This window comes from Rousettus aegyptiacus, unplaced genomic scaffold (assembly GCF_014176215.1).
Source record: "Rousettus aegyptiacus isolate mRouAeg1 unplaced genomic scaffold, mRouAeg1.p scaffold_m13_p_14, whole genome shotgun sequence".
NCBI classification, from domain to species: Eukaryota; Metazoa; Chordata; class Mammalia; order Chiroptera; family Pteropodidae; genus Rousettus; species Rousettus aegyptiacus.
The window spans coordinates 1,462,344-1,530,078 of NW_023416289.1; the positions used below are offsets into that span (position 1 = coordinate 1,462,344).

Sequence of the window (67,735 nt, forward strand, 5' to 3'; positions counted from 1 at the left end):
TTAATTAGGTTTCCTTTCTTTTTTGGACTGATTTTTCAGAAGTTTCTTGATTGTTCTAGCTACAGCCTTTTGTTGGTTTAAGACATGGAGGATATCTTCTCCCAGCTTATCAGCTAATATCTTCGTTTTTTCTATAGTAAAGCAGCATTTACCATTTCGGTGTGGTCAGATCAAGTTTTCCTCCGTGTGGAGTCAGCTTTGGAGGTCATGATAAATCCTGTCCTATCACAGAAATATCCTACGTTCTAACTTATTGCCTTTATTTTTTAACTTTTAATAATTAGATATTTAATCTATTTGGAGTTTATGTATATGGTATGAGGTAGGGATCCAATTTTATTTTCTCTATTATGGAAAGTCAGTATTCCCAGTGCCATTTACTAAATACTCCAGCCTTTCTCTAGTCATCTGTGATTTTATCTCTATTACATACCAAGTTAACCATCTGTACATGAAATATTCTGAACTCTCCAAACTATTCCACTTATCTGTTTCTGTACCAGTATCACATTAATTACTGTAGTTTTGTAATCTGTTTTAAGGCCTGTACAGCAAGGCCTTCTTTTTGTTCTTTTTCAAAATTGTCTTAACGGATCGTGGACCTTTACCCTTCCACACGCGCTGTAGAACCAGTTTCCCAATTCCAATAAAATTGGGCTGAAATTTTTACTGGAATGCATTGAATATATAGATCATTCAGTGGCGAATTTACATTCTTTCAAGATTAAGATGTCTTCCATTATTTATCTGTGTATTCAAGTCTTTTGTAAAAAATCTATATTTTTGAGTTTTAGACTTACCTCCTTAAAGATCTGGTGCAATTTTCATTAGGCTAATTCCTACATATTTCAGTAATGTGCAGGATATCTTATTTTTATTACATTTTCAAGAAATGTATTATTATTGCAGGGAAACCCATACCAGCTCCATATTCTGATCTTACATGAGCTACCCCTTTTTACACTCTCTTATTAGGTCGTCTGTTGACTCTCCTTTCCAATTCTGATGCTCATCTGACAATAACTATACTGACTTTTTGCTTCTGATCCTCATCTCAGTTTTCTCACCTTGCATTGGCCAGGACTCTCAGGTACCATGGTGAACACTGGCGGCGCCAGCGAGCTTCCTTGTCGTCTTTCTGACTTTTAAAAAGGATGAAGAGATTCAGGTTTTAGTTCAGTGCTTAGAGCAGGTGCACGTGGTCGTTAGAAATCTGCCTTTGGGGCGGATTGCTGTACCTGAAGGCCGCATGGAGAAGACAGGTGGGACGAGGGCCGCACCGGGAACAGCTGCGGTCGGCTAGGTGAGGACGACGCAGCCCCACCTGGGGTCGCGGACATGCGTGCGGCAGATTTGGGGGATGACTAGATGGCATTCTGGGTCCCATTAGATTTGGGAGTGAGGAGTCAAGGCAGAAGCCTGTTTAGGGGCTGGGTGCATGGTGACACCATTCATTGAGGGGACATCCAGGGGTAAATAGATTTGGGGAAGGAAAGTGGGCTCCAAATCAGACGTGTTTGCTAACTTCCGCAAGGGATCTGGTGCGCATGTGCGTGGACAGACTAAGCTCAGGGCAGTGTCCTGGGCCAGGGGTTAAAGGCCTAGGCGTGATGGGTCCGAAGTGGTATTAGCGGATGTTCACAAAGTACTTAGAAAAGTGCCTGGTACATACGGCTTAGCCACTGCAGCAAGAACAGTTACGATTACCCACACTCGGGTGGGAGTTAAGCGGGGGAGCCGACGCGCGTCCCAGGCCCACGCCCCGTGCGACACCAACACCGGAGGGGCAGGACGCCGACGACGGACAGTAGGAAGGGCGGATGGAGGGTGTCAAGGGGACAAGTACTAAGGAGGAGGGAGAGGCTCGGCCCAAATGGAAGAGGACAGCGAGAGTGAACGCGCCTTGCGCGAAGGTCTGAGCTTTCTCGTGCTCAGTCTCCCGGGAGCAGGGACTCGCACACCGCGACCCGCGTACCTGACTCCAGCGGCTCCAGGACCCGCGCACAGGCCGCGGAGGTGACAGCAGCCGGCTGCTCCTCGGGGCTGACCCGACGGTGCGCCTGCGCAGAGGAGGCCCCGCCCACCCACAGCAGGGTCCGCCCACTCAGGTTCCGCCCACTCAGGCCCCGCCCTTTCCGCGGGGCGCGCTCCGGAGGGGCGGGGCGGGGCGGAGCCAGTGGGCGGGGAAGCGTCACGTGGGTAAACACGCGCACGTGGAGCGGAGACGGCGCCGGGAGGCTGGCGCGCTGCTGCGCGCGGGCTGCGCGCGGGCTGCGCGGGCCCCGGAGGCAGGAGGGGAGGCGGGCGGGAGGCCGCGGGGGCTCCGCGGAGCCTCGGTTCCCGCAGTCGGTGCACGCCGTCCTGAGGGGCGAGCACGGAGGTCGGCTCTCCTGCCGCGCCCTGCCCCGGGGACGTAAGAAACCTGTGACAGGCGGGCGAGGCGCGCTCCGTGCCGCCTGACTGATGGGCAGAACCCGTCAGGAGCGCGGACAAACGTGCCCAGAACCACGTGGCCAGAAGCGCCGCGCTCGAGCCCCGAACACGGGCAGTCCGGCTCCGCGCGGCCGGGGGTCCTGCTCCCGGAGTCCTGCTCGCGCCCTCGCGGCCGGGCCTGCCCCGGGACGCGCAGTGAGGCCCGCGCTACCCGCGCTACGACGCGGTGACAGTGGTGCCCGCCTCCAGGGCGGCCCAAGGGCGGCGCCCGCCCAATCGTCGCGATAGCTTCCGCCCCGGCGTGACTGGCATAGAGCTGGAGGGGCCTCTGGCCCCGCGTCGCCGCGCACGCGAGGGACCCCTCTCCAGGACCCGCCTGTCTTTTCCGGTCCCCTGCAGCGGCCGGCGCCCAGGGTGCTCTCCGGCTCCTTTTCGCAGACGACCTTTCAGGCGACCTCTCCCGGGGCCGCCCCGCCTTCCTCCGCTTCCTCCTCCTCCTCCTCCTCCTCCTCCTCCTCCTCCTCCTCCTATCCCTCCATCCACCGTGTGGCCTGGAGGCCCGCACGCGGGGTCGGTGGCCGGGTGGCCTGGGCGGAGTGCTGAGGAGCCACAGGAAGCGGGGTCCCGGGCGGTGGAGCTGAGCTCCCGGGGCTGGGGGGGAGAGGAGCGCTCTTTCCAGGCCTGGTGGCTCTACTACCAACGGTGGGCCCTAGAGGCAGAGACCTGGGCCCTGACCCTTAGTTGAGTTTGGGGTTCACAACGTGATTAACCAAGCTTGGGCTCCTCCTGCAGTGTGACTCTGGGTCCCGAAGCCAGCCACCCCCACCCATGTGATCTCGGGCAACCTCCCTCTGAACCTCTCTCTCCTCTAAAATGGGGTTTCAGGCGAATTAAATGACTAGACTAACGCCTGGATGACAGCGCCTGCACATTGTCAGGGAGTGTGGGGGCTGGGGCCCCTGCACCTCTCTGCCGTCTGAACCCTGTCCTGACCCCTGACCCCAGTTCTTCCCCCGAGATCTATTTTATGGAATTTTCCGTGCAAACAGCGATTTAGCCTGATGCATTCACTAAAACAGGTCAGGGCAGTGACCCAGGCCTGTGTGGTGGCCAGAAGCCGAACCCTCCTCTGTGCCTCCTCCCGGCTCACTTACCCACTGGCCAGCCCCAGCATGTCTCTCTCTGACAGAGTGGCTTCCTCTGCCCCACCCAGTCCCAGGACAACGGCCACACCTGTCAGGAGCCTCCCTTCGCTTTGGACCTTATTCTATGAGAGACAGGAAGTCTACCCAGGGTGATCTTCTGGGGGGCAAGCAGGCTTTGTGCACAGGGGCCCTGGCCTGGGGCTCTGGCTAGTGAGGGCCCTCTGAGCTCTGGCTTTTTCCTCCAGAGCAGGTCGAGGGGTCACAGGTGCTTCTCTGAGGAAGAGAAAGGTGAAAGCCAAAACACGGGGAGACCTAGGACACAGCAGAGAGGAAAGTTGGGGGTTTGGTGGTAAGCTGATCTCAGGGGTGGGCTGCTCCCACGGTTGGAACCCCAGGTCACACGGCTCATCAGAGGTGGCCCTGGCCTACAGCCGTCTCCCATAGTGTCTCTGGCAGGGGGCTCCTGCCTCCTCTGGTCTCTCTCCTGGCCCCCCACTCTGGCTTTTCTGATCAGAGTCTGTGGCCACCCAGGCCACAGATGACCTTGACTGCGTGTTCTCTGGGCCTGCCTTGTGCATAACTGTATCCCCAGGGCCTGGCAGAGAGGCTCTCAGCGAACGCTGGTGGTAAGACTTTAACGGGTCGTTGAAACTCCTGGGACCGACGGGTCGAGGGGGTGGGGGGTGTTCAGAAAACCAGGAGCCCCCAGAGCTCCCTTCGCTCTCGCCTGCCGCCTGTCCTTGGCAGGCATGCAGCCTCTGCCCCTGCTTCTGCCATGATCCTACCCGAGGCCTCGCCCCACCCCTCAGCCCTTTCCCAGGACCATCTCGTGGATGACAAGATGGCCAGTCCTGGGCAGTCGAGTGAGGGACGAGCTTTCACGCCAACACCCCTCCGGACGCCCACACACAGCAAAGGCCCAGGCACGGCAGACACCCTTCCGAGGACGCTCGCCGAGGGGCCCGGGGGCCCCCTGCCAGCGCGCCAGCAGGGGTGGGAAGGTGCGAGGCGAGGACGCCTCCCGAGTGCACAGCGGCACATCTGCCCGGGGGAAGAGGGAGGCCCGGAATCGCGGGCTTCGGTATTTTTACTCTGTGGTGTGAGGGGCCATCTGTGCAGGTTGGAGCTTGTCTGGGGAAACCGGGATCCGTAGATGAAATTCGCATGTGGGCTCGCTTTGCAGGCTGACAGCCCGAGACTCTCTCCAGGAGCTGGGGTGGCAGTGCTGGTATTTTTGCAGCAGCGGAGTGTGCCAGGGGCCGGCAGCTGCCGGGGGAGTGAGCGCGCGGGGCCTCCCCCCGAGCATCGCCCACATGCTCAGCATCGGTCTTCCCAGCCCAGCCTCCACCAAGGGTGCCGCAGGGGCCCGGGCCACCCGCTGTGCAGATTGGCCCCCACCACCCGGGAGGAGGCGGGCTGGGGGGCGGGGAGGCAGGTAGAGCAGGGGGTGCCAGGGAGTGCGTGTGGGGGAAGCTGTGACCCCTCCGTTGTCACGTTGGTCCCTCCCGACTACCTCAGCGCACTGCGGTTACAGGTCCACCCTCCGCCTGTGCCCCTGGACCCCACTTTCAGCTGCTTGGAAATTCCAGAGCCCTCTATCTGGGCTGCAGGTGGAGGTGGCCACTTTGGGACCCCTCCGGGGTCTTCTCACACAGCAGGGCTGCCTGGCGGGGGCGTGGCAGTGTGAAGTGGGCCAGGAGGAAAGCCTGTTCGGGGGAACCCCAGGTGACAGTCCCACATGGGGCTCACATCTTAACTGACGGCCGTCCCCGGCGTCTGCACCGCCCTGCGCACGCCGGGCTCATGAGCGGGTGCCAGGGGTCGCACGAGTGTGAGCTGCGTGTGCCTGTCTTGCTCGTGCACAGCAGGAACACCATTTGTTTGTCACCTGGAGGCTTTCCTTGGGCCCCTGTCCTGGGCCCGGTGTGCAGCGGCCCTGGGCGGGAGCCTGCTGGGGGGCACGTCGGGGGGGGGCACCAGGAGAGGGGAGAGGACATCGAGGGTCAGCACGTTTAACTCTGGGAACCTTTCGGTGCCGTTCGCCACCATTCCCAACCAGTCCCCCGGGGTTCCGGGGGGGCAGAGGAGTGACAGCCGTGGCCAAAGGACCCGTGACTCCTGCAGTCATCGCCGTGCCCCCAACACACGGACCCTCTTCTAACTCGTGCCAAACCATAACCGACAGGGCTTGTGGGAAGAAGGCAGCCCATAGCCCACTTTTCCCGTCTCCCTCCAAAAAGAACCCTTAGGGGAGAAACGTGATTTCAGATGCACCGAGAGGGGCCCTTGGCTCTGAGACACTGCTATGCACACACAAACACACGCACGCACACACACACACATACACACGCACACGCGCACACGCACAGGGTCTGTGACCCCACCAAAGAGAGGCTGCCTTACCCGTGCCAGAGCGTCTCATGTGGGATTGTTCCAAGGCGAAATGGGGGGCGGGGGCAGCGCCTGGGAACCCAGCAAATGGCCACTGCCAAGCAGGGCTGCTGCTGGCACTGCCAGGGAGAGCCGGGGACAGACAGACAGGAGAGGGGGCCAGACGAGGCTTCCGGGGCAGAGCTGGGCTCCGGGCTCACACGGGGGCTCACTAGCTTGGGCAGACAGACCTTTTTTTTTTTTTTAACAGAAACAAAAGGATGAAATCATTAGCATCAATTGAGCACATTCAGTATAGATTACTGACGGGCCATTGTTATGGGAATAAAAGAAATATAATTAATAAGCCCGCCCAGCGCCTTCGTGCTTCCTGTGAGCTCTCCATCGGCGTGGGCATCCATCCCAGCTGCGGGCCGCCAGCGCTGAGGTGCCCCGACGTCGCCGAAGCGAGCCCCACAGAAATCACTACCGCGCTCGGGGACTCCGCGTTTCAACTGCAATTTGTCTCCCGCTGCCTCTGTTTTCCCTGTCTGGGGACAGAACTGGGGGAGGGTCTTCCAGCAGCACAGCACAGGGTTCCATTCAAGGAAGAACAAAGCCCGTCCCCCCAGGATGAGGCTCTGAGGGGACCCAGGTTCCCCCCACCCAGGACCACGTCCAGGGCCACCCAGCAGGGCCAGGCACCAGCTCCCAGGTGGGGGACCTTTTCTGGGGAGCAGTCCTGAAATGACACGTGCCCCAGCTCTGCCCTTGGCATGCCCTCCATGGGCTTAGGGTCAAAGTTCACCCTGAGAGTCACCGGGAGGCCTGGAGGACCAGAGGCGGAGGAGCTGCTGTCAGCCCCTCCCCAGCTCCCAGCCCACCTGCTGCGGGTCCTGCCAGTCTGGCTCCGCCTCCTCCCTCCTGACAGCTAGAGAAATGAAACCTTTGCATGACAGGAAGCGGGGGAGCTCCCTAAAGTGTGACCCAGACCTGAAAACGGCCCATGCGCTCGCCTCTCGTCACCACCTGGATGGCGGGTGTTGGAAGAGAAACAGAAAGCGGCTCCAGCCCCGTGCGCGCTCACACGACACACGGCCTCTCCGCCCAGGGGCAGGTGGGGAAGCCGCGGCCCAGAGCGAGGAAGGGGTGACTGGAAAGCCCCACGGACCCCGTCAGCCCAGGCGCCTGAAGCTCAAGGCCCCGCGGGTGCCAGGCGCGTGCGGAGCTCGGCTCTGGCCGAAGCGCTGTCCGAGTGCCAGACCCGTCTGTGCCTCCTCTGCCTCTCTCCCTGAAACATCCCCCCTCCGGGCCTGTGCCGTGCCCAGCTTTGACGGCGCTGCAGGTAGGAGGAGCACCTGTCCGCCCAAGAGGTTCCGCGGCACCTAGGTGAGGCTCAGGGGGCGGGAGCCCCTCGCGGGCCTCGGGGGACGGGCTCACGGCAAGTGGTGGGCGCTGCCCCACAGAGGCCCGCGGGACCCCTCCTGAGTCACGCAGGCTGGATCGCGTGTGCCGAAGCCCCTGTGCAGCCCAAACGCGACGGCGCCCCACAGCAGCCCCGGCCCCGCAGCCCTGACGGGCGGGCGTCCTGTACCTCGCCCGGACTGACACAGGGACCCCGCCGCCGTCACCACCGACAGGACGGGCAGACACGGAATCTCAGGGCCAGCTCGCCAGGCCATCAGCACCTCACGCGAGGGCCGCACGACTTCCTGGGTGGCGCCGGCTGCGCTGCGGGAACACCTCCGCTTCGGATCCCGCCTTCTCCTCAGGAAGGGGCGGCTCGGCTCAGCTGGTCCGTCGCAGCCCGGGGGATGGATTGTCTGTCCAGCTGCCTGCGTCATGATGCATTGGAGCCCGGCTCACGCGGGTCAGCCGCCCTGACAGCCCTGCCAGGAATGGGAATTCGATGGCGTGTGGCTCCTTCCCTCAGAACACTAGACACGGGCCTGATCCATTTCTGTGAACGTCTCGCTTTTCAATCTTAATGTTGATTTTTGCAAGTGGAAGATAGCCTATCTGTCTGCTTCCGGGCATGGAAAAATAAGAAGTTCGATGCAGGCCAGAATTGATCCATCTACCCCTTCATTCACAGAGCAAATCTTTAATGAGCACCTGTTATGCGCCAGGCTCTGAAATTATGTGCTAAGCAATGAAATCAATTGGCAGGCAATCGCTGAAAAGTAACAGAAAGAGAGTGCGTTTGAACATGCGTGTGTGCCTGTTAAACCACTTAGAGATGATACGATCGGATAAAACCGCCTTGTAGAAAAATAGCGAATATTTTTATTTATTCGCATGTTAGTGTATGCAAAGAAAAAGTTATGGAGCAATCTACACAGATTTATCACCCAAACTGTTAAGAACGGCATCTCTGGGGGATTTTCCATTTCCATGCTGTGTTTGTAGTATTCCAACTTCTCATAACAAACATGCTCCCCTTTCATGACCAGAGAAAAACCTACCCAGTTGAATAATGGCCATGTCAATGGGCAGCGAAGTCGGCGGTGCCCGGTGTGGGAGCAGGTGCAGGAGGCAGAGACTCAGACTCCCAGCTGGGGGCGGAAATTGGCAGGATGTGGTGAGTCGCTGCCCACGTCCAGCCAAGGCGCAAAAGCGAGTGCTCTTCGACATGGCTATTCCACGCCTGGGAACATACTCTAGAGAAGTCACACGCATGTCACACCCGTGGAACTGCATGTTGATGGCAGCACTGTCTGTGGAGGCAAAAACATCAGAAACCTACTTGCGGGCCAGCATGGGACCGAATAGATACGTTGTGGCATGTTCACACAGAGAAAACCCGCCACAGTTAGCGTGGGTAAACCAACGCCACGGGTACAGACGGCAGTAAATCTCGAAAATCATGTTGCAGTAAATAGCAATAAAGCGCTATGATGATGTGTAAGTTTCGATTCCATTTATATGAAATTTTAAAACACCCAAAGGATTGTTTTCTGTAAAGCTACTGCTTGTGGATCCGGATAGAACTGACGAAAGTCTAAACGTGTGCGTGGGGCCTTTCGGCACTGCCCTCAGCAGGGCGGTTTTTCCGGGCAGGACAGGACGCGCGTGGGGTTAGGGAGGGAGACTGGGGGCCTTTGACTGTGTCTAAAGTCGTATCACTTCAAAAAAAATGACCTGGAGCCAGTGTGGCACAGCTGGACGATGGGTCCACATGTCATTTTCTGCCAATCCGGTGGGAGCGAAAGGGTCCCCGCGCTTTCCCTGGCTTCTCCCCGGCGACTCGCCCATCGAGGGCTTTGCCTGTTGATTGCCGGTGCCCAACTCCACGAGAGCATAGGAGGTGGCCGAAGGCGTTCTTTTCCTCGAAGACGGTGAAGTGTGTGGCGCACGCCGGGTGGAGGGGCACCCTGCAGGCGGGTCCGCGGGGGTGAAGCCTGGCAGGGCAGTGAGGGGACGTCCCCGTGAGAGGTGAGCTTGCCCAGGGGTAGCAGGTCGAGGGCGACGCCCCTGCGGCTCCCTCACCTTATGCTGGGCAGAGAAGGGCCTGGAAGGAATGCTACCTGGGGAGCGGGAGTGGGGGGTCGGGGGGAGTCAAGAGAAGGGAAACGTCCCGGCAGGAAGTGGGGCCCGCAGAGCGGTGTGGCTGAGGTGGCCTGGTCGATGAAGGTGGAGGGACCCGCTGGGCTGGCCACACGGCTGTCGGCGGCCTCGGCGGGGACAGTGTGTGCTGCCTGGATGCAGCAGAAGAGAAGACAGAGACCGCGTCACGAAGGTCCCCGCAGCCGCGGCCGGTGTGTGAGGAGGGCTCAGAGCTGCGTCTGGGGGGGTGGGTGCCGGGGGGGGGCGGCAGGGAGGAAGGCCAAGGGGCGGCAACAGGGGTACGCGGCATCCGGAACACCTTCCGGAGGGCCCTCCCAAGCGACCGCCCGCCCGGCTCCGGGCCACAGCAACTCCCGCCTGCAGAGCAGCCTGCCGGCCTCCCCTCCCAGACACCGCCCTGTCCTGGCCCACGCTGACCTCGCTCCTCCCGCGGGCACTGGAGGAGGTCACCTGGAGCCGGACCTGGCCTGTCACTTCCCGGCGTGATCCTGGCACCTGCTCGGCTTCTCCGAGCCCAGGGACTCTGCTGTGGAAAGGGGACGGCACGACAGTGTTGACCCCGTGGAACGAAGGGCGGGCCAGATGCGGTCACGCACGGAAACCAAGCAGCGCGGCGCCCGGGGCGCGCGAGGAGCAGCACCTGGCGGCGGCCGTGGCTCTTGTCCCTGGTGTGCGGGGCCGCGGGCAGGGCGCCCAGGGCGTGCCGCCACAGCCCGGGGCAGTGGGCACCCTAGAACACGTGGCACCCGCCCCCAGGCGCCCTGTTCCTCCCCAGGCTGAGCCCATCTCTCCCCCGCCACCCGCACCGCCTCCTGCTTCTGGGGCAGCCTTCTCGGAAGTGTCAAGTAGACCTGCCGTCCCTCCCAACTTCGGGGCCCCCCACGGGGCTTCTGTCCCCAGTCTTCCTCCTTCCTCTGCCCCCACCCCTTCAAGACACTTTCGTTGGCTTCTGGGGTGGACCGGCAGCCTCCTCCACTCCCCTCATGCAGCTGCCCCCAGGCATCCCAGCTCCCCTGTCTCCCAGGCTCACCTGGGCTCGCCCACCACGCCCTGTGAGCCGTGCTCCCCGGCACGGGCAGCACCCCCCACACGGCAGAGGCCCGCGGGACGGTGTCTCGGGCATCGTGCTAGGGAAGCCAGTATCCGACTTGAACATCTCTGCACAATCAGATGCTACACAATTTTTGGTGTTGGCAGTGACCAGAAGCATGGCTGGGGCGGGAGGGGGGAGGGAGTGTCGCTTCGATAAAGGACACCATTGCCCTGAGCCTGGTGGGCCACCGGAGGCTTCTGGAGTCAAACGCGGAATTGGGACGAGGTAGGAAAAATCTATGCTCATTGAATGCGAAATGCAATTGCCTGTCAGCACAGGAACTGAAGTATCTACCGCAAATTATATTTAAGACTCTATTGTCACAGGCAGATTAGCTAATGCTTGATTTTAAGTATAGGCTCTAATGCTATTACTCCTGGTTAGCTCTGCCTGGCAGGTAACCTTGTGGAACAAATGACTGCATTGCTTGAATAACATATTTGATCAAACAGGACAATTCTTTCAAAAATTGAGTTCTCTGTGGCAATTTGAGACCCGTAATCAGCAAATTAGATGATTACAGCAGGGATAAAAATAGTCTTCTAACAATGTCCAAGGTATAAATGTGATTCGAATTTCAAAACGTGGTAGGGAAATGCACGACTGGGTAAATACAACCAGGCCGGGCCGGATCTGGTTTCTTCCGGCCGCCGCTCTGAGCCGGGCCGGATTTCACCCGCGTAACCTCGTCTCTTCCACGCCTGGTTGGAGGGTAGAAGCTCGTCTTGCCCCGAGCTCCAGCCCCCGAGGAGGGGTGCGCGAGCGGGCGCCAGGTCCGGGTGACGGCCTCCGGTGCCCGGGGAACAGGTGGCGTCGGCGTGGGCCCAGTGCGGGACGGCGCTTCGCAATGAATCTGCCTCCAGCGCTTACAGGCGCAGGGCCCTCAGAGCCCCCAAAGCCGACCTGGCGTGCACGGGCCGCCACAATAGCGAGCTGCCCACGCCTCGCGCCGGACAGCAGCCCTGCGGGCCATTCGGCCCCCACCACCTCGAGGCCGTTCCCTTCTTGGGCACTGGGGCCCGACCGAGGAGCCCTGGTGAGGTCCGGGGGTGGCTCCTGTGGCCGGGCGTGAGGCGCCATGGGCGCTCTGCCTGCCTCACCCCATGTCTGCACTGTTGCTCAGCGTCTCCACCTCTGACTCGAGGGTGACGAGGAGGGCCGCATCGCCACCTTCTCTGGGTCCTGCTCACGCATCCCTGCCTCGGACCATTTGTCCCCTGGGCTCACCACAGCTGCCATTTCCACCCCGGGTGTCCGCTGGCTGTCACCCGGCCGCAGCTGGTTCGAACCGAATGACAGAATGAAAATGACCTGGCAAATGGGCAGATCCAGGTCCCGTGAGGGCCTGAGCAGACGCTAGTGGATAAACAAAGCCTTCTCTGGAGGGGAGACTGAGTTTCACTTACCAGCGGCTGCTGGGGTTTCCGCCAGGGCGGCAGAAAACGTCGATTACTACAAACTTCACTCGCCCGTTGGGACTTACCGTGCGTTAGCACAGACATCAAGGGCTGCCCAGGGCAGCGCTGCCACTCGCGGTCAGCGCAGGTGTCCGGGAACCCCGCACTCCAACGACGTTACGCACCGGGCAGCCTCCTCACGTCCAGTGACACTCTACACAGCGGCTGGCTTGCCAGGCGATCTGCAAATTATACCTACCTCAAACATGCTTTCTAACCAGCATTACCTCCCATTTGTCAAGATGTCGAACTTTTAATAAAACTTGGGAAACGGAAATGTTTCAAATGCCCTGTTTTTGCATAGAAAATGTCAAATGTAAATTAACCGCTTTTAGGATTTTTGCGAGTCACTTGCAAATGATCATCACAAAAAATTCACTGCTTTTCAAGGCAAGCGTCACTGCCCGAGATGGAAGAATGAGCTAGGAGTATCGTCTGGCTAAACACCATCGCGTGTGGATTTGTAATGCATTTGGGAACTTTATTAAAACTCACCAGAACTATCACGCCACAGTGTTAAAAAGCACAATCGCTCTCCAACTTTATATAAATGTGACTTGAATTTGAAATGGCTGTTTTTTGACTTCAGACGGATTTTTTTTTTACAAAATGAGATAAAATATCAAGTCGAAAGTGGGATTCCTTTGTTCATTCGGCCTCGGTTTTATGAATCCCATGCACACGCTAAAGCACTGTGACAAAGTGGGATGAGACTGGACGAGGCCACCGCTGAGACAGCGCAACGAAAGGCTGGTGGCCCGCACATGCCAGGCCATGCAGCGGACAGCGACCCCGCCAGGCCGCCGGGCACCCAGCGGTGCCGTCGTTGGTCAGGCGTGAGCACCGACACCGTGGCCTCGGCGGCGTGTGACTGCACGTTGCGTTTCCCTCTTCAAGGCAGTTTAAGGCCACAAAGTTAGCGAGTTCTCGGTGTGGGGAGGGCGCTGTGCGGGCCCCGGGCGAGCCGGGCCGGCCGGGAGCCTCGGCCGCAGCGCCGGGGGCCTTGCGGGGCAGGCAAGTCCGCGCCCGAAGCGCATGGCAAACACTTTCTCTTACATGCACATGTGCTCTCAAAGGCTTGGGCTTCGAGAGGGGTGAAGCGAGGTGAGACCGTGACACAGGCGCACGCGAGGCCGACTTCCGCCTCAAATCACCAGACACGGCTCGTGGAGCCAGCTGTCTCGAGGACAGGGCCACCTTTATTAAAAACGGATAGACGTAGCAGCACTTAGGAAACAACAGTTCATAAAAGGCATTGTACATCATCAGCTGGCAGCAGGCGGGCGGGCCCCCGACCGCCTGCTCCACTCAACGCACAGGACCCACCGCGAACTCCCCAGGGGGCTGGGGCGACAGGCCTCGGTGTCGCCTGCCACCTGTGTGAACGGTGGAGCGGGCCCAGCGGCGGCCTCCTTGGCAGCCCCTGGAGCTCGCTCTGGTGTCGGGAGGTGGCCGGTGTGCTTGACCCACTCGTTGCAAAGCCTGAGCGTCCCGTGAGAGCACTCGTCCCCGCCGACACCACCCCCAGACACGCCTCCGCTGTGCGGGGCTGCCCTCCATTCTTCAGTCCGAGAGGCCGGTGCGGCCCGCGGGGCGGACAGGCGAGGGCCTGGAGCAGCCACTTCCAGACGCGCCACTGTCTTTGGAGGGGGCTGGTGTCACGCGGTCCCCTGCCCGCCGCTGTGCTTCTTACTGCTGGGTGGCGGGGTGAGGACCCCGGTGGGGAGCGGAGAGACCCGATTTTGTTCAGATAATATGGCTTTCTTCGCTTGGGCTTTGTCCTGTGGGCGAGAATGAAAGCAGGGCCGTTAGAAGGGGACTGTCCTCTAGGCGTGACCTGCGTGCGCGTCCTCCTGTGGAGGCGAGGTGGGGAGAGACAGCTGGGCGCAGTCGAGAAACCTCGCCCCACACGGCGCGGAGACGCAGCCTCTCCTGACCACGACGCTTTGCCCAGTCCTCCCGGGCCCCCTGGCGCCCGCCCGGGGAGAGGGGGCGGCTGTGCGGGCAGCTCTCGGAACCCGTGCGGGAACAGGAAGGGGACTGACCAGCAGGTCCAAGCTGTTCAGGTGGGTCTGGATGTTGTGGGCGTCCTCGGCGGGCACGCCCCGGAACTGCTTCAGCTTCGAACTCCCTGTCTCCCTGATAACCATGGCGAAGGGGACCATCCACTTGACGCACTTCTCTATGTCGCACCACTGATACCCTGTGATGGAATCCACGGGCTCAGTCTCGGGCCGCCGGGCGCGCCGGAGGTTCAACCCACCTGCGAACGCACCTGAAACCTTTTGCATCAGTTCGGATGAAGAGAAATGGTACAAGGCAGAAGCAGCAAGGACTCCGTAGGAAAATTCTAGGCAGCCAACATCCAGGACGCAGAGGTCTAACAGCTACGGGGGAGAAAAGGGCGCTGAAACCGGCGGCCGCCGCCCGGCCCCGCAGAGCCACGCGACCGACCGGCGGCGCGGCAGGCCCAGAGGGCGTGGCCACTTGCCTCTGCGATCTGTATGAAGATCTGCTGGGGGTACTGCAGCAGGAGCACCTCGTACACGTCGTTCAGGTAGGCCACCTGCAAGTAGACGCTCAGCCAGGACACGATGGTCAGGGGACTGAGGTGCCACTTCAGAGCCTGCGGGAGAACAGAGAGAGGGGACCCACAGCTGCAACAGGAACACTGCTGCTCCCCGTCCCCTCGGGGGCTCGGAACGCAGCCGGGCACCACGCCGCCGAGTGCGGAGGAGGCGCTGACACGTGTGAAGGACCGGGAGCCCGCCTGCCTCCTACCTTCATGATGATCAGCTCCATGGTGAGGATGTCGTCTCCGGAGCAAGCCCCGTCCGTGACGTATGCGAACTGGTGCAGCTTTGGAGGATAAATCTCCTGCAAGGACACGAAGGAAGACGCTACTAGCAACAGCCCCTGACAGGCTCAGCTGACAACGGATCCCCCAAATCACGCTTTTAGCGTCACAACGGGGAGCTGGGCCAGAAGGGAAGGCGAGGGCGCACACGCCACTCCGCGGCCCGGGCCGGCCGCACGCGACCGTGAAAGAAGCAAAGCATCCCCCTCCCCACGCGATCGATCGACGACACTTTCAGTCGTTGGGAATAATTTTGAAATTTTCACCTTTTCAACACCTTTTGCAATGTGTGTGAAAGTTGGACCCATCCACCTTCTAATCACACCAAAATTTGAATCCCCTCAGGTCGAGGTTTAATATTTCTGCTTAAAGTCACTGAACAACCCTGCTTCTCTTCCTTCTTGGCTAAGTTCTAGCATTTTCTGCTTGTCTTTACTGGGCCTCGGATGAGAGACGCGTAGGCTATGCATTACAGACGAGTAGTTCACCTCGTCCCCAGTCCTCAGGGGACCTAGAGAAACAGCGTAGCGCGTGCCACCTAACGAATATCTGAAAGTCATTTACCTCAAGTTTGGCAGCAATAAATAAAGACGAAATCCCAATAAGCTGCAAAAGCGTTTTTACGACGTCTTGTTGCGTCGCCATATATCGATCGAAGAAATCCTGCGCCAGGTAGAACGTCTCTCTGTGAAGTTTGTAGACTTCACACACCTGGAAAAACATTAAGTGAGTTTAGAACAGTTACTGGAGGAAAAAGTAACAAAAGAACTCGCCGCGTGTTTTGGTTAAGTCAGTACTAACGAGCGGAGGGAGAACCCGCCTTCCTGCCCGATGGCCACCTCCCCTGTCCCCAGGCACACACAGGGAAAAGCGGGGACCCTGGTCCAAGGACGAAGCATTCTGTGTTCTGTAACAATTCATGAGCAAGTTTTCACAGCCTGCTGAAAGCATACTTTCATGAAAACACTAGGAATTTTCTCAAAGAAAAACACCCCTTTATAGGTTTCGTTCTGGCTTGAGGAAAGTCTCAACTGGCAGCAGCAGGAGAAAGTGTAAAAGCCGGAACGCACGTTTACTGAGACGACGTCGTGTCTGAAACAAGAGGCGAAGCTTCTTTAAGTAGAGGCGGCCCAGGGGCGGCGGCGGGATCGACCAGGGAACCTGGCGGTCGCCAGAGGGCGGTGGCCTGTGAGCAGCGGGAGCCGCACGGGCCCACGCGCCCAGGGGGCTGTGCAGTGACCACATGTTTTCCTTACGATCTAACGCGTTCGCCTTGCCTTGGCCCTGCCACTGGGAGAACGCAGCACCTGACGCTCGGCGAACGGAACACGGGCTGAGCGACGCGGGTCGTCAGACGGGCTCCGGGTCCGCGGCACGCTGTTAGCAGCTACGTTTTTGGGGAGTCTTCTGGAGCGTCGAAGTTACACGTGGAATTTCGACCATCGTGCAGCGGTCGCCGGATCTCCACGGTCCAGGTGGGGCCCCGTTCAGCCGCGCTCATGGGGCAACGCGTTAGACACCAGACCCTGTCCTCCGCAGAGCCAACGTGGCCCGCTTCGCCCGGCTCACAGCCTGAGTGTCGCCACTGCCGCGTGGCTGTCCCGGCTGGGCCGCGGCTGGCAAACGCCGAGCCTGCCTGCCAGCTGCGACTCGGTGCCATCCCACCAAACACATAAAGGTCACTGTCCTTTTCTACCTTTCACGGTGTGACTGACGTTTTGCATCAAACTTCGGAGAACCACATTCCTCTAAAGCAGACGGCATCGGCTGCGCTCTGTAAAACGGAGCCTCTTGGTCCAAGGCCTTGAAAGCCGAAGCTCGGGGATGAAGCGCGCACACCATGTCCGCGCTGCAAGGAACCGCGCACCCCCGCAGCGCGCAGACGGGACCCCTGCCGCGAGGCGCCCGCCGGGCAGCTGCAGTCAGCATCCGAGGCAGGCCCGCCAGCCACCGGCACAGGAAAATGCAGCCGTTGACGTTCCCGACGAAGCAAGCGAACTAAGAATAGGAGACACGGCGACCTTCCCGGGCCTGCCGCGCAGCGGGCTGCCTGCCCCGGATGCACTTCTAGGCCACACCAGCCCTGTGAGGGAAGAGCTGCTAGAAAATGCCAAGGAGAAAGCCACGGCTCACAGCTGAGCGGCTCGCCCGAGGCACACTGGCGGCCAGTGACAACAGAGTCTGGCTCTGGGATGAGCACGACGCTGAGGGAACCCAGCGCAGGCGGCTCATCGGGAGTCGTGAGACGCAGCCTCCACCTGTCCGCCTTCGCGAAGCGCTCCAGCTGCAATGTCCTTTGTCATAGAGGAAAGCCCCCTTCTCACCACCCAAGGCTCACGGGTGTCCAGGAAGGGTCCCGAATCAAGGCCCAGCTGAGCTGCCCCCAGCTCCCCCAGAAAGGGGTGCGCTCCCACACAATCCGACTTTCTGTAATAAACATGTATCCACCTCCATTTGTAATATTTGTTCTTTTGACCAATTGTTGCAGAGAAGCGTGATTGTGGTCAACAGAGGATCTGACCGATACATTTTGTTAGTTAAAAAGAAACAATGTGCTCTCTTACAGTTAAAGGTAAGTTTGTTCATACAATTTTAAAACCTAGGATGCTGTCAAGTAGCTATTACCTGCACTGCCCTGGGTATACCTAAAAGCAACATAATCGGCCAATGTCGAGTACCAATTTCTACAGTTAATTGGAAAAGACAACCTTTGCAATTTTCGGAACTTAGATTAAAAAAAAAATTAGTTATCAACTTAAAAACATCTAAGGGGCAAAGAGACTTCAGAAACTCTTTTCAGGACACACACAAGTGACAAGTTAGACCCCGCAGTGTATGTGCCACGGCTTCAGAAACTCAGAATGGCAATGGGCCCGAACGCGCAGCTGCACAGAGGATTCTAGAAACAGTGCTTCCCGCCAACAGGGAGGCCAGCTCACCTCCATCAGCCAGTCCAGAAGAATCGCTCGCATTTTCGGCTGCAGGAGAGGGTGCCGCTGTAAAAAGTGCTTGTCTCTTAAGTATGTCCTTTCCTTGTTTAACATGATTTTCCAGACCTCGTCTCGATTTGCCCAGCTACAAAAAACAAAACCAAGCAGGAAAACAGGAGACGGGGTCAGTGTGCCACACCACCGCCCGCCGCCGCCGGGAGGGGCCCGGGGGGCCAGGGCAGCCCGCTTACTTCAGCACAGGCAGGGGTGGGGCTCGCGCTGGCCTGGGGCCCTGAGGCTTGTGCCCAGGGCTCGGGCACACCAGCTCATCCTCTTCTTTGTCAGGTGTGGGGATCAAGGAGCAGGGGTTTTCACAGACTGGATTACTGTCCCATGGCTGGAAAGGAAAAGCACGTTTCTAAATGTCTGCCGTAAACCAGCCGGTTTTACATTCACTGTTCTGTAGAGCGGCCAGTGATTTGCACTGGACAGCAGCTCCCGGCCTGGACTGAGACCGAGGTGGCGTGGGCGAGCGAGAGCCGCAAGGTGACCCACGCTTCTGTTTCACTGTGCCGCAGCTTAAAAGTCCGTGACGTAATACCTAAGGAGACTACTAGGTCAGGAGCATTTTATCCTCCACGTCGTCATTCTCATAGGAGGTGCCTGAGCAGGAGGAGCAAGACAAAATGCAAAACGCACACAGCCATGACCGGAAAAAAATATAAGTCCATCTGCAGCTTCAGGAAGAAAACGGGCACGACGACTCAAGCGCGTTGCGGGACCACTTAGTCACCGTTCAAAGACTTGCTTCACAAGTACGACTGATCTAAACCTCTTAAAAGTAGAAGGCAGAGTTTCCAATAAAAACTGCACAAGCACCCATTTGCAAGTATAAACGACCGAAAATATAAACTGCCGTCTATAATCAGTCTCCCCATTCTAGAACAATGTCACATCAAGTGTGATGTCTTCCTTTGGTTGCAGGACTAGCCAAAGATGACACAATAGGCACTTTTAGTTTTCCTTAACTCAAAACAAAACAAAGAAACACCTGCCCAGTTAACACCAGATCAAGCAATGGTCACAGGTCATGCTAAGCGCATGGAGACAAAGCCTAGACCCCCAAATCACACCCCTGAAGGCCGCCACTTAGGACTCAACCAACTTGCCGTCATCAAACACCTGACGACTCACGCCAGGAGCGACGCCTCGAAGGCTCCAGCACAGCCTTGCAACAGGACATCTGAACTCCCGTGTGCCCCCCGCCTAACGTCACGGCTCCGTCCGTCACCTTGTATGTGACCCCCTTTACGCGTTGTCCCCCCACCCCCTTCCTCTCTGGTTCCCACCATTCTGTTGTCTGTATATGACTGGTTTGAAAACTACAAAATATTGATTTTGTTGAAGACATGGCAGGTAACAGTCCTGCAACATGGAAGCCCTGAGTGTGACACTCTCGGCATTTTTTTTTAAGGCAAAGAGATCACTGATGTTGACACAGAAGGAGACAACTGAGATGACAACGATCATGGACACTGGAAGGTATGGCACAGGGCGGCTCCCAGCCCACCGGCCACTTTCAGGGTCCCGAGAAGAGCAAGTCGGGACGGAGGCCTCTGCCGGGCCTCGCGCATGGGCCTGGCACGAAGAGCAACCACGCCGTCCCTTGCCCCCAGCTGTCGGAGGGCAGGCAGCCTCCGCCTCCCTTTCTAGAACAGTGCGCTGGGAGCACTTGCTCGGCTCAGGCGGCGTCATGGCACCCCCGCCTTAGCGGCTCTTCATTCAGGAGCGAGGCAGGAGCCGGGGCCGTGTCTGCGGCGGGAGGGCGGGAGCCGCTGAGAGGCCTCGAAGGCGAACTGCTACATTCCCAGGCCGCAGCTCGCAGACAAACGGGGTCGAGCCATACGCGGACACCTGGTTCCCGAGGTGGCTTCCTAGGGACCAGGGATGTGAAGCAGAATAATGAAGCCTGCGTCCTGTAACTTGAGTGTCCACCATGTTTCGAGGAAGCTAGATCAGTCTGACTTTAGGAAGGGAAGGGAGGGATGCAGGAGACCCGTGCTGACTACTCCCAGCCGCCTGACTCCGGACACCACATTCCATCAGGAATACGACCGCCTTACGCAAAATGACACTCTGAGAACAGAAAGCCCAGGATTCCACCGCAATAGAAAAGTTGTCTCATGCAAAAAATTAAACGAAATGGATATAATAAGTGGACTTGAGATAAAAGGGTTTCTTTTCATTAAGAAAGACCCAAGGTAAGAATCGAAGGTTCCCTGTGGTCTTGACGAAGCAGTTACACGGAGTTTAGCATGACGGCTACAAGTCACTCGAGGCTGGTGCACTGAACTATGGTAACTGTGTGACTCTGCGTCGTTAACAGGCAAACAGGTGTATTACCCCAAAAGTCCAGCTTCACAAAACCACACAGAGAAATGACGAGGTTGCGCCATGAATAGGTGGGTAATTTTCAAGCCATCTAAGCGTGCGGAAGCCTGTCGTCATTGATCTCTGGACGACCACGACGTGCCTTCCAGTGGGAAATGAAAGAGCTATTCCCACGTCACTGCCACCAACGCCCTGCGGTCCCCGGGCGGCTAAGCTCTGTGGAGGCCCCAGTCAGGTGGCCCCCTGCAACAGCCTCCTCTCAGACTCCCAGAAGTCAATGTGGACAGTTTTGCTTCATCCTCAGTTGGAAATTTCAGTTCAAAGCTGAGAAAGTAACTGGTTTTGACTTTCACGAAGCGGAGATCCATTTTATAATACCCACAAAAATCAACTCACTTGAAGATTTTTTTAAAAGGACAAAGAGGAAAAAAGGAAAGAACGTGGGGCACTGTCCTTTTTCCTTTCCTAAAATGAAGCGTTTTTTCTTCTAAGAGAGCAAATCATTGACTCCTTGCTCAGTGAGCAGTGGAACCTCCCCAGAAACGCTAATTCCTAGGGCCCTATGCGCAGTGACAGTTACTGGAAACAGCGTGGCCCACAGCTCTGAAGCCCTCTCCCTTCCACACTCAGCCGCGGCTGCTGCTCACGGGCCCACGGCGGGTGCTGCCCACTCCTCCTCCAGCCAGGATCGCTGCCCTCGGCTCAGACACTCCTGCTGGGCTTCTATCTGTGACAGGGTCAGAAGGCCCGACAGGCTATTAGCAGATGGACTACTCTCCCTACCAGAGCCATAACTACAGTCTGCAGCCACTTCTGGGGGTAGGTAGATAATACGAACTTTTTCTGCCAGGAACTCCTGATATTATAACGATATCACGAGCATGCAGGAAATTTGGCGGGAAGTCCATGAAGGAGGGGCGCAGAGAAATGGGCTAGTAAACAAAAAAAAGTGTTGAGACACACCCATCATTGGACGCTGTTCTACCAATACTCCGGCTGAGGCCCAGACAGCAGTGATCACCACAGATAATTGCTGGATGGGCTGAGGAACCTCCAGAAAGGGGGGAGGGGGGAGTTTTAAACCTGACCTGAAGGCAGTAGGAGGGGCCAGGGAGATCCTTAAGCTCCGTGAGGAAAAAACAAGTGTGGATGGGGAAGAGGCCATTTCTTAGGAACACACGCAAATCCCCATGATCACGGTTACCCTGAGAACTGTGTCAGGGTTAATTTCTTCCTTTGAGTCTCAGTCTCCCCAAGGGCAAACAGAGAAGACCGAGTTATTCAACGTCCACTCTGGTTCTCCCAGGCATCAGCACATGTCCAGAACAAGACACCTTCCTGGAACCCCACGGCTGGCGGAGGTCGTGCTCACGGGCAGGCAGGGTTCAGCCTTAGGGGCTGTGGCCACAGTTGGAGCAAAAGCCTTCACCAAGAGGCAAGAGACTGCGGACCCAAGTGACCCACAGAGGGCAGGGGTCCCCCACTCAGGCCCAATCTGCAAGTGAACCTACCTGACTGCCACACTGGCTTCTCACAGTCTTGTCAATTTTGGCAATTTCTTCATCTGGATCCTGCAAAAACTAACATAAAACAACCGCCACCCCACAAGGAAACACACCAAACAGTCAAAGACAAAAACACAGAGAAGAAAAAGAAAGTTAGTTAGGTTATGAGCACCATTTCTGCAGACACGGACGCCCCTTAACTACTCCTCTATCAATGAGTACGTGGACAGAACCCAGCCTAGTACCCAGGTAAGATGGGGGGCCATGCTCCCCCACCTGTCCCCTTTGTACTCACCACGGCCACATTTGCCTTCCTCTTCCTGGAGCGAACAGAGGCATCGGTGCCACTTTCCTCTTTCATGGTGCCCGGCTCCTTGGCATCCCTGCGGAGAAGCCAGAGCGGCAGAGGTAAGGGTGAGCTGTCCCCAGACCGGGGCCCACCCCTCCCCCACCGCCGCACGCCCTGCCCTTCCCCGCAGTGGCCGGGCCACTCACCTCTCCCTCCTCTCCCTCGGCATGGCGCAGGGCGTGGGATCAAACCTCAGGCCTGGGGAGCACAGAGCCGGCGATGGGGTGAGGACGGCCGGCCGAGGGGACCAGGGCCCGCCCGCGCGCCCCGGACACCCCTCCCCCTCCCGCGCGGGCGGCGGCGGGAGCCTCCCGGGCCGGTCTGGAAAATGGCCGATGGGCCCGGGGTGGCATGTCACCCGTGGCGCCGCCAGCAGCCCGCGGTACCGGGTCCGAACTCGGGGTGGGGGAGCCGCACGCCACCCCGAAACCCCTGCCGGCCCATCGCCGCCCTCGGCGCCGGGGCTGCCTCGGTCTCCCCCTCAACACCTCCTCTAGCCCGTCTCTGGGCCACCCTGCCCGGCACCCCGCGCTGACGCGTCCGGGGACCCGGCGACCGTGGCTCGCCCCACCCCCACCCCCACCCGGCCGGGCCGGGCCGGGCCGACCCGCGCGCCCCGCGAGTCCGCGCCGTCCGCAGCCGGTGCGGGCCTCACCCGAAGCCGTGTCCGCGACAGGCGGGCGGCACGCGCCGAGGCCGGAGGCGGGCGGGCGGCGGGGCGAGCGGGAAGCCGGCAGGCGGGAGGCGGCGGCGGGCGAGCGCGCGGCGGCGGCGGGATCCGCGCCTGCCCCCTACACCGCGCTGGCGGTCGAGCCGGCTGCTCCTGCGCCCGGCGAAGAGCGGGACATTTAAAAATCTCTGCGCGCGGAACCGGCCCCCGGCCCGCCCTCGCGCCCTCCCGCCACCCTCCGCCCCGCCCCGCCGGCTCCGGGCCCGCCCAGCCGCGGCCCTCAGGACCGCCCGCGCCGCGCAGGCCGCCGAGGCGCCGGCCGGCCGGGGGCGGGGCCAGCGCGGCGCGGGGCGGGGCCGGGCGCCGGCGGGGCGGGGCCAAGTGACAGGGCCTGCGCGCCGGCGGGGCGGGCCCGAGTGACAGGGCCTGCGCCGGGCGGGACGCCGCAGGTCGGACAGCGCGCGCCGCGAAGGCGGTGCAGGTCTGGCGCGAGCCGGGCGGAGGGCGGCCCGGGGGCGGGGCCGAGCCGCGCCGGGGCGGCAAAAAGCCGCGTGGCCGGCGCCGGGGGAATGTAAACACCGCGGCGGCGGCACTTTGGGCCCGGCTGCAGTCCGACCGGGTCGAGCCAGGGTTCGGGCCTGGGTTCAGGCCTGGGGCCAGGCCGGGGGGGCCCGCGGTCCGCCCTCCCGCCCTGCGCGCGCATTGTCCCTCCTTGCACGTCCTCCCCGCCCCCGAGACGCAGGGTTCCGGCACTAAGTCGGGGCGGGGATGAGCCCAAGGTCACCGCGCCTGGTCGCTGGGCCTAGAACCAGGGCCTCTAGCCAGCTGCCGGGTCTGAGGACCCCCGCGGAACAGCCGTTATTGCTGGACGCATGTTCAGCCATCTATCGGCGCACGCATGCATTCATTCATTCATTCGACTCATAGGTGCGCACCTCCCATGTGCGTTCCTGCCCCGCAAACTGAGCATCAGAAGACCTCGCTAACGCTGGGGTTCCACGTGGTCTTCTCTAGTTTAAAGGCTTCCGAGTGTTTCTCATCAGCTTCAGTATCAAATACACAGCCCTTGCCCTGGTCTCCCAGGCTGCACCTGAACGTGCCCTCGGCCCCTCTCAGACCTCCCCTTCAACCCCTCCCCTCACAGCGCCGGCCACCCTCTGTCCTTTCTCACCTTAAGGCCTTGGAACTTGTCACCTGCTCTGGCCCCCTTGGGCTGCTAGCGCCCCCCTCCCCAATTTCAAGGTCTTCGGTGACCGTTTAATTAAAGCCCCGCCCCCTCGTCAGGACTTGCTCTCCACCTCATTGTCCTGCCCTGGTCCCTTCGCAGCACTTGCCACCGTATGTCTCTTGATCCTTGGCTTGTTGCCTTGTTTGGTGTCCCTCTCCCTACCTTGCCTGACCTGTGCACTGCTGTATCCCTCAGGTCTTGGCATAGTGCCTGGAGGAAGGGAGACACATCTTATCTGTGAATGAATCCCTGAAAATCATACACGGACCTAACTTGGAGCTTACAGGCTGGTGAGAGAGGTAAGTACAGGATAAGGTAACTTCAAAACACCCAGGGTTCCCAGCTTCTAGAAGTGTGCGGCAGAGGGCCCCTGAGCACTCCCAAGGGCCTTCCTGATATATGGTCTCAGCCTTGCACCCCGCTCCCCAGGCCCCCATGACTGTTTTCTTGAAGTTAGAGCCTGGATCTCATGGAAGTGTGCAACTCTTGTCACCTGCATAAGGCCCCTGCTTGCAGATTTTTGACCTCTCAAGGACTCTGAGGTCAAGGCCGCTGGGGTGGCTTGCTGTGGTTGGCTTAGGCAAGCATAGGACCCAAGTTTCAGAACTCCTACCCCTGCACCCTTCAGTGATCACAATAACGGGTGTCATGGATAGTGACTCCAAAATGGCAGCTTTGGGCTAAATCCTTCAAAGTGTTATCTCAATTAAATGTCACAATAATCCTATAATATTGAAACTATGATTATCCTATATCATGGGTGGCAACTATCGACTTCCTGGGGTCATTGTGAGGATTAAGTGACATAACGTAGATGAATCACCTAATACAGTGCCTGGCACATTGTAGTGCTCAGCACATGACAGTTCTAACAGCAACGGGCAAGACAATTTTCTTTAGTGGTTGTAGCAATTTACACTCCCACAAGTAAAGACCGAGAGTTCCAGATGCTCTATATCCTAGCCAGCATGTTCATCAATGGTATAATGGAGAAATAAATTTGGTATATTTATTCAACAGAATATTACACAACAGCAAAAAAGACGAGCCGCTGGGACATGCAGCAGTGTGACTGAATCTCTCAGATGTAATGATGAACAAGAAGCCAGACACAAAAGCTCATTCCTCCGGAAAAGGCGACATGGCGGTGGCAGCGGTCAGAGTGGAAGTCCTCCAGGTCTTACGAACGCTTCATGTTTTGATCCGAGTTCCACGGCTGTGTACACAGATAAAAATTCACTGAGCTGTACATTTACAATTCGTGTACATTACTGAGTGTGTTATACCTCAACAAACAACATTAAAATAAAAAAAATAATGGAAGTAAAGCAAGACTTTAATAATCCCTGCCCACTTGGGAGCTTCTAGTCTGGAAAGGAGGCAGTCTGGGGCAGTACAGAGTGAAAACGGCTGAGATTGGAAAAGTGCGGGGGGTAGGACTTCCTGTGGACTTGCGGGGGAGGGCGTCCGACCTACTCTCAGATGCCAAGAAGGCTGCGTGGAGGAAGCCGCGTCGAGGCTGAAGGATGAATGAACTCGGCAAAGGCGATAGAAAAGATAGGTCTGAGGCAGCGGAAACTGCCTGCACAAAAGCTCGGAGTCCTCCGAACTTACTGATTGACGGCTGCTCGTCTGGGGCAGCTCACCTTCGGCTGTTTGGGTTCATTTCGTTTTACGCCTGCATCCGGTTCTGAGTGTCCAAGTGTTGGTTCAGCCTTGAGGGAGACTGTGGATCGGACTAGAGGCTACTGTGTAGGGAGGCAGCACCTCCCTCTGCCATGAGACTTTGGTTCCTGTATTAATACCTGTAACACCTTTGCGATGGTATATAGTACGTAGTAAGTGCTCAATATGTCTTAACAATTGTTATCATTCATAAATTTAGGGGGGCATTTACTTAGTTTCATACATGGTTCAGGCCCCAATGACTGTGGAAGGGTAAGGATGAGAGCCAGCATACAGGGGGTAAGGAGGGGTAAGTTCACAGGGGTTGCTAGGGGGACGTCCTTCCAAGATAGGATTCCTTAATCCAGGGCCCTCAGACAGACTTCGGGGGCCGGGAAGCTGCCTGCTGACAGTGCCGGCCCATGGCACGCACTTGCCCAGGCAGCTGGTGTATAACTTTCACCAGCTCCTTAAAGGCTCCCAGCACAAAGTTAAGGAGCGTGGCTACCAGAGAAGGTTGATCGGGGAAGGCGTGGGCTGTGGCTGGGGGTGGAGCAGCCCGAGGCCCTGCTGTCAGGCAGAGCTGGACAACTGTAGCTGCTCAGGTGAGCCGAAGAAGGGGCCTTGTGAGGCTGTAGACCAGCATACCAGAAGAGGGGCCCAGCCAGCTGCACCAGTGTGAGCTGTGGGGTGGGGGCTGGGCAGGACAGGCAAGACCCAGCTCCAGGGCCCCTGAGCGTGGGAAGGCAGCAGAGGCTTGGCTCGTGTTCTCCCTCGGCCCTGTAAATCTGTCTGCTCAGGCCAGTCAGGGCAGCAGGAGTCACCGGCCCCCATCTGTGCTCCCCAAGTCTTCATTGCCATTCAGATCGAGCCAATGCTATGGACTGCAAGACGGGTATTTGGCAAACCAGTGGGTGGCCCCAGCCCTGGCCTAACCCCCTTAGGCTGGAGAGCACGTCCAGTCACCACTCCTTGAGACAGAGACTGTGCTCAGTTAAACACTCCAGCAAAAATTTAAATTGACCTTCTTTCAGACTTAAGATAAGATAGAGCAATGAGCTGACACTTATGGATTCTGTGCTAAGCTTGGAGGTGCCAGGAACAGAGACTGATTTGAAAAAAATTCTAGGAACAAGGAGCGCGGCCAGGTTGGGGGACAGTTTCGCGGCAATGAGCTACCCCCGCAGATGGGCTAAGACACAAGGGGACTTTGTTCTGTGTCTGACCACCATATCCCCAGCTTTCACTTAAATCTCATTTTGGGTTTTTCTGAACACAGGCGCAGCTACAAGACATAGAGGGTGGGGGCTTGAAGAGAGAAGGCCTTCCTGTGTCCCTTGGGGTCAGGGGCTCACATTTTCCTTGAAGCACCACCCTCTGCACTTTGATGGGGTAGGGTCCTGGCCAATCAGAGCACTTCATTCCTGCCCATGTGATTGGTTGAGGGGTAGGCACATGACCCAAGCAGGGCCAATGAAAACCCTCTGGTGTTGCTAAGCTGTCTGAAAGTGGACCTGGGACCAGGAAGCCATGTTGCCACTCAGGGTGACCTTCCTTGGAGGGAAGTCCTTCCCCAGGGGAGCAGGGCCCGAGGCGAGGGGAAGCAGACTTCCGATTGCTGAGTTCCTGGATCTAATCAAGCTCAAGACCAGATAACTAAGCACTTCCCGGATGCTGGAGCCGGCGCGGCATCTTCACGTGTCCGTTCGGCCCGTTGGGGTCGGGTTTCCCATAAATTGCAACCCAGACAGTCATGGGTGTCGGGGGTGAGGGAAAGGGGGACGAACTGTCAAACTTTGTAGATCTGTGCCCCCAGAGATCTGCCAGTGGCCCTGCAGACCCCACGCGGCCCCTCTCCACAAGGACAGCAAATCCAAGCGCCCCGGTTCGGGGCCACCAGGCTGGATCACTGGCTCAGCCCCCCAGAATCCCGACTCCTCCGGCGATATTCCTGGATTCCTCGCTTGTATCAGTCACACAGGAGCACACACCTTAGCCTGGCAGCCGCGGGACCCCATACGCCTGCCCCCCAGTCAAGTGCTAGCGGGCCGGGGTGGACCGGCTTAACCCTGCCCTGCTGGGGACACCTCCCGCCTTCTGGGAGCAAGTGGACACTAATGGAGCAGGACTCACTCCGAACGTGACTGGATAGAGATCACAAACGGATGCTAATGGCCACAGACTATTAGCCAGAAATTGAATTTCTGTCTACCTGAGGGTTTCTGACTCATTGGGCAATAGCTGGGCCCACATCTCTGCAGGGCGACAGCACCCGCTGGCCTGTTTGGGTGGGGGGTGGCTTCACCCTGTCACACTCCTTGAGGTTTCAAGCTGGCCACTGCGTCTGTCTGACACTGAGACCCCACCTAGGGGCTGGGAGCTGACCCAGAGCCTGCAGAGCGGGCTCTCACGTGAGGGAGGGTCAGGGTTAAATAAACAAGAAGGGGAGAAGGAAGGAGGCATGGGGTGACCCAGGCCTGGAGGCCTGAGCCTTCCCCAGAGCCAGTGCAAGGTCTGGACAGCCAGGTTTGCTGAATAAATAAGAGGGTGGATGAATGGGGAGGGGGCAAAGGTGAGAGGTACAGAAAGCCTCTTCCAGATGGGGACAGGAAGCTGAGGAGGCCGGGTGCACGGAGTGGGGGGCACATTCTTTTGCTGGGGCCAACGTAGGGCTGGTATCGGGGACACAGAGGGCTCGCCATGGGGGGGCCTCTGAGCTCAAGGCCAGGGCTTCCCCCCTCCCTGTGCGAGAACCTCTCTACCTTCAACCTTACACTACAAGTTCCATCAGTCTGTTTGCTTGAGAAGGAAAACCTACTCTCCGTCCCCCAAATGGAAAACCAGCGTCATGACCACAAAGAGAAGGGAGCATCGAAGTGTTTGGCAGGACAGCGTGGGCGAGGCGTGAGCCCAAGACCCGAGCTCCTCCTGTTTACAGCAGGGGCAACTCTGTGATTCCACTCTGCCGAGGGGTCCAGGGTGAATTCATGGAGACAGAGCAGAAGGGTGATGCCCAGGCTGGGGGGCCGGGGGATCGGGGCTTACTGTTAATGGGGACAGGGTTTCAGTTTCGCAGGATGGAAACTTCTGTGGACAGATGGGGGTGGCGGCTGCGCAACACCATGAGTGTGTGTAAAGCCACCGAACTGGACTCCACCGTGGTTAAGATGGCGAATGTTATATGTATTTTACCACAATTTTTTTAAAAAAGGTGAGCAAACATTACAGAGGCGCCAAAGCCATCAGCTTCAAATGGAGACTTTCTCCTTGACAAAGCAGAACGTGTGGAAGAGAATCGAGTGACTCACTCAGTATGTGACCCACTGTTATCTAAATCATGTATGAAACTGTGGTCGGGGAGGGAAAGGGATGGCCGATGGGGCGTGGGGAGTCGGGGACGGTTCAGCATGCGCCCTGCCGAGGGCTAGGGGTCGAGGATGGCTCTTTGCAGCCTCTGCCCCCTGGCTCCCACAAGGAGCCCCCAGGTTTGCTCTCTCCGATCAGTTTTTGGTGGGGGACCCCTGAGCCGAGTTCCAGTGTTTGGGGACAGTTGATCAGGTTCTCGGTTTCATGTCCTTCATGATTCTGGGCAATAGGAGTTGGTGACCAGTGCCATTTTACTGGGCCCAGCGGGCGCCTTGCACACAAGTGGTGCCCTCTGAGTGTCTGTTGACAGGCCACGGGGCTGAATTGTGTCCCCGAGGCATGAAGGCTGAGCCGGCAGCCTGCCCATCCAAGATGCTCTGCCCCCGCGGAGGTCACCACAAAACGGCAAGAGCAAAGCCCAGAGGGAAGCAGCCGGCAGCAGGGGGGAGGGGCAGGGCCAGGAAGCGGGGTCACTGACGTGGCCCTGCAAGGCCACCGATGCCCTCCATCTCGCCCCCTGCAGAAGGCCCTCCGGAGTGGCATTTCCTTCCTCCTCCTCTGCGCTCCTCCTCGGTACCTTCACTCGGGGAGCTCCCTGTCAGCCACGGGGTGACTCCAAACGCTCCCTTCCCGCTGGTCTTTCTGTCTCCAGCCCACGCCTCTGCCCGGCCTGCTTGCCGGCTCCCAGGCCGCTCAGGGTAAGATGCCTGAAGATGAACTCAGGGTCCCCCACCCCCACCGCGCCTGCTTCTCCACCTGGTGCCACCATCCACTCCGCTGCTCAGGCCCAAACCTGGTGTTGCGCCTTCTCATGCCTTCCTGTCGCCCTTTGCGTTGCAGGCAGCAGCAGGCCCCGCTGGCTCTCCGCCCCTCAGTATCTCCAGTCTGCCTCCTCCTGCCCCTCCGCCCCGTCTGGGAGGGAGCCCTGGACCGCCTCTTCCCCACCGAGACGCCTGTGTCAGGGAACAGCTAGGGTCACCCTAGAAGAAAGTTGCATCTGCAAATCCAACCAAACCTGCCCTTCCGAAGATTGTGGGGTCCTGTGCTGCTGCGTGAGCACCGGGAACGCTTGTCCCGGAGTCCCAGGCCCTGTCCCCGCCTCTCCCTCTGCCCCAGCCTGCGGGCTCCCGGCCCCTTCCTCCAACAGGCCACACTGTCCTGTCTAAACTAGGCTGTCTCCGTCTCGGGACCGTTCTGCTCTTTCTTGCCTCTCACCAATTGTCTCTTGGCATCCTGTTTTGTTTTTGTGTTTTTAATTATAAAAATTTCCAAATGTGCACACAAACAGAGGAACGAGCGGACGAGGACCCGGCGTAGAGTTAGCCCGCAGACTCCACGACGAAGGTTTTGTCATTTTGGTTTCATTGAGCCCGCGGCTTTTTTTTTCCCCCTTTGCTGAAATATTTTAAGGTGAATTCCAAACATCATGTCGTTTCACTTTTACGTATTTGAGTACGCGTCTCTAATAAATATGGACGTTTTCTTACCTAACACACCTAACGAAGTGGACAGTTCTTGGTCTCATTTAATGCTCAGTCTAAAATCGAAGCCCCGGGTCTCGAACACAGCTCGTAAGCTTTGGCGGGGGTCACCGCGTCCCGCCTGGTGGCTGTGTCCCTCGCCCTCTTCAGTGTCCAGCATCCGCTTCTTTTCCACATTTGCTGCAGGAAGCAGGTGCCATTGCGCATTCCGAAAGTGGCCGTTCGCTTCACCTTCACCACGGGGCGATTCGTGTGGGCCTCTCCCCCCCCACCCCGGTTCCCCGAGGGCGGGAGCTGCTTCCCGGAGGCGAAGCTACGTGCTCGGCTCCGAGCGTCACCGCCTCCAGGGGCCCTCGGTGCCTGGCTGCCCCCTCCGGTGACGCCGAGACTGACCAGCAGGGTCGGGGATGACAGCCTCGCCCTCCCGCTGCCAAGTTCCCCACCCGCCCCCACCATCCCCTGGGTCGTTTCCTGAGTCAGTGTTTTGATCGGGGTTTGCGAAGTGGTGATTCTCTGTTTCCTTCACTTCTTTGGCGGGGTGAGAGTCATGTCCGGGGGTGGTGTGGGGGAGTGCTCACCCCGCGGCGAGCGGCAGGGGCCGGGGGGTGGGGGGGTGTCGTCTGCAAACAACTCAGTAGTAATAAGAGGACAGACTGAAGCCCGCGGCTCTTTCCCGGCCCGGCCCGGGCAGTTCCTCAGCGTCAGGGCTGGAATATTGCTCCTCACAGGGCGATGTCCCTGTCCCCACCCCCACGGGGGGCTCCACCGCTCCCACTTCATTCCCTGGGGTCTCCTGCACAGAAATTCTCCATATCGATGAGAGCTATTTGGTTGCCCTGAAACACAGCTCACATGGTGGACTAAATGCTTAATTCTCCCCTTTTAATTACGCCCCGTGTTTTTATTCGGCCTGGCGCTGCACGCTCCGGGTAATTGCATGTTTGTTTACGTGTTTGGGGCCCTTCTTCCTGCAGGAGGAAGCTGCACTGAGGCACCCGGGAGGCTCCCAGCGTTCAGACACCGGAGGGGGAGAGTCCGGAGTGACAGCCAGGAGCGGGAAGCAGGCGGTGTCACAGGAGGGGGCGGGCAGAGCCCTGGAGGCTGAGACCCTGTGGCCCAGGAAACAACGGCTGTCACAGTGTCTGAGGCTGTCACCGCGTGGGCCAGTGGTGGGCAGGGGCAGCACAGAGGTGGACGAGGCCAGGAGAAACAGCACGTGCCACGCCCGGTGGGGCCACGAGGCCTCCGGGTCCCCCGTGACCCCCTGCACGGAGCCCGCTCCGGGGAGCACACCGTCCCCGCGGCTCGGCCTCGTCGCGAGCCCCACCCGCTCGCTCCCGAAGCGCTCTGTTTCCCTCCCACTTCACAAGTGGGTTGGCGAGGACCACCGAAGTCTGTTTGCTGTACACAGAGATAGTTAGCAAACACAGAATGTGTGGAAAGCGCCGTTCCAGCCATCTTTCTGCTATTAACACACAAAAGCAAGAAAGCTCCAAGCCCGAGCATCTGCAGCTCGGCCTCGCGCGAACGAGCCATATGGTGCGAGCACGCGATGGAAGGCGGCGGGGCGCCCGGCCTGGCTGCCTGCAAGGCCCCTCCGCCGGCGCCGGCCCAGCGAGCGAGCGGAGCCGGCCCCTGCGCCAGGCGGCCGCGCGGAGCCCGGGCCCTGCCGCCCCGCCTGGCCCCGCCCGGCCCCGCCCCTTCATCCCTGCACTGTCGGGGCCGCGACCCTTCCCCCAACGGCGGCAGAAGGAACCAAGACAAGCTGTCCCGGGTGGGAGCGGGGTCGGGACGTAAGGAGGTGACGTGGGAGAAAGACAGGACGGTTCTCAGAGGTTATGGGTGCGGTGACAGGGAGCGGGCAAGCTCGTCGCTTGGATAAGGTGGTTCTCGAAGGCCTTTCTCAGGAGGAGGCGCCGCAGACCGTGAGGCCCGAAGCATGTCAAACATCCAGCTCGAGGAGCTGGGCGCGAGTGTCCCAGGCCCAGGGGACGGCATGCGCCAAGCCCAGGGGCGCCAGTGACAGCGTGTGAGCAGAACTGGGCCAGGAGGCGGGGGCCCCGGCCGGGGAGGGGCGGCCGCGCCGGCCCTGGGCCCTGGGAGGCCCCGCGGGGAGCCGGAGCTTTGCTGCCCCTCCGTCAGGAGCCTCGGAGGCGGTGGGAGGACAGCGACTGACCCTAGCCTCGCGTTTACAGGTCACTCGCCCGCGCGTGGGCGTGGGGCACACCCTGCAGGCAGAGCGGCCAGACGGCGGTTTGGCCAACGTTGGGGCGAGGTGGAGTGGACACCAGCGTCAGATACGTTTGCGAATAGAGCGAGGACACCCCGGCCGGAGGGGCTGCCGGGACCGGGGCGGGGGCGGCGGGGCGGAGCGGACGTCCGAACACCGCCCCCTGTTCCCTGCGGCTGGGGTGCCGCTCCTCTGCCCCTCCTCATGGAAGGCCTAGCTTTCTTTCCCTCTTCCTCTCCTCTGTGGTCAGTGACATGTCACGACCCGGCGACATGCCATTCTTCTGCCCGGTGGGAGTCTGGGGAGAGGACGGCCCTGCCGACGCCTCGGGGTGCGGCCAGCCCTCCCCGGGCGGCCTGGTTGTTCTGCATTCCAGCTGGCCGAGGGGGCCAGCCGCGTCCAGGGCGGCAGGGGCGCACGGTCACACGTCGCCCGGGGCAGCAGGGCCACCTCAGCTCGCGAGCATGTGTCTTCTCCGGGAGCGTGGCCATCTGGGGTCCCCAGAAGCAGAGCTCAGTGTGCAGGGCATGGTAGGGGCGCCCTGGGGACCGGCATCTGGGGACCAGGGGGTGCTGAGCAGGAGCGGGCAGAGGCCGCTCTGGAGCTGACGTGGCCGGCAGACGGCCACCCCGCAGGGCGGCTCTGTGGCTGAAGCCACCCCGAAGAGGCTGGCAGCATGCCGGCAGCCGGGGCCACGGGACCTTCTTCGGGGGTCCCGGGCGGGGCGTCTGCGGGTCCTCCACACTCCTCTAACTCAGACACGACCGATGTGTAAACCAGCAGTTGCGGGTGTGCTGAAGTCACAACATCCTTTCCTTAAACAGGCTCAGCCAGAGGTCCAAGTCCGCCGCCGGGCAGGTCTGGGACTCGGTGGCAGTCCGTTCACATGCCCACAGCCAACAGGGCCAAGACCAGGCCCCTCTCCTCCCTGGACACGGCCCTGTGTCAGTCTAACTGGGCGCTGTCAATATTCTTCACAGACACTCAAGGCTCTCCAGGGGGCTGGGCCGGTGGACAGGGACCCTGGCTGTCCTGCCCTCATGGAGTCCACGGCTCGTGGGACAGGGAGGCACCAATCAAGTGACCACACCCAGGGCCACGCCATGAACGCTGGTTTCCCGTTTTAGTGCAATAAATGTGCGTCTTAGTGGGTGCGAGGTGCACCCACACGCCAGCCTCGATGACCTGAGGCTGGTGCCGGTGTTGGCCCCACTTCAGGCCGGGACACAGCCACGGAGAGCTCTCCAGCAGTCGGGTTCGCTGGCTGGCACGTCACCGTGCACAGATTCACGCTCCGAAGGCAAGTTGTTTTGGAACCCAATCGGGACAGGGAGGAGGGAAGGAGAGGCAGGGAGGCCGGCCCCTCTGGGGGGCTGATGCTTGAGCTGAGGGGTCAGAGATGTGACAGGGTCGACGGGCGGAGGGGTGGGCAGGGAGAAGGCCCGGGACTGGGGGGGACCAAGCTCATCTGAGCACTGGGAGGTGGGGTCCTGGGAGGCCAGGCTGGGGTGCGGCCACAATGCTCCCACGTCCTTTATCCTGAGAGCCGTGGAGGCACTCAGAGGTCTGTTTTCAAAACAGTCCTCCGGCTACCACGTGGGGCACAGGCTTCAGGGGGCCAGGTGCTGGAGGCTGCTGCCATTATCAGGGAGACGAGGCCGGAGCCTGGGGATTGCGGGGCCCGGCAGGAAGTGGCTGGACTCGGTGCTATTTGCGGTAAGATAAACGTGGCCATGGGGAACAGGACCTGAGTGTGGTCCAGAGACCCAGAGTTTCTGGCCTGCAGACTGGACTCTCGCGATACCATTAATGGGATGGAAAACCCAGGGACTTAGAAGGTCTTAAGAAGTAACAGAAAGTCAAAGTGACATGTTTTTCTGATTTTTATGTCTCAAATATATCGGAATGTGGAAAAAGTAGTATCCTGAACATCTGTTAACTTCCACCTAGAATCGCCGTTGTTAATAGTTTGCTATATTTGCTTTTTCCCACCCTTTCCACACACACACACGCATGCGCGCACACACACACACACACGCACACGCACGGGCATCATGGCGGTTCACCCCTAAATACTTCTCTATGTGTCCCCTTGGAAGAAGGACATTCTCCCCAATAAACACAACAGCATTTTTGCATCTAACCATGAAAACGATTCTTCCATAATACCATGTGACATCTGGCCCATGTCACATCCTCCCAGCTGTCCCCAGATTATTTTAATAGTAGGAGCCAGACGAAGTCCCCGCTGCTGGGTGGTCTGTTGGTCACTGGGTCTACTCTTTGCCCCACGGCCCTCCCCTTCTCCCCGTGACTCCGGCTGTCGGGCAAGTCCAGGCCAGGCCTGGGAGCCGCACGCTGTCTGCTCTGGGTCTGTCTGGTGGCTGCGGCTCTCTGGCCTTTTTTTTTTTTTAGCAGTTTATTGAGATATAATTCATATACCAGACAGTTCACTCATTTCAAGGGAGCAACGCCACGGCTTTTGGTATACTCGCGGGTACGCAGCCATCACCACGCTCACTTTAAAACACCTTCATCGCCTCGGGAGGAAACCCTTCACCTCCTCCGCCTCCCTCCGCAGCCCTCAGCGACCACACGTCTGCTCCCCTCGTCCGGGTTGCCTGTGAGCGGAGCCACGGAGGTCGCGGTCCTGAGTGAGCAGCTTCGTCCATGGAGTCCAGGTGGCCTTCCTTTCTGGCGCATACTGTTCCGTGGCCTGGACACGCCACGTGAGTTTACTCATTCGCCTGTCGGTGGCGTTTGGGTGGCGTTTGGGAGGTTTCCGTGCCTTGCGGTCATCGCGAAGGCCCCTGCTGTGAGCAGGCGGGAACGAATCTTTACGGGACGTGTTTGCACTTCTCTCGGGTGTGTACCCGGGTGGCGCTGCCGGGTCACGTGCTTCCACCCTCTGCCTGTGGGGGGCGGGGCTTCCTTGAGGAAGGGAGGGGCTTCGGACTACGCCCATGATAGTGAGCTGGGACACACGGCCAGGGGTCCCTGTTTGCGATTCCCAGGGCCGCAGTGACAAGTTACCACAGACTCAATTCTCTCACTCGCATAGAGGTGATCCGTCTGAAATTAGGGTGTTGGCAGGGCCAGCCGCCCTCTGCACTCAGGGGAGGGCGCCCCGTCCCCCGCCCCTCTGGCTCACTGGCTCCCCGCAGTCCCTGGCTGGTGGCGGCTCCGCCCGGCCTCTGTGTGTCCCCTTTCCCCTACGGACACCCGCCTCTGGGTGAGGGCCCCCTAACTCAGCTCAATCCTGGCCTAACTCAATGACCCCCGCCAAGTGCCTGCTCCCGAACAAGCTCGCGTTCATGGGTATTGGGGTCGGGGCGTCCACACCCTTTTGGGGGGCACAATCCAAGCTGCGGCCTTCCCCATCCAGGAGCCTTCCCCCGTGGCGGAGGACGTGGGGTCGGCCTCGCTCGGCGTTTACTGAGCGAAGCCATCACTGGCCCGGAATCCGGACGCAGCAGAATCCACTAAAATGGAAAATGCGCAGAGCCGAGAGGCGGTACCCTGGGTGCCCGCGTGGAGGCGCCAAGGACGGGCAGGGCAGCAGGCTCACGCCCACGGCGGTGCGGGGCAGCCACACGGCGCAGGCCCGCGCTCCTGACTGGGGGACAGCGACACGCGGGGCTGAGCGGCGTGTGCGTGTGCGTCCCTAGCCATCCCCTGCGGCACACCCACGTGCGAGCAGACGCACCCGAACAGGGCTGGGGCCGAGGTCCCAGAGACGCTAGGGTCAGGACGAAGGCGCTGGGCCTCACCTCGCACGCGTTTACACTCCAACCCGGAGAACTCGCTGCATGAGTGACTTAAAAGAAAACCCTTGGCCTCCCTGGCCACAGGCGACTGCCAGCCGAGGCTGACCCCTTCTTCTGCCTCTAGAAACAGTCCCGAGGTCACCCCCGTGGAGCGCTGGGTGCCAGGGTGCCAGGTGCACGGAGGAGGGGAGCCATGAGAGGGGTCGGCACAGACGCCCCCCTGCGCTGGGCAGGGGCCCTGTCTTCCTCACCAGGTCTGGGCACCGGCTGGAAGCAGAAGAGAAAGCCTGTGTCTCCTGTGTTCCGAGGGCCCCAGGATGTGCCTCCTCGGGCTTAGGCGTCGGGAGGGCTGTGGCCGCCTGCGAGGGTGCAGGCGCTTCGTCACCACGAGCCGTTGGAGATCCCATGAGCCGGGTTTGAGGCTGCAACAAGTCTGCGGGTGCTGATGCTTTGGTGAAAGAGGCTGTTTCTGAAAACACTTAGCAAAGTTGCTAAAAGTCACGTTCATTATGGGAAAGTGGGATTCTAATGTGTCACTGCCGTCCTGGCGCCACCTGGAAGTGTCACTGCGGGGGACAAGGGGGTGGCTTCTGGCTGGCTCCAAGAGAGGCCCTCTGGACTGGAGTGTGGGGACATCAGACATCAGAATGAGCCCCTCAGCCTTGGAGCTGGGCGGGGCGGGGCACAGGCCAGGGGCGGGGCACAGGCCAGGGGCGGGGCAAGGCGGGGGCGGGGCAAGGCGGGGGCGGGGCACAGGCCAGGGGCAGGTCCGCCTGCCTCGCTCTGACCCGCCCTCCTCCCTTCCCAGTCTCTGTCCTTTCCGACACTACACAACTTCTTTTAGAAAATAGAACGGAAACCTCGCCCACAGGATGACAGTGCTTCGTGACCAGCACCCAGGGGCCCTCCACGGGGTCATCGGCCCGACCCGTGCTCTCCCGGATGTTTTCCTGCCCTCGGAGCAGGGTTCTCAGCCTCGGCGCTGCTGGCGTTCGGGGCCGGGGTGCTGTGCTGTGGGGGCCTCCTGTGCTTTGTGGGGTGCTTAGCCTCTGTTCGCTGGGTACCAATGGCACCTTCTGCCTCGCTGTGACAACCCAAATGTCTCCAGCCACTGCCACATGCGCCCCCGAGAGGGCGGGGCAAAACCACTTCCTGTTGAGAACCTTCAAGGTTCTGTACCTAATCCCGGTGCGCGTGCGGGTGGGGAGTCCACACTGAATGCCGTCCTCCAACATGAGCCGGGGGGCCTGTCGTTCAACCCAAGTCTGACACCACCCGCCGGAGAGCATCACACACCACAGGCGAAGGGCTCAGCCCTACAAGACCACCCCGCCCTTCCCGCCAACTCTCTGGCACTTCTGAGACCGGCTGTAAGTCAGGGGTTCCCACGACCGCCTCCTCCGGTGTGATTAATTTACTAGCGTGCTCACGGGACTCGGGGAACATGTCACTCACAAGATCACTGGTTTATTGCAAAAGGCGGGTGTGGGGACGGGGCGTGGAGCTCTCTCAGAGAATGTCACCCTCCTCGCCCCCCCACCCCCCTCCCCGCACACGCCCACTAACCGGAAGCGGCCGCACGCTGCCCTTGCGGGTTTTTGCGAAGGCCTCGTTCCCTAGGCAGACCGACCGAGTCATTGCCCACTGGTGACGGATTCGACCTCCAGCCCCTCCCCTTCCCCCGAGGTCTGGGGAGCGACTAGAGGTCCTAAGCCACCAGTCCCCGGCTGGTTCCTCCGGGGACAGCCCGCCCTTAGGTCTCCTGCGTTCCAAAAGCCATTGGTTAACATAAAAACTGACACCTTTACTGCCCTGGTCCCTTAGGAAATTCCAAGGGTTTTAGGAGCTCTGGGCCGGATCGGGGACAGGGACCAAATATTCGGACAATTTCTTATCATAAATCACGGGAACGCAGAACTACTGCCCAGGTGACTGCTCCTGTCACCGCGTGGGGCGTTTGTCAGAAAACAAAACAGACAGAAATACACGAGGTGACGTTTGTGTCCTTCTTTAACTGTGCCCGGCCGGATGGCGCGGCGGCGCCGCTAGGCGCACCCCGTTCTTAACCGCTGCGTGCGGTTTCCGCTCGGACCCTGGCGGCCTCGTCCGGGCCGCGTCCCGTGGTTCACCGCTGTACCCGGGCTGCAGCGAGGGCCTCCGCCTGAGTCCTCCAGTGGAACCGGGAACGGAACCTGCGCCGCTGGGCCCACATCCCTGCTCCCCATCCTCCGGGCTCTGCTGCCCTCAAGCCTCAGTGTGCCCGTCTGCAGCCCGGGGCTAATGCGCCCCGTCCCGCCCACCCCACGGCGCTCCGTGGGGCCCAGGGCCGGCGCCCGAGAGAGCACCGGGAGCAGCCCTGTGCTGGGCACGGCGAGGGAGGACCGCGGGCCAGAGCTCGGGGGACCTGCTCCCCCCCCCCCCCGTGCCTGTTCTGAACCCGGGGGACCTGGGAGGGCTGTGACACCCACCTTTCCTCACCCTTCCTGACGTCCCCAGACTTTGGGCACGGAGGGGAAGGCTGCATTTTCCAACGCAAACGCTTCTCAGAACCCGGAAGCTTTAAAACCACCAGGTGAAAGATGAAAGTGTGTGACAGTTTCTTTAAGAATCTTTCATTCTCTGAGTTCAAATACCACGCATGAGGATGAGTGTGCTCCGCGCGTGTGTGCGTGTGTGTGTGGGTGTGTGTGCGTGCGTGTGTGTGCGTGTGTGTGTGCGTGTGTGTGTGTGTGCATGTGTGTGTGCGTGTGTGTGTTTTAAGATCCTGCTATCGTGAGCAGCAGGTAGCAAAATGTGGGTCTTTAATGTGTTAGTAAAACAGCACACATTTGAATATTGACTTTTTCTGCCATCTGTACCAGTTGACACTGTTTTTCATACCAGCTTATTACATTTCTGGTACAAACATACTTTTGGGTGTCTCTGTTGATTTATGCTATAGTTGCTCTGGTATTTGTGTTAAAATAGCATTTCAAAACTTTAAAATATTGCTATTTATTCCTTCCTTGATTCTTTGCCACTTGACGAGCTGTGGAGCGGCATGTCTCCCGAGGACTGAGTCGTCAGGTGTAGTTCTCTCGAGGGGGCAGTGGGCTGGGGACGGGCAAGCCCAGACAACTCAGAACGGGGGCCAGCGGGGACTCCGGGGGCACCCAACACACGAGACCCTTGGGTGGATCTGTGGATCCTTCGGTGTTATTTTTAACCCCCATGGGAGAAAGACAATATGGTGTGTCTTTATGAAGCTAACTCTGCTCAGTTTAAAGACATTTAATTCTGTCCTTCTTCCTTTCTTGATGCCAAAGTTCTCTTTCTTTGGTGGATTGAAGGGAGGGGGTCATGGATGGCAGGATTTTGTCCTTTAGATTAGCTTTCCCTGGCAAAATCATAAGTTCTTTAGTTCAATTTTTTGGTGGGGGTGATAGTATCACTGGTCTGCAAAATTCACAAACCTGGGGCCCACTGTACAAAGCCGCTGTGTGTTTGGGGGGGCTGAGCCCCTCTTTGGATTTCACGCTCTGCAGAGGCTGTGGCTACGGCTGTGTTTGGGGCTGGGGCTGGGCAAGATCTGGGATGGGGGTCCTCACAATTTGGGGGGGCCCTGTGGCAGTGCAGGGTGCCTGCAGCCGGCTGGCGCGTGGATAAGGCATTCTGCCACTCTAAAAAAAATCTGTGCAAACTGTCACAGATGGGAGAAAGAGCCGATATTCAAATTGGAGGCTGTTTTGCTAACATGTTATAGATTAACGTGTTTTTACTGGCTGCCGCATCCTGTGGCAAGATGAGCTATCCTCCTAAAAGAGGAGGAGGAGGAGAAGCCGCCTGTTCAGGGGCCCGCGGGGGTGGGGTGCGGGCAGCCCCCGGCTGCCTCCCCTTGCCCCCCACGCCCTCACAGAGCCCGGGGCTTTGGAAGGGAGCCCCATCTCCAGCTCCAACACCCTGGCCCTTTTGCTCAGGGATACTCAGCCCAGCCGCCTCCTTCTGGCTGGCGGATTCCTGTCCCCTTTTATTAGGACTTGGCCCAAGTGCAACAGTGTGTGTGTGTGCGTGTGTGCCCACATAGGGTGGCAACGAGAGCTGAGATTTATTACGTGCTGACACCGCGCTCAGCGCTGCCTCCTGCAGCGCCCTGAGGGCCACCCCAACTGCCCCTGTTTTATAGAAGTGGGAACCGAGGCAGAGGGGCGGAGCAACCTCTCTGAGGCCACACAGCTGGGAAGTGGGGTTTCGAGTCCAGGCAGAGGGGGTCCGGTTCGGTCCCCTACCCCTACAGCAGAGCTCAGCCACACCCCAAACACAGCTGCTCCCTCCCCCCACCTCCCTACCCCCGCCAAAGAGACCCTCCCTCCGGCCGTCAGCTCACATTCCAGTCCCAGCACAGGGCGATCGCTGCCTCTTCCATTACATGACTCCCAGCCTGGGCCCGGGGACAGAATAGGGGTTTGTGGGTCTCTGCGGGTTCAAATGGGGCTCTCTGGGGGATCTAATTATAATTTTTGCAAAACGGGGCACAAGGCGAGGACCCGCTCAGGGGGTCCAACACGCAGGAGTAATTGCAGAAAGCCTGGTGAACAGAACTGACGCCTGCCATCAGGCCAGCATGTGCATGGGGGGCGGGCTGCCCCGGGGCCGGGGTCCAGGGTCCGGGGTCCAGTCCTCTTTGTTTTCTAGAAGATGCTTTGGGCTAAGGGCCCTCCCTGAGCCTGGTCCTGGCCAGTGCCCTCCGTAGGGGCCTCTGTGCAGGCGCCCTCTGATGGTCAGTGGCAGTAGTGCAGCCTGCCATATCCCTCAGGCCAAGGCCTGAAGGAGGGGGGACCTCGGGGGCCACCAGGTAAAGAAGAGCCTTCCAGGGGGGCTGCGAGGGCCAGGGAGAGGTGGGCTCTTTCCCTCTCTCACAGTCACCCTGGGCTGCCCACTGACGAGCTCATTCCCCGAGCCCTCTGCGGGCCAGTGTGGCTCACGGCAGAGGCCAGGCTCAGGCGGCGGGACCCTAAGAGGGCTTCTAGGCAGCGGGGCAGAACCAGGACCAGGCCTGGAGATTCCAGAAAGCTGGGGTTTCTGAGAGTCCCCCAGGCACGGCCCCCCAGGCAGCGGGGGAGGGCGCCAGGCGGGCGGCTCTGGGGACTGGCTCGTCCGGCCAGACGAGGTCCTGCCACACCCTGCGGGGACAGCCTTCCACAGGCAGGAGCCTCGGTTTCCTTCTCTGTGAACTGGGCACACTGCTGACCTCAGGGGTTGCTGCTCTGTGTGTCTGCCTGAGGTCCCAGGGGACACGTCTCCCCAGGGTGGCCCTCGTATGTGCCAGGCTGGTCTAAGAAGATGCTTCACCTGTGGGTGGGAGGGCCATGGGCCCCAAGGCGAGGCCTCCGCGGCAGGCAGCCGGGACCCTACAGAGCCTCCCACGGGCCCCGCACCCAGCCTGGGGCCTCGGTGCCAGCCGCCCCACATGCCCCAAGGCCACCAGCGCTGATGGTGTCTGACCAGCACTAGCCTCTGTCGACGGAAGAAGCGTCCAGACCTGCAGAGAATTCTTATGAGTGTCTCTCTGAGCTCGTAAAGTGATGGCGCGTGTCGGGAGCGCGATCTGGAGGGCTCGTGGGAGCGCCGGCTCGGCAGCTACTTCCTTCCGTGCGTTTGAGACTAGAGAGGCCGGTGAGAGCCGGGCAGAGCGAGGCGGGAACTGGGTTACGGGACAGTGAGCGAGCTCGTGCACAGGGGGCCACTCCGGGCGTTGCAAAGGCGCGTTCGTGCAGGTACACAGGAACCATCAGCAGCAGGGCTGGCTGAGACCCTCTCTCTACAGAAGTCACAGGCGGAAATGCTCCTTCTGTGCAGCCGGAATGGAATGGCGAGCAGTGAGCGGTGGCCGGTTAGAGCCCCCAGAGAGGCCGCCGGCTGCGTCCCTGGGGGCAAACACAGGCCCACGGGGCCCTGCCTGGCCCTCACAGCTCCTGCATCTGGGCCTGAGCAGGGGCAGAGCGGAGCCGAGCACTGTCCCTTTGCAAACCTACCACCTCCTGCCGGCAAAGGCCGCCCTGGGGCGTCACCTCACCCCGGGTCTCCCTGGCTGCTCTGGGTGGCACCTGGGCTTCGGTGACACTGTGCCATCAATGCCAGTTTCAGGAGCATGAACGATAAGTCCGGGTAGCACTGGTCGTAAGATGCACGTGCTTTCGGCGTGCTGAGCGGGCGGGAGAGAACGCAGCACCTGAGAAATCTCGCAACGGCTGTGTGCCCAGGCCACGGCAGCCGCAGGGCGGAGGGCCCGCTGCCTCCCGCCTGGCCCGGCCGCCCACCAGCGCTCCGGGAGTGGCAGGGGGCTCGCTGGCCGAGGATGGCAGGCCCCCTGGCCGGTGCCTCCGCTCTGGGTCCTTCGTCCCCATCGGTGGGACATTCGCCAATGCGGGCGGCCCCAAGGCCACCCTCACACGACGCGGGCCTCACGTCCCCTTCCTGCTTGACGTGAACGGAAGGCGGTTTTAAAGTCTGGGGCCCCTGTGAACAGTGCGAGAATGGCCAGGCAGCCTGAGGGGGGCCAGCAGGGCTGGGGACATGGAGAGGTGGGGACGTCAATGGCGCCCCGCCTCGCGCCTGCTGACGCCCTGCGCTTCGCATGCTCGCGGAGTAATAGCTTCTTCTGCTTAACCGTGGGTTTCCCCCTAAGGCGGCTGGACTCCCCCTTACCCTGCAGATGCCCCCGCCCCAGTTTCCTCATCCGTGAATGGGCCGAGGGCAGTGCCTGCCCCTGAAGGTTGCTGTGATGGTCAAATCAGTCAGCATCGCGAGCGGCGGGAGGTGCCTGGGCACAGCCACGCCCACTGCACGCCCTGGTCAGTGCCCCCGGGGTGCCACTTGGTTTAAGCACCTGGAGGCCGAGCAGGGCCCCCCTGCTTCTGGCCCAGGTGAGCCCCGCTGATTTAGACCATGCTCTGGAACCAAAACCAGAGAAACCCCTGGGCTGGTTTGAATTTCCAAGAATTAATCAAGAATCGAGCATCAGGCTTCCTCTGGGAAATACCAGTTCTTAGCTTTATAAAGTGCCCTGGCTGTAAATACTCATAAAAACGACAATTTGCTGGGCTGTATTTATTGTGAAGCCGGTCAAAAGCTGTGAGCGCGTCTGACTGTGTGAACCTGGCAGCTCCCGGGCTCCCGCGTGCTCGCGGGGCGCCCTCCGGTCTGGGCACCGGGCTGGCCACCTGCAGGCGTGAGGGGCTGAGGTCCAGACACAGGCAGTGACGGCCTTCGCCCAGCGGTCCCTGGCCGGCTCATGGGGTGCTCACGGAGGCAGCAGCGGGTGGAGGCCCCAGGCTGCCCTGCTGGCTGAGAGGGGGCCCTGCGCTCCCAGGCCTGCGGACAGGCCCCTGTGGGCTCCACTCCGAGGCCACCGCCGCCCCCAGGCCCCTGCGGGCTGTGCCCACGGCCCGGGACAGCTCCGCGGCCTGTGCATCTGTCCTGACTCAGGCTCAGCTCGCGTCCTCCTCTCCGAGCGGCTGCAGCGGACCTCACGCCACCAAGGGTCCCCCTCTTCCTCGCACGAGAATGAAGGAGCACGCCTTGACGCGGGGCCATGCTTACAGCTCCCGGACCCCAGAGCGCCCACGACGGAGCCGGGCACGCAGCCGGCCACCCACTCAATGCTTTCTGCTCATCCCACTGAGGATTAAAACCAACAAAACAGTCCCGGCCGCCATTCACTGACTGTCCGAAGTGCTGGCCAGCACCCTTCATCATGACCCCATTTAACCCTCGCAGGCCACAGGACGGTTGCGCTCATTTTGAAGATGCAGAAACTGAGGCTTAGAGGGACCGAGAGACCCAGCCACCGACGAGCAGAGTGACGGCTGACAGCTGGGCCACCAGCAGCCCCGCCTGACACTGTCCTCTGCGGCCGTGTGCGGGAGGGGCGAAGAGCCGTAGCTCAGGAAGGCGGGCCTGGCTCCCGGTGTCAGCCCCCTGAGAGTGGTCAAATCACTCGTGCGCCCCGAGGTGCCAGCCCAGGTCTCAACACTGATTTCTGCCCCGGGACGCGCTGGGTCGTGTGACGGGCGCCGGTCGGGTGAGCGGCCGCGAGCCGCAGCTGACGCGCTGTGTGTAAACCGGCGTGTGATGAGGACTCGTACTTGGCACGGGTTAGTGAGTGGGGGCAGGGCCCGCAGCTGCACGTGGCCCCCGTGACAGCCACGCCTAACCACTCCATGGGGCGTCCGTCCCTCCTTCCATTGGGCTGGTGGGGCGCACGGGGGCTCTAAAGTGGAGAGTGTCCAGGTGGCCTGGGATGGGGCGCAGGCCTGGCGAACGCCAGGGCTCGTGGCTGAGGACACGGGGGACTGTGGCTAGGGCCTGGGCCGCGCGCTCCCCGGGTGAGCACGTCACACACAGACACTCTCCGCGTCTTTACTCCCGATATCTAACTCGCAGAGCTGGCAGAAAGGCTATAACAGATCCCCCCAAACATCCGTTTGCCTTACCATTTATCTACTTCGATCTGAGACGCAGAACGTGATGGGCGCCCTAGGTAAATCAAGCATTTCCTGTCTTCCGAAATGGGTTTGCAAACGCTTATTTCACGCCATTACCGTTTTTCTGTTTCTAACAGTAAATCAAAAAAGTATCGCCCATTCACCCGCTTTAAAAGTAATGCCTTTCTTATGCATAATTACGCACACCCAGTGGAGATCTGTGTGAGCGTGCTGTAAATCTACTCCCTTAAAAGGTCCCCTTAAGTACATCGGTGACATAAATTGGTGCAGAGCAAATTTATTTATTTAATAGGTTTATTCTTTTAACTGGCCCGATAACCGTTACTGTTCACGGTTTGGTTTGGGGGGAGGAGGGAGTCCTTACTAATTTATCTGATTTATTTCTGTGGCAGATATTTATGTAAAAGGTTCCTCTGGAAATGAGGGAGCGTGATCTATTGGTTCAGCGGGTTTCTTCTTAGCTGTCCTCCGGGCAGTCCACGCGGTGCTCACGGGAGCCAGGGGCACCCCGCAAACAGCCAAAGGGGTGGGGGGAGGCGCGGCGGACGAGGGAGCGGATTTTGGAAGGCTGTATTTGGACAAAACTTTTTCTAAATGCTCAAATAAAGGGGCACGTGTCATAAAACTGAAAGCATTAGAAAAGGAAGGAAGGAAGGAAGGAAGGAAGGAAGGAAGGAAGGAAGGAAGGAAGGAAGGAAGGAAGGAAGGATCTCAGCAATGACATCTCCAGAACGTTTTGGCAAATTGAGATAGACGGGAACCAGCTACTCGGGCTGCGTGAACTCGTTCGCGGTTGTGTGACTCGTTCGTGCGTCCCGCTGGTGCTGAGGGAAGGCACGCAGGCCCAGCTGGTGGCGGCGAGGGAGAGAAATGCTGAATTTTTAGCAGTTCAGGTTTATTTTTAGGCATTTAAGGGTATCTTTAGCTTCCCAGTAAATGAGTCCATCAGAAGGCCGTATATGAAATAATCGGAAAGTGAAAATATGGAACAGAAATCCGAGAAACAGAAATTTTGCCCCCTGACCAAACTGCGCAGCACCGGCCCCCTCCCACCTGGCGCAGGTGAGCTCGTTCCCCCGGCCAGGACCCCAGACCCGCCCGGAGGAGGGTGCAGGGGCAGCCGGGGCCCTAGGCATGCAGCTCACTCCATCCTGCCTGAGGGGCAGTGGCCCTGGACTGGAGGCCGGACAGCAGTGACCTTCTGGGAGCTGGGGGTGGGGCTGAGGGTGGCGTGGGCGATGAGGGTGCTGTGGCCTTGGACCTAGCCCGGGCGGCAGCGGTCGGGTTGGCCTTGCTCCCTGGGGAGGGAGGGCTGAGTCCGCTGGAGTCTCTGGACTCCGCAGGGACTTGGGAGGTCCCGAGGCCCGCCCCGGAGGCTCCAGGGCAGGGACTGTCCCCAGTGGCCTGATTTCTCATCCCTGAGCAGAGCCCTGCAGCCTCTGGGATGGGCCCCTCTCTGCCTCTGATGCCCCCGTGTGGCCTGGCCCAGCTGCCCTGTCTGTGGAGCTGCCCCCAGGTCCTTAACCCGACCTCCGACATCCGTGCCCACGGCGCCGCCCAGACGGCACCCGCCTGTCTCCCCCACCCAGGGTCCCCCGTCCCTGGGCCTCTGTGCAGGATTCAGAGCAGCTTCAGGACCCTGTGCCGTGAGTGGGGGCCCGCCTCCCGGGGGAGCAGCGCACTCAGCCGGGGACTTCAGAGGACACAGCTGTGGGTGCCGTGAGGTGGGCCCAGTGGGTACCTGCCGTCAGGGGTGGGCCGGCTTTGCAGTGGAGGGTCCCCTCTCAGGTACAACAGGCGGGTCCTCCCCCGCACAGCGAGCTCGGGCAGCGGGCGGAGGAGGGGGTGGGGCGCACGTGTTGACAAATGCGCTGGGAAGGCAATGCCTTGCGGATCGCCTGACCCCGGCCTTCCCGCCAGCCCAGCGACTCTCACCCGCCAGACCAGTCCTGCGCTCCACGCCTCGCTGGGCCCTCTGACCGCGGAGGCCGCCGACCCGGCACCTCCACCCCACCTGCCGCCCCTACCCGGGCGTCACCCCGAGGCCCCTCCTCCCACCCCGTCCCCCACCACCTTGCGGAGCATGCCCCTCCCGTGTGCCCGGCCACCCTCTGCCACTGCGCTCCAAGCCACTGTCACTTCTCAGGGGCCGGGCCGGGACCTTGGTCCAGTCCTTTCCACCAGCCCGGCGACCGCAGTAACGAGCCACAGGCTGGCGGCTCACACCGCGGACCAGCAGGAGCCATGCGCGTGGGCCCGGGCGAGGGGTGAGGGCCCCCGTCTCGCTGAGCCCTGTAGGGAGGGGGGGACTGGTGGTGGCTGGTGTCTCCTCCTCCTCAGGGCGCTGACCCCATCATGGGGGCTCCACCCTTGTGTCCTCATCTGACCCTCCCAAAGGCCCACTCCTAAAACCGTCAGGTAGGCATTAGGCCTTCGGGGTGTGAATTTGGGGGACACAAAGTTCTGTTCGTCCGCCGTTCATCCGTATTCACCTCCCCCCCACCCCCCACCAGGTCCTGGGTGCTCCTGCTGAGCCCAGCCAAAGTTAAGGGGCGTGGAGAGAGGAGGCCTCACCCCCTCTCCCCCTCCCCTCTCCCGCATCTCAGGCCACCACAGCTGACAGCTGACCCCTCACAGCACTTCTGCAGGACCCCCCTCAGCAGTTAGGTGGGCAAGGCGGTCACCCCGAGGATGGGAGCCAGCACCAACCACCCCAGTGCGTGGGTGGCAGTTCCATGTCCGGTGTGGCCGCGGTGACAGAGGTCAGGCTATGGGCCCCGCCTCTTACTAAGGACAGCACCGTGCCGCAAGCATGTCGTCTGCTGTGGCCCCAGGGTGCGGGGGTCAGAGCCCAGTGAGCACGCGCCGCGCCGTGACGCACGCGCACGCGCAGCCTGCAGGCGCCGGCGGACCATCCGGGGACTCTCAGCTAGGGGGCAGGCGGGGACGCCAAGGGAGTCCCTGTCCTGCCACGAGGGCCCCGCGGGCATGGGCCCCGGCTGCCCACTGGCCTCAGGTCGCCCCGGTACTGGCGTCTCCTTCCCGTGTCCCTTCCTGTGGTGGCCCCGCTCCTGGGATCCCCTCTCCACGAGCCACCTGTGCCCACGCCCCGTGCTCGGGCTCTGCTTTTCGGGAGGGCCTGGGCTGACAGTGTCTGCAGACCCCGGCGCCCCTGGAGAAGGGCCGCAGGGCACGCGGGGGTTCCTGCCGGTGCCAGCGAAGCCATGCGGACGCGAGTGCTTGGTACTTGGCGTCTGCCGCGCAGACCGGGGTCTGCAGCCTACAGGCGTGTCATCACGGGGCGCAGAAACGCCTCACACGGGGCCTGTGGGACAACGCCGCACGGCGGGAAGGGCGAAGCCGCGGGGGACCGTCCCCGTGCGGCTCCACGCGGTCACCGGGCGGACCGAGCCGGGCGCCGCGCGTCCCGGTTCCCTGGCCTCTGGCGCCCCCTGGTGGCGTCTTCCGCTCGCGCCGCAGCCCAGCCGCGCAGCCACATCCCGCCCCGGCGCGCGGACGCGGGTTCCGCGCGAGGTTCTCTCGCTGCTTTGTCTCCCCGGAGACGTCGTCGGAGTTCGGGTCTCTGGGGCACGAGTCTATGCCACCTCTGCGTCTGGAATAAAGTGTCCCGTTTATGCTTCGCTCGTTCCTCCAGCAAATAAGCGTCGAGTATCGTGTGGTCGGTCGAGGACGCCACACTTCATTTGAACGTGCACAGATGTCCACAGGTGCACGGTGAAGGAGGATGCCAGACCGGCGCCCCAACAGGTGTGCGCAGGGGGACAGGTGCCACCGCGTGCCTCAGGGCCACCTCCGAGTCCAGTGCCCTGTGTGGCTCGGCAGCAGACCTGGGCCGCGCGGTGTCTTTGCAGCCAGTCCCACGGCGACCCCGTGCGTCCGCGCAGTGTGAGGCGCACCGTCCTAGCGGACGCCTTGGCGGCGGCCGGGCTCGTGGAGGACGGCTTCAGCACCCGGCTGTGCGGCCGGTAGCTCACACGCGTGAGAAGACGCCATGTTTTAGTGCCTTTCTGAAAGGGAGCTTTGAGGGCCAGAGTCTGATTCTAAGTGCTGGGAACAAAAAGCACACGTGATTTTAGCTCCAGACTCTGCAGAGGATGAAAGGAGACGTTAGGCTTCTGTCCGAGACGCCGCACATCGCTCGCGGCTGGGACGCAGCCTCCCTGAGACGCAGCTCTGAGAACAGACGTCGGCAGAACGTGCTGTCGTCCCCACGCGGACAACAAAGTGTTCCGCGAAGCCGCGATGTGTCACCTGCCAACGCATCCTGGAAGAGACTTCAGACGCGTCTTCTCAGGGCGTTCTCTGTTTTCACCAGCAGTCTGTGGGCACGTCTGCATATGTCTATGTAGCGCAGGGATGAAAAATTACTATTTTTTTTAAAAAGCAGAAAATGTCCATAAGCGCCCCAGTCAAGCGGAAGGGGGTGTTCGTCATTCATTACGGAAGGGGAGCGAACCCGTATACTGGCTGCTTCCCCCCCATGTGGAGCAGGGTGGGCACCCAGCCCCCAACCTGTGCCCACCGGTTCAGCACCTGGGACCCCCATCAGACTGGACAGGACGAGCATCACATTGACACTGGCTGCGGGAGGGGAGTCCGGGAGAGTGTGGGGGGCAGTCGAGGCTGGCCCGCCGGGAGGACAGGAGCAAGAGGTCCCATGAAAGGGGCCGACCGGGCGCCACTGTTCCTTCTCGGGCCACTCGACGGGTCACGGTGTTACACTGACCCTCTCTGGCCTCTGCGGACCTTTCGGTCCGCTGGTGGCACCAAGCACCTTGGGCTGGAGATGCCCTGGCCGGGCCAGGCGAGCTGAGCAGAGAGGACGGGACGCCGGGGCTGAGGACGGAGGCCGAGAGCGGAACCAGGAGGCGGCTCCGGGCCTCGCTCAGGAGGGACAGAGTCTGCTGTCCCGTCCCTGCACCTGCCCGGAGCGGACGCCCCAGGGACGAAGGGAGGAGGTCTTCTTCCGCGACCAACGCAGAAAACAGGCCGTCATTCACCTCTCTGGCTGAGACGGTCCACAGACGACTTGATGAGAACCAACTAGAAAGATCCGGCCCCCGTCCTCACCTCTTCTCCCCCCGGCGGGGCTGCTGGTGGGGACAGGGCTCTACCTGGTCACGCCATGCTTGATTCCATGACCTCCACTGTCGCCCTCACCAATGCTACTTATTCCTTCTTAAAATAAGGTCGTCAACTTCACCTACTACAGGATTCTAGGGACAGCTCTTCAGCAATAACAATGGAAGCTGTGCGGTGCTATGGGCTGAACTGCGTGCCCCCCAAATTCACACGCCGAAGCCCCCGCAGCAAGGCGGTGGCCACCTGCAAGCCAAGAGAAGGGCTTCAGAATGAAGCCACCCCTGTAGCACGCTGACCTTGGACTTACAGCCTCCGGAACGGCTGGGAGCCCGAGCCGTGGGGTTTGCTGGTGCAGCCCGAGCGGCCAATACGGGCGGATGCGGACAGGACGGCCCAGATGACGTGGCTGAGAATCGTGTGCGCCGCACGCTGACCACACACACGCACCCCCTGGGGTGGCCGTGCGGCACAGCACGTGCCGCAGAAACACCTCGCCTTTGAGCCGAACCCCACCCGGAGCAAAGTTCACGCCCCCCCAAACCGCCCCCCAAAATCCTAAGCAGCATGAAAGTACAAACTTCTCGGGAGAAGAATTTCCACCCTGCGAGCAATTTGGAATAAAAAGTTCGGCATCGTAATAGTGACTCTCCCATGTTTTTCTGTAATAAAACATCTACTACGACAGATACGGAAACACGACAGAAGTCCCGTCGTCCCGGGCCCCGGGTTGCGACTGAAGCAAGATAATTATAGAAACACTCGCCTGAGAAGGCGTGCTCAGCGGAACCACGGAGAACCGTGGCTGGAAACAGGTCCTGCGGGCACAGGACGCGGCCGGGAGAGCTCGGAGGAGGCTGAGGGGGGCCGAGGGAGAGCCTCGCGGCAGCGTCACCTTGCAGAGCCCCTCGGGGCCGCCTGGGACTGGTCCCCGGCAACCTGTCCGACTCCGAGTCCCACGCATCGCTCGGAACCCTAAACGTCAACAGACTCGGAACTAGGGCGGCTGCGCCGGTGCTGATGCTCAGCGCGCCCCGCCCCGCGCAGGGCCCCCCTGGCCCCAGGTCGTGGGGAGCGGGGAGCTCATCTCGTTCTGTAGCTGGGGGAGCAGGGGCCCGGGGTCCACGTGGGAGCTGCGTGTGCTCTGCAGGCACCGTTTTTACTCAGCTTGTCATTTCCTTGATGTGGCTCTGGGGAAACTGATGAAAATTACACAGCAGGAGGGCGCCACGGGCCCGAGAGCCGTCCCTCGCCGCCGCTGCTGACACGCAGTGTTCCGCCCTGGGGACCTTGGCACGTGACAGCTGGGAACCGGCAGGACACTCGCACGGCTCTGATCCGGCCGAGGGACGCAGGGGGCGCGCGGGGACGCCGACGGCAACGGCGAGGACAGCGCACGCTCGGCACCACGGCAAACACGCAGAGCGAGGCTGAGTGACGGCCGAGGGGACCTGATAACCGTCTACAAATATTTGAAGGACGTAAACAGCAGGGAAGACGGTGAATTAATTATTTAGAAGAACAGCGATGCAGCCCGGGACGAGCTCATTACCGGTCCCAAAGCCACCGCGTCCCTCAACGACTTTTCAGAAGCAAGCTCTCCCAAGGCCAAAGGCGGATAGGTGGCTGGACGGTCCCCGCGCCTGACTCTGACCCAGGCTGCTTCTGTCGGGCGAGCTCAGGTGACGCAGCTGGCCCTCGGGGGATGCCTGGGGTCAGGGGCAGAATCACGTTGCCTCAAAAGACTGTGGCTCCACCTCAGAGGTGATTTAAGATAAAAAGGACACCGACCGTGACACTCAGCTTCTGAAATGGTCCCAGTTTGCTGTGTGCAGGGTTTCTGTGTGTGTGGCCTGCCCCTGGGGCCACCCAGCGGGGTCCGGGTGGGTTTCCGCTGAAGTCACGTAAGTAGCAGCAGGCTCACTCAGCCTCTGGAAAAGGGAGGACAGGGTCTGGCCTCAGGGGACACGCCTGGCTCTGGCTCCAGCTGGCTCTGTGAGCACAAGCTAGCGCACTCAGGGGAACCCCGGGGCCCACCGGGAATGGGGCCCACGGGGAAGGGGGGGCTGGGTTGCCTGCCCTCCGGCCCCTGAGGCTCACATCGGGACCTCGCAGATGCTCCTCGTTTTCACACTGTGCGATGCAAACGAGAATGGCTTAGATGCCACACACTGCTGTATTCCCTCCGCAGACAGCGCTGCGAGGCGCAGAGAAACCGCACGGCCTCCCCAAGGCCGCGACGGGCGCGCGGGCCGCACGCTGACCAGCGCCATCACCGCCCAGGACAGCTGCACGGCACACCCCTGCCAGCGCGCGGCGTGGTCCGGCATTCCACGGGCGGGCCCCAGGGTGCTGCTCCCTGACGTCGTCCGGGTCACAGCGAGGGCCCAGCCGCTGAGTGCCGGAGGTCCGCGACGCCCTGCAGCTCGCCTCTCGCCCGCCCCCTCGAGGTTCCTTCCCCTCCCAGCATCTCTGTCCTCTGGGTCCTCGCCTTCTGTGCCCAGGGGAGGAGTGAGCTGAGTGTCACTCAACGCACCACCAGGGGGACCCGCCCGCGGAGAAGGGGGAACCCTGCCCAGGACACCCCAGCGAGCTGGGCCACTGCGGACCCGCTTCACTTGCACACGCGGGTCTCGCACACCGGGCGAACGCCGCCGTCGAGGAACGCGTGGGGTGACTTCGCTGTGGCCGGGCGCCCCAGTCGTGCTGTAGGCCCCTCTCACGGGGGGGACGGAGGGAAAGCGAGTCACGACGCGGTGACGCAGGGCGCAGACTGTCAGCCGCGTCAGGCGCCCCAGTGACGGCGGCCTGCCACCCGGCGCGGCGCCTGTGCCACGGTTTGCCGGGGCGCAGCGCTCACATTCCGTGTTCCCTCTCTCACACACTCACACTCACACACTCACATACTCACACACTCACACTCACACACACGATAACATAACAAAGGGGGCGGAGGTCCTGTATTTACAGCCCTGACGGTGGTGACATTTCACTGCTGTAACCTCATCCTCCGGCCCACCGAGTTGTATGTTAACTATGTACAGCTTTTCGTGTCGGTCACACCTCGGCGAACGGTTAAAATCTACACACGTGTAGTCATGTGTCGCTTAGTGACGAGGACACGTGCTGAGAACTGCATTGTTAGGTGACGCTGCCTAACACTGCAGCGCACTTACACACACCTGGAAGGCCTAGCCCGCCGAGCAGCTGGGCTCTGTGGTATGGCCAGGGCGCCACGCCTGGGCCCTGTGGGACAGCCCGGCGCTCCGGGGCCACCAGCCCAGGTGGCGCGTCACTGCGCTGAATGCCGTAGGCGGCCGTAAGCCAGTGGGAAGGGTCTGCGCATCTAAACGTAGGACAGGTGCAGAAAAACACGGCACGAAAGGTAAAAACAGCCGCCTGCTTGGGGCGCGTTCCGTGAACGGAGCCTGCAGGACTGGAGGCCGCCCGGGGGAGGCAGTCAGGGGTTGGGGGACGTGAAGGCCGGGCCATGACACTACTGGAGACTCTGCAAACACTGGATACCAGCGTCACCACAAACACACTGAGGCACGAGGTTACGGTGGCTGTGGTGTCACAGGTGACGGGAACTTTTCTGCTCCGCTGCAGTCCCATGGGGCCATGGTCACACATGCGGCCTGTTGCTGACTGAAACGTCCTTATGTGGCCCTGACAGTATATATATCCAAAGTGCTTTACCACCCCCAAAATAAAAAGTATCAAAATGACTCTGGCAACGTCACACGGCCCACCCTCTGGGTGCCCACAGCACCCTGGGAAGCGAGGCAGAGTGCTAGTTACGAGCAAGGGCTTCAGGGCCAGGGGGCCCCAGGCTGGAGCCTGCATCCTGACCCTCTCGACGGGTGTCCCTGGGCAGGCCTTGGTGGCTCTGTTCCCCTATCTGTAATGTGGCAATGACGATCGTGCTCGCTTTGCAGGACTGCTATCGTGATTAATTGCAACAGTCCATGGAAAGCCCTAGAAGCCTGTCTCAGGTTGGCGAAGGCTCAAGGCCAGCCCTCGTGTGTGCGTGTGCGCACGCGCGCGCGTGTGTTTGGGGGGTTCTGCATACGCCCCTCTCCCTCCATATGTGCAGGGTCCACATCCCACATTCAACCAGCCAGAGACGGAGAATAGTCTTAAAAAATTTAACATTGGGGCCTGCCCTATATAGTTCGTTAGGCTAAACTGGCCTCTGAACTGACCCGGGACAGACAACTTTTCTTGTCATTATTTCCTAAACGACACAGCGTGGCGAACATTTATTTACACAGCATTTACTTCGTGCTCCGTATCGTAAGTTATCTAGATAGGACTAAAGCCTACAGGTGTGCTTGCAGGTCACAGGTCACACTAATACACCCTCTTTCATATGAGGGACCAGAGCAGTACGGTGTGTCGGCGATCCTATTACCCACCCCTCCTCCTCCTATTACCCACCCCTCCTCCGTGCCCTTTGCGCCCTCCCGGAAGGCTCCCCAAACTCCCCCGTGTCCCGGTACCCTGGCAGTAAAGGCTGCCCTTGGCCTCCCCCCCCCACCAGAGGCCCAGGGGCGGGCCGGGGCCCAGCTGCGTAGGACTATGGCGACAGGGTCACCAAGTAGTAATTTAGCTGCGTTACCGCCCAAGGCCCTGCGCGCGCTCAGGGGAGGGAGTCGGAGACGCGGAGCGCAGACTAAAGGGAGGGAGGGTCTCCCATGGGCGGGGGGGGGGGTTAGGGCGCCCTGCCCGGGGTCAGCCCGAGGGGCGGAGCGGCGGCGGGGCCCCCAGGGCCAGTCCCGCTGCGCCCCGCTTGGTATTGACCCGCTTGGGATGACCCGGAAGGTCCCAGCGCCCGGAGCCGGAAGACGAGAGGGCGGGGCCTGAGCGCTGGGCGGCCGCCGGCCCGGCGACCCTCGCCCGGGACGGCCCAGTGTCCCCGCGCGGACGCGCCAGGGGCGGCGCGGCGACGGCCGCCTGCAGCAGGTGAGCGCCGGGCCGGCGGGGCGGGGCGGGGCGGGCGCGGTCGCGGGCGGACGCGGGGAGCGCACGCATCTTCCCGGCGACAACGCAGGACGCCGAGGGCGAAGTCGGGCCGGAAGGAGGCGGGAGCGCGCAGCTCGGGTGGGGCCCGGGCCGCTGCCGCCCTCGGCAACCGGGGTGCGTGTGACCTTCACGGTGACGTGCTAGGCCGCTGTCAAGTAAGCCAGGTGGCGTCCTAGCGGGATACCTGCCCAAGTCCGCACACCTGGCCTGGCCCTGTGGGAAGAGGCTCAGGGCGCTGGTTTAGAGACGATCAGGAAGGGATGGTAACAAGTTAGGAGCCGAGCTCAGTGTGGGTGGGGGCTGGTAGCCCCTTTAGTCTGTAAAGAAGGGGCGGGGTACCTTGAGAGGTGCAGAGTGACCTGCCACGTGGGTAGCAGGTAAGGAGCCCTCTGCGGAGCCCATGGAGGGAGCAGCACCTGCTCGGCGCCCCCCAGGGCGGCTGCTGGAAGGCAGGCCCACCGCGCCTGGCTCTCCGGGTGTTTCAGGAGTTGTGATCTGAGGTCTATGTGACATTTCCTGATTTTTAAATACTAGCGACTGACCTAAAAAGAAAAGGTCTTTCAAAGTGCGATGCGACTTTGGGATCAATAGTAGTTATTTGGGAAGCACTGACTCAGGCAGAAGCCCAGACAGTGTCCAACGGGGCACAGAGGCCGGGGCATGGATGACAAGGCCGGCATGTTTCCATGTGTCACTCTCAACTGAAAAGGGGAGCCCTGGGACGGAAGGGCCCCCCAGCCGCGGCTCCAGCCAAAGCCGGAGGAAGCCCCGCTCCCGGCCCTTTGATTCTACTTCCCAGCCCTGCGGTGTGGGGGTAACCACCCCCCATGCCCCCGCTTCTCCCGACCCTGAGCAGAGCCTGGCCCCGCCCTGACCCTCGCCTGCCATTTCTCTGCCAGCCAGAGTGGCAAACAGTGTCCTGACCCTAGAGCACTGTGTTGCCATCACTGTTCCAAAGTCCAGTCTACCCTGGCCACTGCCCCGTCCCGTCCCAGGAGAAATGGCTGAGTCTGGGAGTGGCGGCTCTTAGAAGCCGGGGTCTTAGTAACAGAGCTTTCGGCTAGAGCCATCACGTCTGCGACCGGCAGGGTCCCCGACATGCCAGGCACTGCACCCCGCTCACCCCTCCCCAGAACCCAGCCTGAGGGTGCTTCACCTCTGCCTCACGCTGCAGACCCTGGCACAGCTCAGGGTCACATGGCAGGTGAGTGTGGCCGTGAGGCCGCGCGGTGGCCGGGTCCCGTGCTTCCCTCCCCCTGGCTGGGCCCGAGCCCAGGTGCCTGTCACACAAGAGGACACGAGTCTGCCAGGCTTTGCGCACCAAGGTGGCCTGAGCCAGTGGGCCGGCCGCGGGTGCCGGGGGCAGACGCCGGAGACGGCGCACGTGGTGGCTCAGATCGGAGCTCGCTCGGGGGGCAGACGCCTTTCACACACTCTGCTGACGCCGGGCTTGTAGCTAAACAGCCCGCTTTCTGGGTGGCAAGGACCTCGTCCCCTGACCGGGTGCTGTCACACGCACGCCACACTGCGGTGCTCTCCGAAAGCGAGGACGCGTGGCCTTTGGGTGACGCAGCCTCATACTCACGATTCTCCCTGTGAAACGCTTGTCCCGAGGCCCCGGGATGCCCGTCAGGACAGAGGAAGTCATCAAGCTGCTCTGCTCCATATCCGAGGAGAAGAAGATGAAGGCGGCCGTCAAGCGCTCGGGGAGGGGCGCCCTGGTCACGGGGACCGTGGCCTTCGTCGGCGGCTTGGTCGGTGGCCCGCCGGGAATAGCCGTCGGTAAGTGCCAGTGCCTGGCGGGGTCCCCAGAGACCTGGTCGGAGTCTCCGTCCGCGTGAGGGGCTGTTGCGCAGAGGCTGCTTCTGCGAGACGATCTTGTCCTGCGAGGGGCCCCGGCTTCCGTGTGACCATCTCAGACGTGCAGGGCTCTCTGGAAATAGCCGCTGTGCCACAGAGTCCTGGAGGGCGCCTTTGCCTCAGGGATGTGTCCTGGAGTCTGGCAATCTGGGGGGGTCTCCTCAGTCCCCTGGTCTCGGCTGCCGCTGCTTTTTCCGGGTGATGGTTTTGAGGGCTTGTCTGGGCCTTTCCCTGCTGAGACAGGGTACAGGTCCTTGCAAAGGTCACCGTGGGGGTGACGAGCCCTTGCCATGGTGCCCTGTCCGGGCCTGGTGACATCCACAGACCTCCCTGGTGGTGTTCGCTGTCATAACCTGGTCAAGGCCGTGTTGGCCACCATCAAGTTCCCGTCACCCCTTTCTAGGCGCTGAGCCTCTGAAGTGGGCACTGAGCCCCACCGACACTCAAAAGTCAGGAGCCCTGTGAGACATACAAATCTGGGGCTCTGCGTGGCATTGGGTAGCCACGGCCCCTTTAGCTGGGGACCCCGCTCTCCAGGCCCACTCAGCCCCTGTCACCCCTCCCGGTTACCTGCCTGGCGATCGGCTGGTGAACGTGCCCCCTCGTCGTGACGGGGACTCGCGCCCAGCGAGCACCCGCGGCCGCCCCTTCTGCACCGGCCCCACTAACGGCAGCCTCCCTCGCGTTCCAGGGGGCGCCCTCGGGGGCCTGCTAGGCTCCTGGATGACCAGTGGGCAGTTTAAGCCCGTCCCGCAGATCCTGATGGAGCTGCCGCCAGCCGAGCAGCAGAAGCTGTTTCACGAGGTCACGGCCATCGTCAGGCACCTGGACTGGACGGACGTCGTGCAGCTGACGGCGCTGGTCATGGGCAGCGAGGCCCTGCAGAAGCAGCTGCTGGCCATGCTGGCGAACTACGTCACCAAGGAGCTTCGGGCCGAGGTGCGGTACGAGGACTAGGCCCCAGGCGCGGGGCTCCCGCAGGGGCCGGGAGTTGGGGGGCCGCGCGTCGTCGCCCGTTTCCTGGAGCCGAGCGGCGCGCCCCGCGGAACGGATCTCTGCGGCGCGGCGGCGTCACGCCGGTGCCGGAAGCCGCAGGCGCGGACGTCACGCAGCGCGGCCCCGCGCCCCGCGCCCCGCGCGCGCCGACCCCGCGGCGGCTGTTCTGAGCCCGCGCCCGCGGGAAGGTCGCCGCGGGCGCCTACGCATCTGGACGGTGACGGCTGTCCCCGGCCCGGGGACATGTTCGATGTTTGCCTCCCGAGAGGCCCCCTCCCGCCCAGTCACCCCCGCGTGTCCTCCGGGGGATGGAGGTACAGGCCAGTCGGTGCGTCCAGGCCCCCACGAGTTTTGCTTTTTAAATGAACTACTTGCGGTGAGAGGGACTGACCTTTCTGGACTGGTCAGGTCAGAGACCACCTCTCAGGACGGCTTCCGCCCTCGCGTTGTGTCCCCTGCGTTCACAGCCGCACCTGGCCTGCCCCAGCGCCCCACCCACCTCAGCCGGCCCTTCGCCCGCGTGCGTCCGCGGGGCATCTGCAAGCCGCTTGCTCCCAACGCCGGGAACTGGAGCGGGGGTGGGGGGCGTCCACTGTGAGGCCTTAAACAAGGCGAGAAGGCTGTGACCCCAGTGCCAGCCCTGTCCTTCCAGCTGCTTAGGCCGCCTGTGTGGTGTGCGCCTTGTCCCCGGCCCCCTCCAGCCACCACAGCGCCCAGGGTACGGGGTTTGGGGTGCTCTCCATGGACAGCAGCTTGCACCTCCGCGGGTGCAGCGGGCAGGGGGCTCCGCGTGCCTGAGGAGACCTTCAGGGGCCCCGAGCCCAGAGCTGGCCTGCAGCCGCCTGGTCTAGCCCAGGCCACACTTCTGAAGTCGACTGCGTGGCCTTGATCGTTCACGTGCCCTTTGAGTGAGGGGGGGCAGGGATGGTCCATTTAGATGATTCTCTGAACTCAGAGAAGGTGACTGGTGAGTTGGGGAGCCCCGCCCCCATTCATTACTCATGTGCTGGGCCCTGCTCTGCCAGGCCCAGGGGACACAGATGGTCCCAGCTCCAAGGTCCTATGCCAATGTCCACTGAAGCCCCTCCCCCAGCCAGCTTGCCTTTACCCTTGGGAAGACTCCCAGGAAGGAGACCAGGTTGGGGCTGGAGGCAGCAGGCCTTGCTGAGCTGTCACCCTGCTGAGCCCGGACCTGCGGGGACTGGCTGTGGGCTGAGGGCCTCTCAGCCCCTGCAGTTGTCCTGTTTGTATCTCAGTATTTTTTTTTTTTGTAAAAATCTCCATTTATTTATTCTTGAATAGGCCACACCAGCCAGGTACTAAACTCAGAGGACACCAGGAGGTACAAACATAAAAGGGGCTTCGTCTTACACTGACCCCTGCCCTGATGCAGCAGTGATCGACTTCTGGTCCATTAACTCTGTTTCTAGTCTTTTGAAAATGCTTCGTTTCCTTTTATTGGTCAGCATTTATTGATGAAAACTTAGAAAAATCCAGAAGAATGTAATGAAATAAAAACCACTACAAATTCTACCACTCAGAAGAAAACGCTGTTAGCGGTTTTGGTGTACTTCATGCAAACCTTTCAATGCCACGTGTGTGTGTGTTTGTGACACATGTGCATTCCTGAACACTTGTGCCAAGTTAGCATCAGTGATATACCTTACGGCCCTTGGAAATGTATGTGACAGCTGTAGGACACCCCATTGCACGTGGCTGTACCCCTATCGTGGTTCCTTTTGTGAGTTTCATTATTACAGTGCTGCTGGACATACCTGTGTTAATTTTCTGTTTGTATTTTGGCTTATGATCGACGGCCTTTAGGACTGACTCTTCAAGGTGCAGTTGCTGAGTTACAAGTACGTGGTATTGTGTTAAGGCTGTTGTTATATTCAGTCCGAGTTATTTCCAAAGAGGCAGCACCATCAACAATTTGTTCTCCCAGCAGCAGGGTTTGGGGGCCTCTCGCTGTGTCTTCACCAAGAAATAGAATGATAGTGACTTAAACCTTTTGCTACGTGATGGGGGATTGCCAATATCTCGGTTTGATTTGTTTTTCTCTGGATTATGGGGTTGACAAGGTCGGGGTGACCCCCTGGCAGTCACCTGCCCAGGCAGCTGCCTGCTGAGGGTCCCCAGGTCCCTGTGGCAGAGGCCCGGGGAGGGTGAGTGGGCCCTGCCTGTGGGCAAGGTGGCAGCACTGGGCGGAGGCGGGGGCTCCGGCGGGGTGTGGAGGCAGCCTTGCTAGGGGGACCCAGTGATCACAAAAGGGACCATCTGCTCCAGGCCGATTGTTAACTTGTTCCAGGTGCTGGTGTGATGGCGCCCAGTGAGATTTTTCTCAGGTAGACGGTGTATTTTTAGCTAGAATGAACTTTCCTTTTCTGGTTTTTTTTTTTTTTAGCTGTCTGGCATGGAAGTAAACGCAACTGGGGTGTGTTGCAATGTGGCAGGCTGGGGGACAGGGCCTGGCGGCCAGGAAGCTGGCCCCTTCCTCCCCAGGAGTTGCCGGGAGGGGCCATGTAATGGGCACATGGCCACCCCCTTTCTCCTTGTCCCTCTGAGCCAATAGCGCCTGCCCGGGCCACCAGCCAGGCCAGGATGCCCCTGTCTCCGGAGGACACTGCGTCGTCAATTCCCTGAGGGCAGGGCCTGGGCCCACCCCAGGCTGCGGCTCCTGCGACCCCTTTGCATATAAACCAGAATGGCTCTCAGTCCCGAACTGTCAACATAGGGCAGCTAAGGACCACTCAGGGACCGGACATCGGGGACGCGTCTCCGGTGTGTCGGGAGGAGATAAACAGCTCTATTAGCTGGAGAGGCTCCTCGTTTGGCATGATAACGGGGGTTCGGGGGCGTCATGCGGGCCTGGCTCACTGATGGCAGCCTCGGATCGTGGGGGACCCCAGATGCCGGCAGTGCGGGGAGCTGGGAGCATTATTCTAAACTGTTGAGGTTATGCCATTTATTTCGTTTTTGTGGGTTTCGAGGGAAGGACTTTATTCTCATCTGCAATTAAGCACATGCAAGGATAATGTCTAGGAGTATCTGTTACACACCAATTAATTAGTAAAGGTAAGTACGAACGATCAAACCCAAATCTAGCAGGGCTGTGTGAAAACACGGACACACACACACGTGCGCACACGCGCACACACACACACTGCAGATAGTCTTTCGGGAGAGATTTGAAGGAAAAAAGTCACAGGAACCGTAAAATTGTATATCCTTTCCAGCCAACAAATTTCACTTCAGGGGAAACATTACAATAAAATGATTCAAATGGAAAAATGATAAAGACGTTCACCGCACAGCCGTCTACGAGAGCGGGGAGCAGGGAGCAGCTCTGAGGCTGGTCACCGCGGGACACGGGTAACCCGAGTCCGTGAGCAGCACACGGCGGGTCCGCGGGATTCCAGGGAACGATTGCACGGTCTCTTGGCGACAGCCTCATCCCGGGGTGAACCGAGGCCCCGTCTCTCCCAAGTCGGGCTGCCCTGTCATGTGACTCGGCCACCCCTCCCCTGTCCAGAGCCAGGGCGTGGGCAGGTCGGGCACATCCAAGTGCTGGCTTCCCGGGGGCGGGGCATCCCGTGGGGGGTGACGGCCACTCCTGGGACTCCCTTCGCGGTCGCACTGCCACCACCGCACTCACGGCACTCCCGACGCAGGGCGTGTGGCGTGCGGCCCACACCGGGCTGGCTCTGTGCCGCCCGCCGGGTGTCCTGCCCTTCAGCTCCATCCTGACCCGAGGCTCGTGCAGGCCCCGGGATCAGCCCCGCAAGGCCGCCCCCACCTCAGATGCCAGCGACGAGTCCCAGTTGTCACCCATGCTTCAGCCTGACCAGCGACACATCGGGGTTCCCATGACCCCCCTCCTGGAATAGCTCACAGGACTTGGGGAGCTCCAGTCACTGGTTTATCGTAAGGGACGTGGCAGGACACGTATGAGCGGCCACATGGAGAGACACATGGGGCGGGGGATGTCGGGGGGGGGGCGCTCCTGCACCCTCCCCAGGTGCAGTATGGCCCTAGCACCTCCGCCTGGCGACAGGCAGGGCCTGACGGACGCATCGGCCCACCCCTCCGCGGAGGGTGGGGCGAGACGGCTCTCGCGGCCTTGCCCCTCACAAAGCGGCCACGAGGTGGGTGGACCCCGAATCTCTGCCCCGGATTGCAACCTCCCCTCTGCTGGGTTACAGGCCCTCCCTTGCCCTTTGTTACAGAGCTTCCGTCATGGCGGGTCACTGGCTCGCCCTCCAGCCCGGCTCCTTCCCTGGCAGACGGCGGCGCGGCAGGGCTCCCAGGCATCTTCCTGGGGCCCTCTAAGTGTTGTCTCAGAACACTCCTGTCACCCAGGACACTCCAGGGATCCAGGAGCTGAGCCAGCAGGGGGTGTGGACAGGGACCACTAGATACCGTTTGTGTGGTTTCACACCAGAGGCCACCCAGGTCCCACCCCCCAAACTCCTACCAGCAGCAGGCGGCCGGGGCTGGTGGGCAAATTGGTGTTTCAAGGCAGAACGGGATCATGGGGGGCCTGGGCCTGTCTGGGGGTGATGACCTGCTTCTGTGCCCCCAGGGCTGGGCTGCCGAGGCAAACCTACCTGCTCCGTGGTGGCACCTCAGGCCCCCTCTCTGTCCCTGAGTGCCTCTGCTGGACGCCTGGCCTCTGGGACCAGCTCCAGCGCAGGCCCAGTAAGCGGCCGGCCTGGCCCCTGGGGGAGAAGGGCTCCTCCTTCCTGGGCCAGGCCTGCGTCCCCAGGAGGCATGGTCCAGAGAGAAAGGAAGGCAATTTGAAAGCCTGGGCAGCCAGGGGGTGGTGTCCAGCAGGGCCCTGCTGACAAGGAACGGGCAGGACAGACGACGGGCCCCAGGCCCCCGAGGCGCCTCCCCTCCTGCTGGGGAGGCAGGCCCTGTTCTCCAGAATCCCTCCCTCTGGAGTAAGAGCGTCTGGCCGGGCCCCTGAGGACATGCTCCGAGGACTGAAATTTCCCCTTGTTTTTGCCCAGAAATGTCTGGCTGGGTCTGCCAAACCCCTGCCCCCCTCCCTGCCCGCCCTTCTGCTGTCAGCACTGGGACGTTCCAGGCAGAGCCGGCTCCTCGCCTGGTGCGGGGAGCCAGCGTGAGGCAGGACTCCCAGGGCACAGGACGGGGGCCTGGCCGCCTGCTCACCTGGCGCCCGCACGCCACCCTCCAGCGCCTGCGCTGGGGCCTGGGCTCGCAGCCCCGACGGCGACGGGGCAGGGGCTGCAGCCGATCGGGGAGCACAGAGGAGACAGCAAGCCAGGAAGGCTGCAGAGCGGAGGGGGCGGCTGCACCGGGTCCTGGGGGAGGGCCCGAGCTCACGGGCCGAGGATGAGCGGCAGGAACTGTCGGAGAGGAGCCCAGAGGAGCCCAGATCCAGATCCAGCCCTGTAGGGCGTAGGAAGGCTGACCCCCCCGCCTCCGCTCCCCTCTGGGCCTGGGCCTGGGCCCCAAGAAGCCTGCTCAGGGCCCAGGCAGAGCCAGCGTGCAGGGTGTGGCCCTCAGCTGGGAGCCAGGTGCAGAGAGGGGCAGGGACCCAGCCTGGCCACGGGGAAAGTCCCAGACCCGGAGGTGGCCTCTCCGCTGCTCATGGCCCCGGGAGGGTCACTTCCTGCGGACCGGGGCAGAGGCAGGCCAGCGGAAGGGGCCGCTTTGGTGGGCGAGCGTGGCCTGGGAACCCCAGGTCCCGGCTGAGAACAGGGTTAGCCGTGCTGTCGCCTGCTCCCTGCTCAGTGGCGGAGGCCAGGAGGGGCCTGGCTTCCCCTGCGGCCTCATTCTGACTGCGTCCGAGAGAACGGGCAGGGGCAGGGGCCGGGCCGGGCCGCGGGAGCCCACTGACACCAACCTGGATGGTGACCCAAGGGAGGCCTCGGGCCCTGCACACGGTCTGACAGCACCGCTCCACGCAGCTCTGCGTGTGCGGGCACTTCCTGCCCCTGACCGAGGGGGTGACAGTCGACGTCTGGAGGAGGTGGCATTTCCTGGTGCCGCGGAGAAGGGGCAGGACTTTATCAGAGGCGCCCGGCCCTGCAGGAACACGGCACCCCTCCCTGCCCAGGGAGCCTGCCTGTCAGAGTCCCCAGGGCTGTGACTTCATCTTCCACCTGGAGTGACTTCCATCTGGGTTGATTCCAGCAAGGGCGCTCCTGGCCCTGCCAGGTCGACGGGGCCCAGCGCCCCGTGGATGTGTGGGCTGGGTCCTCGGACCCTCCCCTTAGCCACCTGCACCGCCCTCTGCAGGGGCACGGAGCCTGCGTGCAGCTGGGAGACAGTGCTGGGCGGTGGCTGGGGCGCTTGGGGAGCAGGACAGGTGGTTCCCGTGTCCTTGCCAGGCCTGGCAGGTGGGAGTGTGAGGGCCTGGACTCCGGCCCGGGGCACCCGGCCCTGCTGCCACACCTCCAGCTTCCTCGTGGGGTGAGGGACATCACGAAGAGCAGAGGCTGAATGCATCCTGAGAACCCGACCTTCTCCTGGTGGTCTTAACACAGGGCACCTCCAGAGCCTTGGGGGACAGCACCTGCTGGGGAGGACCAGGAAAGCCAGCCCCTCTGATAGCAGCCTGGGGGCGGGGGGAGGCAGGACCTGGCCTGAACCTTGACCCGAGCTGAGCCAGGCGGAAGAGGTCCTGCAGGGGGACAACTTGCAAGGCCTGAGATGAGGCCTTCGGCTACTCCCTCCCATCCAGCCCCCACGCTCTGTCCAGGGAGGTCCTGATTCCTCCAGGACACACGACACCTGACATGGCCCAGGGCACCTGTGTGCTTCCGAGCGCACCCTCCGCTGTCACCCTGACATCTCACAGGACAGGGAGGCGTTGTCTCCCTTTAGGAGGAGTTGAGGACAGCCGGCTTGTGGGTGTCCATCACCCGGCACTGCAGGCCGACGGGTGGTAATGGAATCATGTCCCCTCTCGGAGGTCCCTGGGCGCTCTCCTGCACCGGGCCCCTGCACGCAGCCAGCTCCAAGCACCATCGGCAGACTTGCTGCCCTGCTGAAGGGCCCTGGACCAGACTCGCGTCCTCGGGGCCTTGGCCCTTGCTGTGCCCTCTGTCTGGAAGGCCACCTCCCCAGCTGGTGTCATCCTCACCATCCCGGGGGAGCTCCCCTCGGCGCAGGGCTGCACCTCGCCCCCGGCATGCCTCAGCCCGTGCACACACCGGCATCGACACCGCCTGCCCCTGCGCCCGCCTGACCCCGCCGGGCTGCATGCTCCTCGAGGGTGGGGACCTGTGCGGCTCACCAGTGTCCCCAGCACCCGGCATGGCATACGGCGAGGAGTTTGCTCCAACAAAGACTGTCCAAAGGTTGTTGGCCACGTGAGCTCTTGGGTCCTTGCTGGCCCTAACGCCTCGGGGCTTAGGGAAGCAGCAGCCCTGCCCCAGCCCCGGGGTGGGGTGGGGCAGGACAAGGGGACCAGGTCTAAGGGCCCCAGCTGAGGGCTGAGCCGGCACCTGCCCAGCCCTGGCAGGAGGGCATGGCCCTCAGCCAGCTGCCCCGCCCGCTGGGGCCCTGTGCTCAGGGCCCCCGACAGCCGCACGGGAGGCTGGGGTGCGGGGATCAGCCGCAGTCTTCTCTCTCATCCAATCAAATGCTGGCCTGGTTCTTTACTCCCCTGTGCCCAGCAAGGGGGGTGGTTCCAGGGGACCATGACCAGCTGGAGCCGGACACCCCTGCCCCAGCACCAGCCCTGGGGAGAAGGGACAGGACTGCCCGGCCTTCCGAAAGCAAACTGACCTGTCTTCAGGAAGTTACCGCTTCCCCATGGCCTTCTGGCCGAGCCCTCCGTGCAGGTAGAACCAGCCGGGACCAGTCTCTGTGGCTGTGAGGCCAAGAGCGTGTAAACCAGCTAGTCGCGCTCGAGGCACTGCTGCCCCTGCCACCCAGCCCATGCCCTTGGGAGCGGGGCCTCGGCCAGGCCCCAGGCGCCTCTTGCTTTACCCAACCAGGCTACCTGCTGATGGCGGGCGGGGTCGGCCCTGCCACCCCGGGAGCCAGGCCCGACCTGCTGAGTCAGAGTCAGACGCTGACGAGACGGCTGAGAACTGGCCAGAGACGATAGTGCTTCGCCCAGGGCCGGAGCCCTGATGGTGGGCTCACAGGTGCCCCTTCAGCTGGCAGTGACCCCCGCTCTGCACCGTGGGCTCTGGCCAAGGTCAGCCAGGCGATGGGCAGAGATGGCAGAGCAAAGGCAGGCGACCCGCTGTCTGAAGGACCCACTGCTCCGGGGCCTGGTGGGCCCAGCACCAGGAGGCCAGCATTCGGGCTCCAGCCCAACACGTACCGACTCTGAGCCAGGCTGGGCGCTGCCTTGGGGCCTCCCCACCCACCAGCACCAGCCCCAGGGCGGGCCGGGCAGGGGGCCAAGTGCACAGGAGGGCTCTATCTATCCACATAGGGCGGTGGCCCCCAACCTTTCTGGGTCCAGGGACCGAGGCTCCTAGCAGCATCTGATGGCTGATGACCTGAGGTGGAGCTGAGGCAGCGATGCCGGCGCTGGGGAGCGGCTGCAGACAGAGTTTGCTCGCCAGGTGCTCTCCTCCTGCTGTGCGGCCCGGTTCCTAACAGGCCAGGGACCAGCACTGGTCCATGGCCTGGGGGTTGGGGACCCCTGATGTAGAGAACTCCCAGCAGGTGAACAGGACAGCCGGCCATGGTCACGGCACTCACCCCGACTGGCTGTGTCCCTGGGAACCAGCCCGGATGTGGCGTGAATACCTGACCCCACTGTGCGGCCCACGTCCCCAGGAACGCCCGGCCTGGTGGGCAGCTGTTGACATCTCCCCAGCGCGGTGTTAGCCTCTGAGGGGGCAGTGCTGAAGATCGCCTGGACTTTTCAACCACGCTGTCGATAAACTTCCCTTTATTACGAAGTCAGTCTGGATAGGGTTTGTTAATGAGATTGAGTCCTAACAGAAAACACCGTTTTCCCACAGGGAGAGATGAGGACCAAGACAGGTATCAGACACCTGGAAACAGGTGAAATGGGCCACAGGCCTTGCAGGCCGCCCTGGGCCACAGGATGCTTAGACTGGAGGCCCCGGGCTGGGTGGGCACCCAGGGCATGGCAGGACCTTGCCCACTCTGGGTGAGCCCACATACCAGGCTGACAAGGCCCAGCTGACCAAGCAGGTGAGTGGCTTGCAGATGACCCGCGGACGCATGCGCGAAGGGCCGGTTAAGGTGGGTGGGGCTCTGGGGCAGGCCAGGTGCGGCTGTGAATGCAGGGGACACGGTCTCCCCGCAAGGCGAGGGCGGAAGCCGTCCTGAGAGGTGGTCTCTGACCTGACCAGTCCAGAAAGGTCGGTCCCTCTCACCGCAAGTAGTTCATTTAAAAAGCAAAACTCGTGGGGGGCCTGGACACACCGACCGGCCTGTACCTCCATCCCCCGGAGGACACGCGGGGGTGACTGGGCGGGAGGGGGCCTCTCGGGAGGCAAACATCGAACATGTCCCCGGGCCGGGGACAGCCGTCACCGTCCAGATGCGCAGGCGCCCGCGGCGACCTTCCGGCGGGCGCGGGCTCAGAACACCCGCCGCGGGGTCGGCGCGCGCGGGGCGCGTGGCCGCGCTGCGTGACGTCCGCGCCTGCGGCTTCCGGCACCGGCGTGACGCCGCCGCGCCGCAGAGGTCCGTCCCGCGGGGGGCGCGGCTCGGCTCCAGGAAACGGGCGACGACGCGCGGCCCCCCAACTCCCGGCCCCTGCGGGAGCCCCGCGCCTGGGGCCTAGTCCTAGTACCGCA

The 67,735-nt window shown here is 61.2% G+C and overlaps 3 protein-coding genes and 1 long non-coding RNA gene across 11 annotated transcripts in view; 2 read left to right on the top strand and 2 right to left on the bottom strand.

Moving 5' to 3' along the window:
- Nucleotides 1–13,229: 13,229 nt before the first annotated feature.
- CCNE1 (cyclin E1) lies at nucleotides 13,230–22,882 on the bottom strand. Of its 4 annotated transcripts, none has more exons than XM_016155121.2 (12): nucleotides 22,753–22,881; nucleotides 22,244–22,295; nucleotides 22,044–22,131; nucleotides 21,755–21,823; nucleotides 18,104–18,249; nucleotides 17,862–17,997; nucleotides 15,487–15,633; nucleotides 14,847–14,942; nucleotides 14,557–14,691; nucleotides 14,341–14,452; nucleotides 14,111–14,268; nucleotides 13,230–13,846 (listed from the first exon to the last, which is right to left on the bottom strand). In XM_016155121.2, the coding sequence occupies exons 2-12, from the start codon at nucleotides 22,264–22,266 to the stop codon at nucleotides 13,724–13,726; spliced, it is 1,233 nt and encodes a 410-aa protein (XP_016010607.2). In that variant the 5' UTR covers nucleotides 22,267–22,295; nucleotides 22,753–22,881; the 3' UTR covers nucleotides 13,230–13,723. The 4 variants fall into 4 exon arrangements, with proteins under 4 accessions (XP_016010607.2, XP_036087107.1, XP_036087110.1 ...); XM_036231214.1 differs by having other exon boundaries at nucleotides 13,706–13,846; nucleotides 21,755–21,814; XM_036231217.1 differs by lacking the exon at nucleotides 21,755–21,823 and having other exon boundaries at nucleotides 13,706–13,846; nucleotides 22,753–22,882.
- Nucleotides 22,883–23,207: 325 nt separating this feature from the next.
- LOC107515885 lies at nucleotides 23,208–25,836 on the top strand. Of its 2 annotated transcripts, none has more exons than XR_004954175.1 (3): nucleotides 23,208–23,248; nucleotides 24,191–24,294; nucleotides 25,016–25,836. It is a non-coding gene; the product is annotated as an uncharacterized LOC107515885 (long non-coding RNA). The 2 variants fall into 2 exon arrangements; XR_004954174.1 differs by lacking the exon at nucleotides 23,208–23,248 and adding an exon at nucleotides 23,398–23,694.
- Nucleotides 25,837–54,933: 29,097 nt separating this feature from the next.
- On the top strand, nucleotides 54,934–59,742 carry CUNH19orf12 (chromosome unknown C19orf12 homolog). 2 transcript variants are annotated; one of them, XM_016155129.2, is made up of 3 exons: nucleotides 54,934–55,052; nucleotides 56,727–56,894; nucleotides 57,664–59,742. In XM_016155129.2, the coding sequence occupies exons 2-3, from the start codon at nucleotides 56,735–56,737 to the stop codon at nucleotides 57,927–57,929; spliced, it is 426 nt and encodes a 141-aa protein (XP_016010615.2). In that variant the 5' UTR covers nucleotides 54,934–55,052; nucleotides 56,727–56,734; the 3' UTR covers nucleotides 57,930–59,742. The 2 variants fall into 2 exon arrangements, with proteins under 2 accessions (XP_016010615.2, XP_036087112.1); XM_036231219.1 differs by lacking the exon at nucleotides 54,934–55,052 and adding an exon at nucleotides 55,121–56,316.
- Nucleotides 59,743–66,838: 7,096 nt separating this feature from the next.
- Nucleotides 66,839–67,735, bottom strand: part of LOC107515874 (protein C19orf12) — a 12,569-nt gene continuing 11,672 nt past the window's right edge. For all 3 annotated transcript variants that reach the window (XM_016155108.2, XM_016155107.2, XM_036231218.1), the window contains one exon: nucleotides 66,839–67,735. This exon is cut by the window's right edge and continues 249 nt beyond it. In XM_016155108.2, coding sequence (XP_016010594.2) covers nucleotides 67,725–67,735 — 11 coding nt within the window. In that variant the 3' untranslated portion in view covers nucleotides 66,839–67,724.

What these genes read in the sequence shown, in the direction of transcription:
- CCNE1 (XM_016155121.2), bottom strand. Translation starts at nt 22,266, where the DNA reads ATGCCGAGGGAGAGGAGGGAGAG. An exon ending in ACTGATGCAAAAGGTTTCAG is followed by an intron (nt 14,269 to 14,340) that starts GTGCGTTCGCAG and finishes ATTCCATCACAG; the next exon opens with GGTATCAGTGGTGCGACATA. An exon ending in TGAACAGCTTGGACCTGCTG is followed by an intron (nt 13,847 to 14,110) that starts GTCAGTCCCCTT and finishes TCTCGCCCACAG; the next exon opens with GACAAAGCCCAAGCGAAGAA.
- CUNH19orf12 (XM_036231219.1), top strand. Translation starts at nt 56,211, where the DNA reads ATGCCAGGCACTGCACCCCGCTCACCCCTCCCCAGAACCCAGCCTGAG. An exon ending in AGCTCAGGGTCACATGGCAG is followed by an intron (nt 56,317 to 56,726) that starts GTGAGTGTGGCC and finishes GCTTGTCCCGAG; the next exon opens with GCCCCGGGATGCCCGTCAGG. An exon ending in CCCGCCGGGAATAGCCGTCG is followed by an intron (nt 56,895 to 57,663) that starts GTAAGTGCCAGT and finishes CTCGCGTTCCAG; the next exon opens with GGGGCGCCCTCGGGGGCCTG.